A 65,768-nucleotide genomic window follows, 5' to 3' on the forward strand; every position below is an offset into this window, starting at 1 on the left:
TTAAGAATGGTATGTTTTTTTAAAAAAGAGTAGGAAAGGTTCCAGAAAGAAAGAATTTGAGAACCTATTTTAGGCATTTTGATATGCAAATAGAGACTCCTAATAATAGTTTGGAAAAGTGAATCTGGGAGTTTATCGGTATGCCAAATTCTTGATATAGATTTACATTGAGAAGCAAAAATATCTCACCGATATCATTGAACTAATTAATCTGTATTTTAGCTGTGTTAAATTCATTATTTTTTGGTCCATGATTTTGTTTTTTAGTTGCTTAAGTCAGGTTCACTTCTTTGTGGCCCCATTTGGGATTATTTATTTATTTTTTTTTGGCAAAGATACTGAAGGGCTTGCTTTTCACAGCTCATTTTGTAGATGAGGAAATTAGGGCAAACAAGGTTAAGTAAGTTGCCCAGGGTCACACAGCTAGCAAGTGTCTAAGGCTGGATTTGAATTCAGATCTTTCAGGAACTCTATCCACTTTGCTATTTAGCTGCCCCAGTACATAATAGTGTGAAATTATTTATTACAGAATTTTGTTTCTGAAGTATCCTGATAAACATGAATATCTTTGGATAATTTTATGAAGACTGGAGGGGTTTCTGCTAAGAGCTTAAAGGTTCTTTGCCAGGATTTTTGACTATCCATGGAAGTATACATTTGTTTTACACTTATTGTTTTTTTTTGTTACTATTTTTTAGTTTTAGAATTCTTTTTCAAATTCATTATGGAAGGTTAATATCTAGAAAATAGAGTGATAATCTTAATGTACTCAGCCCTAACCATATTAGTTCTGAAGAATTGTCCTTCCTTTCTGAGAGCTACATTTTAAGAAAGACATTGACAAATTTGAAAAAATACTGGAGCGTGATGAGTATGGTGAGGGGACCTAAGTCCAAAAAATAGGAATTTTAACTGAAGGAAATAAGGAGGATTAACCTGGAGAAGAAAAGCTACCTGGGAGAGGGGTAAGGGACTGATAGCTTTTTTCAAATATTTGAAGAATTTTAATGAAGAAGAGGAATTTGACTTATTTTATTCTGCAATTATTCAGTGGGAATAATAGATGAGCAGTAGATTTTAGTTTTACATGAGCAAAGATGGTCTAACAACCAGAATTGTTTAAAAGAAGTACTAGTCAAAAAAGAAATCATAGAAACAATCAACAATTTCATTGAAGAGAATGACAATGAAGAGACATCCTACCAAACTCTGTGGGATGCAGCCAAGGCAGTACTCAGGGGGAAATTTATATCCTTGAGTGCATATATTAACAAATTAAGGAGGGCAGAGATTAATGAATTGGGTATACAACTCAAAAAATTAGAAAGTGAGCAAATTAAAAACCCTCAGATGAAAACTAAATTAGAAATACTAAAAATTAAGGGAGAAATTAATAAAATCGAAAGTAAAAGAACTATTGAATTAATAAATAAGACTAGACGCTGGTATTTTGAAAAAACAGATAAAATAGACAAAGTACTGGTCAATCTAATAAAAAAAAGGAAAGAAGAAAACCAAATTGACAGTATTAAAGATGAAAAGGGAGACCTCACGTCTAATGAAGGGGAAATTAAGCCAATCATTAAAAACTATTTCGCCCAATTATATGGCAACAAATATAACAATTTAGGAGATATGGATGAATATTTACAAAAATATAAATTGCCTAGATTAACAGCAGAAGAAATAGAATACCTAAATAATCCCATATCAGAAATAGAAATTGAACAAGCCATCAAAGAACTCCCTAAGAAAAAAATCACCAGAACCTGATGGATTCACAAGTGAATTCTATCAGACATTCAAAGAGCAACTAACCCCAATACTATACAAATTATTTCATACGATAAGCAAAGAAGGAGTCCTACCAAATTCCTTTTATGACACAAATATGGTACTGATTCCAAAGCCAGGTAGACCAAAAACAGAGAAAGAAAACTATAGACCAATCTCCCTAATGAACATAGATGCAAAAATCTTAAATAGAATATTAGCAAAGAGACTCCAGCAAGTAATCAAGAAGGTCATCCACCATGATCAGGTGGGATTTATACCAGGAATGCAAGGTTGGTTCAACATTAGTAAAACCATCCACATAATTGACCATATCAACAGTCTAACAAACAAAAATCACATGATTATCTCAATAGATGCTGAAAAAGCCTTTGACAAAATACAGCATCCATTCCTATTGAAAACACTGAAAAGTATAGGAATAGGAGGACCCTTCCTAAAAATAATAAACAGTATATACCTAAAACCATCAACAAGCATTAAATGCAATGGGGATAAATTAGAAGCCTTCCCAATAAGATCAGGAGTGAAACAAGGATGCCCATTATCACCTCTATTATTCAACATAGTACTAGAAACACTAGCAGTAGCAATTAGAGAAGAAAAAGAAATTGAAGGTATCAAAATAGGCAAGGAGGAGACTAAGCTATCACTCTTTGCAGATGATATGATGGTATACTTAAAAAATCCTAGAGAATCAACTAAGAAGCTGGTAGAAATAATCAACAACTTTAGCAAAGTTGCAGGATACAAAATAAATGCACATAAATCATCAGCATTTCTATATATTTCCCACACATCACAGCAGCAAGAGGTAGAAAGAGAAACACCATTTAAAATCACCTTAGACAATATAAAATACCTGGGAATCTATCTACCAAAATAAACACAGCAATTATATGAAAACAACTACAAAACACTTTCCAAACAAATAAAACTGGTTCTCAACAATTGGAAAGCCATTAATTGTTCATGGGTAGGACGAGCTAACATAATAAAAATGACCATCCTACCCAAATTAATATACCTATTTAGCGCCATACCTATCAAATTACCAAAAAACTTCTTTACTGAATTAGGAAAAACTATAACAAATTTCATTTGGAATAACAAAAGATCAAGAATATTAAGGGAAATAATGAAAAAAATGTGAAGGAAGGGGGCCTAGCAATACCAGATATTATACTATACTATAAAGCAGCAGTCATCAAAACAATATGGTACTGGCTAAGAGATAGAAGGGAGGATCAGTGGAATAGACTTGGGGTTAACGACATCAGCAAGACAGTGTATGATAAACCCAAAGAGCCCAACTTTTGGGACATGAATCCACTATTTGACAAAAACTACTGGGAAATTTGGAAAACAATATGGGAGAGATTAGGTTTAGATCAACATCTCATACCCTACACCAAGATAAATTCAGAATGGGTGAATGACTTGAATATAAAGAGGGAAACTATAAATAAGTTAAGTGAACACAGAATAGTATACCTGTCAGATCTCTGGGAAAGGAAAGATTTTAAAACCAAGCAAGGGTTAGAGAAAATTACAAAATGTAAATTAAATGGTTTTGATTATATTAAGCTAAAAAGCTTTTGTATAAACAAAAACAATGTAGTCAAAATCAGAAGGGAAACAACAAATTGGGAAAAAATCTTTATAACAAAAAACTCTGACAGGGGTCTAATCACTTAAATATACAAGGAGTTAAAGCAATTGTAGAAAAAATCAAGCCATTCCCCAATTGATAAATGGACAAGAGAAATGAATAGGTAATTTTCAGGTAAAGAAATCAAAAATATCAATAAGCACATGAGAAAGTGTTCTAAATCTCTAATAATTAGAGAAATGCAAATCAAAACAACTCTGAGGTATCACCTCACACCTAGCAGATTGGCTAAAATGAAAGAAGGGGAGAGTAATGAATGTTGGAGGGGATGTGGCCAAATTGGGACATTAATGCATTGCTGGTGGAGTTGTGAACTGATCCAACCATTCTGGCTGGCAATTTGGAACTATGCTCAAAGGGCTATAAAAGAATGCCTGCCCTTTGATCCAGCTATACCATTGTTGGATTTGTACCCCAAAGAGATCATAGATAAACAGACTTGTACAAAAATATTTATAGGTGCGCTTTTTGTAGTGGCAAAGAACTGGAAAAGGAGGGTATCCCTTTCAATTGGGGAATGGCTGAACAAATTGTGGTATATGCTGGTGATGGAATACTATTGCACTCAAAGGAATAATAAACTGGAGGAGTTCCAGGTGAACTGGAAAGACCTCCAGGAACTGATGCAGAGTGAAAGGAGCAGAACCAGAACACTGTACACAGAGACTGATATACTATGGTAAAATCGAATGTAATGGACTTCTGTACCAGCAGAAAGCAATGACACAGGACAACTCTGAGGGATTTATGGTAAAGAAAGCTACCCACATTCAGAGGAAGGACTACAGAAGAGAAAACATATAAGAAAAACAAATGCTTGAACGCATGGGCTGAGGAGGACATGATTGGGGATGTGCACTCGAAACTACCACACCAATGCAACTATCAACAATTTGGAAATAGGTCTTGAACAAGGACACATGTTAAAACCAGTGGAAATGTGCATTGGCTATGGGTGGGGGGAGAGCAGGGGTTGAAGGGGAAAGTAGGAGCATGAATCATGTAACCATGTTAAAAATGAATATTAATAAATGTTTAAAAATTTTTTAAAAATTTCATGATCACTTGGCTTTAGATTGATGAATATTTATTTTACATATATCCATATGTTTAATGTTTCATCATCAATATATCCCTTCTACATAGAAACTAGGAATATAACTTATAAAGGTTTATAATCAAAAGGGAAAGGAATGATGAGATGGAAGAAATGTAGAAAAAATGTATTTTGCACTTGTCAAAAACTATACCTCTCTACACAGATAGGGCTGCTTTCTTGGATGTTAATGGCTGCAGCTCAGCTACGTGATTATTTACTATTTCAAACTATTTCAGAGATGTGGCTATAAGGATAAAGGGTAGAGAGTGTTCTAGAGGTACACACATAGTTAGTTACTTATGCTATGTGAGATATCTTTGATTTCAGATTTGTTTCTATCAACAACTTGGATGTCAGTGAAGATGCTTTTGTCATTTAATATACTGGTGTTTTTTGGTTTGAATACAAAGAATTCCTGGGAGTTTGGCCTCAGGTATCAGGTCAGTCATTTTCACTTGGAGAATATTGTCAGACTTGCTTAGTAAGTTTAGAATATTTTTATTCATCCTTCTATTTACTATTGGGCTTGTCAAATGTCTCCAAGAAAGCAAAAAAGAAAAAGTCTATATTTTAAAATTAAATTCCTTATGTCATAAAATTCTAAAAGAGCAAATGACTGCCCTTCAAAGTTTTTCTGTGTGCATACTTGATAGAGTGATAGGTCTCTCGAGGAATTATTCCACTTGAGACAGAAATAATTCTTTGTGTATAATTCTATTCTTTATAGAATGAATCTCTGATAGGATTTGAAGTTATCAAAAGGAATAATACTGTATAGAACATTTATATCTTCTTCTCATTCCCACCCCATCAGGTACCTAAAAGCTGCTTGATTGCTCAATGGGTCTTTATCTGGCAGCTATTGAAAAGAAATTGAATTTTTATTCTTCAAAGCTCCAAATATCTCTTTGCCCTGGAGAAAATTTATCTTGAAACCTGTCATTGCTGATTTAGTTAGATCTCTCTGGGTATAAAATTGCTATTCTTCCTGGAAACTAATATTTTTTAAAACCACATTTTCCACTGCCTGGTTTGCTCCCTTCCCCAAGGTAAAAGGCGATTCCTCTTTACAAGGAAGGCTGTCTGACCCCTATTATATTCTGGAGGGCCTTTTTATTGACACATTTATTGACACATAAGATTTCCTCTTAGCTCTGGGATTTGTATTAATTCTTGAAATTACTTTTCATATGCTTTGATTTTATCTTTGTACATGCTATAAATCCTAGTAGAAAAAGAAATTTCAGTAGGACAGAGACTGTTGTTTTTTTCTATCTCCAATATCTAGCACATTGCCTTACATGCAGCAGATAATGCTTGTTAAGTTGAATTTGACCTTTTTCTCTAAATCAAATGTGAACTTCAGAGTTACTTCATTTGTGGTCATAGTCATCTCCAGGAGCTGTCCATATCAGATTAATATTGGCTCCTTTAGTTTTAGCTTCAAGGTCAGTGATTTTATATGGTGGGGAAAAAAATCAGGTTTGGGGTCATTTGGAATATTTTTGTCACAACTGAAAGCCCTAGAGATATTCTGCTGAAGTATTCTTGTTTATCTTGAACTTCCTTCTCAGTTTCAGGTTTTGGTGAATTTGTTTTTATTTCACTATTCATTGAAATAATGAAGGAGTCCTTACCTTTTGATTTTGCATAATATTAGAGGGTGGAAAATTACTATTCTCTAAGAACAAATCACCTCAATAAAATAGTCTAAAAATAGCAGATTTCAGATTGATGTAAGGAAAATCATCCTAACAATCAGATCAATCTCAAAGCAGATTGGGTAACTTTTGGAGGTAGTAAATTTCTCTTCATTGTAGATCTTTAAGGCTCTGCTTTGGGGCAGTCAGACATGGGGTGATATTATTCAAGATGGTAACCTCTATCAGATATCAAAAGGAAAAAAAGAAAAGAAAAACCCTCCAACAGCAGAAATCATTGTAGAAGTAAAATTATCCCACCAGTTACTTTGCATGTGGATCATACTTCTCTCTCCCTTTCTCTCTTGCTTTTTGCTATTTAATAACTAATAATTATAAAATTAAAATATTATCTCCAGAGAATTTTTATTGTAGCAATACTTTTTAGTCAAAGGTGGAAAAATTATATTTAGTCAATGAAAACAAGACCTGAAACTGACTGTGGCTTAAATAATGAGCTCCTTATTGCAAAATCCAGACTTAAATTGAAGAAAGAAGGGAAAACCATCAGTCTGTTCAGGTTTGACCTAAATAATACCTCTTATTAAAAGATTTAAGGCATTAGATTTGGTAAATAAAATGCCTAAGGAACTGTAGACAGAGGTTCACAATATTGTACAGGAAGCAGCAACAGAAAACATTCCAAAGGAAAAGAAGAGTAAGAAACCAAAATAGCTTTCTGATGAAGCTTTGTAATAGATGAGAAAAGAAAGTACAAGAAACTGAAAGGAGAAAGGGAAGTGTATGGGATGAAATTGTGCAGTATTGCCCAGTATACATTAGTAATCATAGATTGGCAACTTCCTATAGAAAATTAGTGGAAGTTAGGTGCCCTTCGCTAGGGAGATATTAATCTCTCCTTATGAAGAGAGGAGAAATCCCCCTCCCCAAGCAGCTTCATATATAGTAATACATAAATATAGGCCTTTAATATACTCTTTTCTAATATGGCTAAGAGATGCCCCCTCCTTCTTTTGGTTCCTGTGGGAAAGATTTTGGGGGTCCTAATTCCCATGAGAGATATCTTAAAATTTACAAGTTATAATCTTGACTTCATGTCCTAAATGTTTCAGCCTGAACAGGTCTAAGTTTTGCCACAACTGAGAAATTGCAAACTTAAAGAATATTCTCATAGGCTTGGAAGTGTTGGGACAACTTAAGGAGGATAGAGGAGAACAAGATAAAGAAATATGACATACAAAACACTATGTCACACACACAGATGGTGGGAAAGAGGAGAAGGTACTATCTTGAATTGCTCTAAATTCTGAGCAGATTTGAGCATCAGTGACCACTGCTTCTGAGAGATCTCTCCAGACAGTGGTCCCACATACTCACATTCTCTGAGGGCACTGTTTCTGAGAGGTCTCTCCAGATAGTGCTCCCTTACTCTATGCTTCCGTTACCCCCACCCCCAAATAAAGCCACATAAGCTCTGCCAGCATCTTACCAAGTCTTTGCTCATTAGAGTGATTCATGAGGGAAGGAGCCCCTCCCCCAAAGAATTCCACTCCACACAGAAAGATATTCTCAACTGAAAGTAGAATTCCAGAGAATAACAAGGAGAGATAAGAAAGTTTTCTTAAGTGAGCAATGCAAAGAAATAGAAGAAATAATAGAATGGAAAAGATAAGAAATCTCTTCAAGAAAATCAGAGATATCAATGGAACTTTTCATGCAAAAATGGGCATGATAAGAGGTAAAAATGACAGGGACTTAATGGAAGCCAAAGAGGTTAAGAAGAGATGGCAGGAATATACAGAAGAATTATTCAAGGAAGAACTTAACATTGTGATAATGAGATTGTCTACCATTCTCAAATCTAATCACCAAAAATGTAAACATCCCTACTTAATTCACAAGTTGGGAGGTCTGTGACCCAAGTGTGCTAGAGTGAATGACAATCAGAATTTACTGACTGCCTCCCGGGCAGTCCTAAGAAAAGCATCTGTTGTGATTTGGAATGTAAACTAAGAGTAAGGCACAGGAAGTGATGCAAAAGAAGCCCCTTTAAAAGAGAGTTCAGTGAGTTCAGCTGTGGCTTGGGTAAGGATGAAAAAGGGGTTTTTTGGTTTCAATATATTAAAAGATGGTCACCAGAGGATTGAACTATTATTAATCCTCAATTAAGAATAAGCTCAAGTCAAAATTAACTTTTATGGAAGTTTATTTACAATTAAGAAGAGAGAGAGGAAATAAGGAAATAAGAATTTAACCTAGTAGGTAATTTACTATGATTCTCTAATTAATCCAGGTAGATCTAATTAACCCTCAGCTGAGAGTTAAAGGGCCAGAGGCCCGGAGGTGAATGGAGCAAACTTCATTCACAGAGTCTACTAAAAGAAATTTCTTAAGAGAAGTTCAGGAAGATTCAGTCTCTAAACTAACCACATGGAACAGTCTGGTCACAAACCAGCAGAGCTCCCTCAGGTCCCCTTCACAAAACCAGAAGACCTCTCACTCAACTCCCTCTTTTAAAAGGGGTCACTTATGCATCACTTCCTGTGCCTCCCTCCTAAATTGCATGTCCCAATCACAACATACAATTCTCATAGTACTGCCTAGGGGACAGTCAGTTGATTCTGATTTGTCACCCACTCTAGCACACGTGGATTACGAACCTCCCAGAATTAGAGGTGTTCTCACCTTTGGTGATTAAATCTAAAGATGGGCAGTGTAGACTTAATCTAATTATCACAATCCCCTGTGATTATTTGGGAGACTGGTCTCCCCAGTTGATCATTTGACATAATCATCTCGTACCCCTAAAGTTCTAACTACAATAGTTAGAGATAAGAGGTAAGTAGAAGAGATAGAAAGAGAGAGAGCAAAACCAATGTTTTGCTAGGCACATTGACAAAAAGCCAATTAGGGGGCAATCCCCTTTGGCATAAGAGTTTACAATTCAAGTAATTGTTTTCAATCCCCTCAAGATCAAATAGTTGCATCCCAAAGTTCATTTTGGATCATCTTGATTCAGTGTAGGTTTCTGCAGGCAAATAGTCCATTTTCTGCTTTCAAAGCATTAACAGACTTCTTTTTCTGAAAAAATTTCTCAAACAAAATTTTAAAACTTGGATTTTTTATAAAAATACAATCCCCCCTGAAGAGGGTGTTTAAAAAAGAAACACCCAGATCAGCTCAGTATTTTTAATACTACCATCATTACTGGCAAATAAAATAATGAGTTAATAAATGAAGTGATGATTATATATTTATATATTTATTTTAAATACATTTCCAAATGTTTGTAGTTAATCCATTTATTCATTTAATATTAGCCACATAGTTTGCTTTAATTATGTTTATGTCTGAATATATAATTAATCTACAAAATTCAGAGTCTCCTTTTATTTTGTACTGATATTATAATTCCATCTTTGGTCTTGTGACATTTTTTCTTGTTCAAAAAATACACTATGACACTTGAAATGATTACAACAGCTGCAAGTGTGCCAACCACAGACAGCACTACAATAACAGCAGGCCTGAAAGAATCTTCAGGAGAAGGAATGAACAGAGATGCTTGAGCTATGTTGGATATAGGAGATGTCAAGTTGGCTTTATCAACTGCCTTTATAGCAAGAAAGATGGTGGTGCCATTTTCTATTATGAAACCTTTTGGTTTGAACATGAAGACTTCCTTGGAGTTGGCATCATTTGGAATGAGGTCAGTAGTATTCACTTGAAGAGCAGCATCAAAGTTTTCTCTTAGGGTAAGGATATTTTTACTCATTTTTATAATATACTCTTTAGCTAAAAAGAGAAGAGATTGTTGGCTCAGGACCATGGGCCGTACTGGGAACACAGGGTATTCCCTGGGAAGTTTGTCAAACAGAGGCCAGAAATAAGCCAAATGGTCAAACTAAGAAAGAATTACTTATTTCTAGGGAAGCTTAATCTTAAATGTACCTAAAAGGAACTTGAATCTACCATACAGATTAGTATTAAACACTGACTGGCTGAAAACTCTTCATTGACAAGGGAATCTGACCTTAAGGTCTCTCTAAGTAGAACTGGATCTAACCTTTGGTCCATTTGACTGATAAGAAGAAAAATACATCCTGTGTGTAGAGGAAGTGTTTAATGTTTTAGAAGTCCCTGCTAGGACCTAACAGAACTGAATTGGGCTGGGATGCCCACCTGTAGCCAATAGTTGTTAGAGTTACCCAAAATGCCCCTGTTACTCTGTATCTTCAAAGCTATGACCTAGTAAAGGGGATGGGCCTAGTAGAGCCTGTAATTCTCCAATCATGGTCATCTATATCCTCTCTTAGATCTTTCCTGCATGTGAAGGGATATATCTCTTGAATTATTTCCTTAGCGGCTTTTCAAGTTAAACTTTGATTTTTCAGGGCTCAACTAACTTCAACTGTTTGTTTCAGAGTTCTGGACTAACTCATCCTCAAACCAGATATGTTCATTTAGCCAAAGAATTGATTTTTAAATCACTGTTTTCAGGATCTGTTAATTTTGTTCTTTATAGCCAATCTCTCATTTTTGTGGGTTTTCTCCTTTTTTTTTTTTTTTTTTTTTTTTGTTGCTGGTGGTTCCCTTTGGCTCTGAATCAAAACTGAATGGGGCACTTACCTCGTCCTGTATCATAGTCATCCCCAGGGGCTGTCCAGGTCAGATTAATGCGATCTTCTTCAACATAAGCCTCTAGATCAATAATTTGATTTGGTGGGAACACATCAGGCATAGGATTGGGAATATTTGATACAATAAAAGAACCTCCTGAGGCTGTTCTACTGAAACTTTGCATGTCTTCTTGATTTTTATCTTCACTAATTTCAGGTTTTGGTGGGTTCATTTTGATCTCACCTGCATGAAGAAAAAAATATACCAGTAATCTTGTCCTTGATGGTCAGTTCCACCCAAATGCTATGAATTTTTCTTATTTATTATCCCAGAACCTGGCCTAAGCAGCTCAGAGAGGTGAGCAGGGAGTTGGGCCCACCTGAGCTCTAATGTAGCCTCAGGGACTAGCTGTGTGACCCTGGGCAAATCACTAACCATCTATCTTCCTGAGCTTCTTCAACTGTAAAATGGGAATAAAAATAGCACTTATCTCCCAGGGTTGTGAGAATACAATGAAACAACATTTGTAAAGCTGCTGGTACATAGAAAGCACTAAATATTAGCTGTTATTATGTTTTTATCTTACCCATCTTTTATCTTCCCACATACACAATAACTTTTTTTATGAGCAAAGCCATTCATATCATGAGACAAGTAGTTTGTTGGCCCAGAATACTGATATCCAGAGGACATATTTCTTCCCCAAATGGATGTCCTTTCTTCTTGGGAAGTCTCACTTCTTCCACATAGTCTACTGTCTCTACATCTCTTGTCTCTCCACCATACTGCTCCACTGTATGGCACATCCAAACCCACACTACCACTGCTAGATTGTAATCAAATAGTGCCCTTCTACATTCTCCCTTAACTCCCATGGGGCAGAACTCTATGGAAGATAAACTACCAGTTCTCCTGATACAATTGTAGTTACTTGTTAAACTCTTGTCCACTATTTTATCATACCCTATTATATTTCAGCCCCCACAATTTTTGACCAAGGGGAGAAGATTTCTATTGATGGCTGCATTGGCTTTGAGGCAAAAACAGCAATATGGCTGATGAACTCCGTGAAATTTCAAGAAATTAAAGATTTGTTAAAAATCAGTTGCTTGGATAATTATTCTGTGGCATAAACTTTAGAATAAATGATTCCCAATATTCTGAGGAACAGTTCAATATCCTTTATTATGTTATGAATATCCATACCATCCACTTTCTCTTGCTTAGAAACCTTATATTGTCCATGCCATCATCAATGGCAAATCTTCCTTTGCCCATTTTTCTACTAATTTGTGTTAATAACTCCCTGTTCCTTTCCTGTTGGTGGGTGAGAGTGAAATGTCAAAAATTGACCTTATTTTGCTCAATGAGGGTAAATAGAAACTACAACACTGAAGTTGCAAAGGAGCATACATAGCAGTTAGAGCTATTCTAATGTAGAACGAACTTTTTCAATGGATTTCTCCATCAATAGAGACTTTTTCAAATAGATTCTATGTAGTATATTGTAGAAGGGGGATTCTTGTTTCAGGATTGGGTTGATCTAGAAGACTGGAAATCCTTTCCAGTTATGAGATGTGATACTTAGTCTTAATCTTTCTGCTTCTACCCAAGAATTTGTGTCTTTGGGCAATACTAGAATATTTGTGCCTTAAAAACTGGATTCTTCTACTAGTTATATATATGCTAAGACAGATTTCTTCATTTATAGAGGTCTGTTGAATTTTCTATCTAGGATAGACATATTTGAAGTAAAGTAAGATGCACTTGGTAAGTAACCTCTATATTGCAGAATTGTAGAATCTCAGAGCTGCAAGGGGCCTGAGTGGCCATATAGCACATTATGTGAAAAGAGCTCCCCTTAATTTAGTTATTCAGACTTAACAGTGATGAGGAACCCCTTGTGAGGGAGATTCTCATTTCTGAGGCAGCTGCTTTCATTGTGGGAAAGCTCTAATTGCTAAGAGGTTTTCCTTACCGTTCTCTACCCAGCCTGGTATGTATAAGGCTCCATTCACTTGGGATCTTGGCCTTTGGGTGTTTGTTCCTCCCAGGGCTCTTACTTTTAAGCTATATCGACCATCTGTTTTGTAGGCTGTGAAATATCTTGAGTAGACCCCATCGTTCTTGAAAGAATCAGCACCTTTGTGTAGAAATAAAGGAGATAACAGGCAGCACCATGATGAATGAATACGTTAATTCTCAAAAATACAGTTAGACCTTGGAAGATGCTAATAGACTCTTCATATAGGCATGTGTTTACATGCATGCCATTTCTATACACAGATACACATATTTATTAAATATTTCAAAGTTTTCAAAGCTTATTTAACAAATATGATCTCATTGGAATCTACCAACAACTCTGTCAGGTAAGTCCTATAACAGTGATGTGCTAGAGTCAACTTGCATTAGAGATAACTGACTGATAAGTTTTAAGTGTGAGTATTTACACCTTGGAAATACTTAAAAATCAAGGTTTTATTTATCATTTTATTGATTATCCAGATAAAAATGTGATGGAGATTAGATCTAGGAATATGTTGTGTGCACTTTGTCCCACAGAGAACCAATTCTTAAACATTTGTCAGCATAGCCCTGAGGAAAGATATTGTATACCCATCATATAAGTGAGGATACTGAAACTTAGATCAATTAAATGACTTTTCCACAATCAAAGAACTATTAACTGTAATTGGCAGGATTTGAACCTGTGTCTTTTGCTTTTCTCCAGATCCAGTCTTTTGCTAAGTGTTGTCAATTCCACCTCTATATCATCTCTTACATCAGTTTCTTTTTCTGCTCAGATAGCCACTGACCAATTCAGGCATTTGGATGATTATAATAGCCTCCTAATTGGGTCTCACTGGCTCCATTATCTTTCCTCTGCAGTCAGTCTACCCCACAGCTGCTAAATAAACACCTCTAAAACACTTCACGCCACTGTGCAAAAATCTTTAACTGCCCTTTCTGAATGTCAGCTGCCCCAAACTCTAAAAAATGTCTATTGGTCTCTTCCACCTACCATTAGAGTGTTATCTATTCCTTTCTTGTGATTTTCATTCCAGTTGGACTGATGGACTAACTGTGCCGTGTGTGTGTGTGTGTGTGTGTGTGTGTGTGTGTGTGTGTGTGTGTGTGTATTCTTGAATCTCTCACTTCTTGGCTTTTGCCAAACTGCCCCCCACCCCCCATTCATCACCATTTTTATAATGTTCTCCCTCCTCACCCTTGATTCTTGGATTCTCTCACTTGAAAGCATGGCTCAGGTCCCATCTCCTACGTAGGGGCTTTCCAGATTCCCCAGATTTTCTAATTCCTTCCCTATCCTCTTCCACACCCAAATTTCTTTTAACTTACCATGTATATACTTTGTATTTACCTCTTTGTGTATAGGTTGTGTTCAGCTAGGTAAGAAGTAAGCTCCTTAAGGTCAGGGATTGCTTACTGTTTGTCAGTAGTTCCCTAGCTCCTAGCATTATGCCTTATCTTAGTAGGAACATCATAAATGCTTCTCAAATTTATACATTTTTGTTAAGTGGTTATTATACTTAGTGTCAAGAGGGTCCCCTCCCCATAGTACATAGACATTCCAGGGTGCAGAGGAGGCATCTTTGTTGAAGGCTGTCCATATAGTTCATTCCCTGGAGCAGATGAATCGGGGATGATGCTTGGTCAGTGTGAGCATTGTCCTTCCTCCCAGAGATCATGAAAGAATTTAGGAGGCCCTTCCTTAAAGTGTTTGTCTATCATCTAATGACTTTGAATTTGTTTTTTGACAATTACCTTTTAAATTTGTTTGATAGCTGATGGGCCCCTCTCTACTATGTTTTAGGGGTTCACCTAACATGAGTTACTGTAAGTTACTTATTTTCTAAGGGAGAGTCTTAATCTCTTGTTTGTTTATAAGTTATATATTTCCCCTAAGATGGAAAGATTTTTACTTGTCTTTTTTAAGTAACTAAAGTGCCACTCATGTTTCCAAGTAAACAATCTTCCTGGGTCTCCATCTTAATGCTAACATTCCTTCAATTCAATTCAGTAAGCTGCAGATATATTGGAGACATTCCAATATTAAGGAATTATGAGAACCTTGTAAAATGTGGGCTTGACTGTGTGCTATTTAAAATTATATTTGGAAAGAAAGAAGGGCATGAATGGCATGCATGTCAAATGTGCAAATGACACAGAGCTAGGAGGGGGAGGCAAAACTTTATTTATGAGAGAGGGAGGTTGAAAAATGATCTTGACAGACTACATCATATCCCAAAAGGTATAAATGTTATGTCATATATAAAAGGGTTCATTCACGAGTACAAGAAAATGAAAAAGAATGAAAAGGTAGGATTATATTTAACCCGAAGTCCAAGAACTATGGTGTAAGATAGTGTCTGCAAGAAATCTGGGAGAGTTAGTGAAATGCAAGTTTAGTGTGAGTCAACAGTGTTAAAAAGCAACAAAACAAATGAATGAACAATCTTATTCTGAAAAAAATGTAATAAGGCAGCAGAAAATGCTGCTCCAATCCGAGGCTGCATTTTGAGACACATAGTGTCCAGGATAAGTAACAGGATTATTTTGTTCTGGTCAGACCAGATCTAAAGTCTTGTGTTTATTGTTGAGTGATATATTTTAGGAAAGATGGGTAAGTTGGAGACCTCCAAAAGGAGGGCAATTAGAACCATAAAGGGCCTGGAGATCATTTCATTCAAAGAACCTGAGGATTCTTAGCCTGGAAGAGGGACAATTGAGGGGCCATGATAACATTCTTCTGGTATTCGAAGACCTGTGATACAGAAAAGGATTTGGCTTATTTTGCTTGGCCTTAGAGGCCATGGGTGAAAATTATGGAGAGGGCCATGTAGGCTTCTTTTGAGGAAAGCCATGAATGGAACTGAAGTAGTGATTCCCATCTCACTGAGAGTATTCAAGCAATGATTTGATGTTTTCTTTTTAATTATGATATAATCCTGTTCAGAGAATCCAGGAAATTTCATGATGAATTCCAGATAACTTTCAGACAATTCAGGGAGAATCCTGTTCAAGTACAGGTTATATAACTCATTGATCTCCACTCTGAGCTCCCTTCCAACTCTGAGGTTTTGTGATTCAGTGGATTGGAGAACACCTTTGGCAGGACTCCTGAGTTCTATTTCTCCTCAGTATTTTCTTATCTCAAACCAAGCCATTAGCAAACACATGCTTTTCCTGGAATATAACCCATGTATTTAATACACTGGAATTTTAGCATTAAAAGGCCTTAGGAGTCATTTAGTTCAACCTGCATCCTTCCTGTACATTAGGAAAAGTATGAGATAAAGAATGATGAATATTAGCAATCAGATTTATTAAATTAATTCATTGAAGAGGCAGCAGGGTTGTTGATAGAGAGCTGACCTTTTGCCATGAACACATGGGTACCCTTTTGGAGACATAATTGTCTCATGTCATGTGATCTCGAAGGTTACGTCATTAACCTTTAAGTGCCACAGACAATTAGTTGTGGAGAAGATGCAGACCAGCAAATAAAAAGGGAGTTTCGTCATATGGGAGTTACCTATATCAGTGAAATCACAAATCTAATTTTTATCCTACTGTATTGAAAATGTTCTCAGAAAACCATACTAATCTAGATGGTACAGAGGCAGCCATTTTATTAAAAAATTATGATAACAGACAAAACTTATTCCTCTCCCTTTCAGTTTCTGATATTTGGAGATGTACCATTTTGGAGTTTGCATGCAATAGAAAAGTATCACATTTATTTCTAAAACGAGAAAGAAGCTTGAGGTTTTTGTGGGGGATAAATTACCTGCACCATTATCCAGGAGTTCCAGAGTCTCTGTTGTTCCATCTGCTGATTCGATGAGAGCTATCACATTGGCTCCTATAATAGGCAAGGATCCTTGACGAACTTCTGCATAAACAATCATTGGACTAGGGAAGCTGCTGTTGTCTTTATTCATTTTAGAGTCCACCGTAATGGGGGGTACAATAGGATTTGCAGCACGAGAGGTTACTGTCAGAGTCAGGGTTTGAGCACTTGATTTAAGGCTATAAGTCCAAATTCCAACCTGAAAAATGCAACAGAGATTCATTAAAAACAAAACAAAACAAAAAAAAAACTATGTTAAGACCTGCCTTACCTACCTTCTTTATTATCCACTGTCTATCTTAAGGTGATATCTGATTTATACAAGTGCAATTCAAGAAGACTAGAGACTTCATATGACTTTGCTTCTCTATTAGCTATGCTGGTCATTTCAGATCTTATGAGAAGGGAATCTAGACTAGAACCTGCAATATGCATAATGCCTATTATTACTGAAACTTTTGCAGTGGAAAATGTAATCTTAAAGATATGCTGTTGTCATAATCCTTTTTTCTTAGAAGCAAGGCAAAGATTTCAGCTGGCAGGGCAAAGGTGATCTGAAATTCTGGATAGAGAAATTGGGAGGGGGGGAGGGTGCAAAGTGTTCAAAGCAATCAGAAGAAGGTTCTATAACTTCCAGGTCTGCCCTTTTAATCTCCCTTGTTCTCCAGCCAGTTTCTGACCTTCTGACACCTCCTTTTGACACCTATTTGACAGTTCCTGCCTTGTTTCAATGTAATAAGTTTTTGCTTTTTTGTGGTCAATTTGTAACATTTCTATGAGAACATATAGAATAAAATTGTGGGTTTTTAAATTATAAAAACAAAACAAAAACCAAACAAAACCCCTATTGTCACTCAAGAATACTTAGGATCCTAACATGAAAGACTTTACTCCATTTTCTCAGAATTCAAAAAAAAAAAAAAAAAAGAAAGCTGGCTCCTCACCTCGGCAGTGTTTGGTATTCGGAGGTATGCCATTTTGGAGCTTGCTTCCACTGAAAAATTTATATATATATTGCCACTGGGATCCCTGACAAACATTTCAGGTTGTTGTGCTGTCCATGTGACAAGAAATAGAGTATCATTTCCTACTGTACTGTCAAAAATAACTGTGCCATTCATCCAGTCTTCTTTTGTCAGACTGACTCCCTTACTCTCCAGCTGTTAAGAAAATAAATAAAACATTTAGTAACTGGGCAAAGGAATAATTCATCAACAAGTCATATTACATTTAATCTGAAGGAGATAGCAGAATAGCAGAAGAATACAAATTGCAGAGAAGGTTCCAGCCAACATTGGTAAAGGGAATTTCCTCAGCCAGGAGTCTCTTTACCAATTAAATCAGAGGTCCCTTCTAAATCCCTGAGGTTAGCATCCATTAGAAGAAGACAGGTGTCATGATTATCCAAATGTGTATGAATAATATTCCTGGCACAAAGTACATGAAAGACAAGACTAGAATTAGACCCCTTATTTTTGGTCTAAGGTAATATTCAAGTTTCGTTCATTCACTCTCTTCCTCCACTTATTTTGTTTTCCATTTTCTATTGCTCTTCCCTTCCATTGTAGGTGGAGAACAGATAAAACTCATCTAACCAGTTTCTTGATTTTGAAACAGCTTCTCAGTAGTAGACAGGTAATATTTTTGTTGGGTAGAAGAAATATCATGAATGAAAGCTCAATATTTAGAGTAATCTGCCCACATGAAGCTCATATTCTGATTAGGGGGTTGGAACAACATGCAAAACAAACCTTCCTATAGAAGATATTTATAGTGCAAATGGAAGATAATCTCAGAGAGAAGGCATTGGCAGAGTCCAAATCCAGATTTCTTTCCACTGAACCCTCTGCTTCAAGGGTGTGGCCTGGCCTGGCCTTTTATGCCTCACCAGTTAACTCATTATCCCACTCACCAGACTCTTTTAAATCTTTCCAACTCTCTTTAAACCTCCCATGCTTTCCTCTAACTTGCCTTTTCCTCTGAAAATCTTCCCTCGTGTTTCCCTGAAAAAAAAAGAATTGACAACTGAGAGTTCCCACTTTCTTCCAGATACCTTCTACCATTATCTTCTTTACCTGTCTCACAAGAAGAGGTGGCCCTTCTCCTTACCAAGGCAAAACCTTCTCCAATACACAAGAGATCCAGTTCTATCCTGTTTTCTCAAATAGTGTTTCCCCTCTATCATTCCCACTCTTATTTATCTTCAGTCTCTCTTTGTCTGCTTGGATCCTTGTCCTTTTGACTACTTCTCTACTACAATCATACCCATGGCTCTCCTAGGCTCAAAAATACAATCACTTGATTTGTCCATCCTTGTTAACTAACGTCTCACATGTCTTCTCACTTTTACAGTTAAACTCCTTGTGAAGGCAGTCTACAATAGGTGCTTCTGCTTCCTTTTTTAAATTCTCTTTTCAATTCTCTACAGTCTGACTCCCAGCTTCATCATTGTTATAAAGAAATAAAACAAAATGTTGATAGGAGGAGGAATAGAAGGGATAAGGAGAATGGCTGAGTTATGGGAATGAATAGGCAATCTTGGTATAGAGAGGAGTAAAGGGGTTAGGTGAGTAATAAAAGGATGAATGGGTTGTATATAGGAAGGTAAGGGAATGAATGGGAGTATAGGAAGTGCTGCTCAAACAGGCTAATCACTGAGGCTAGAGACAGAGGGTACTGGGAGGAAATAGGCTGGATCTTCAGGCAGGGAAAGTATCTCTAAGGTACAAGAGGAATTGGGCCAGTCAGAAATGTTTAGATCAAGGCTGGGGTTTCTCTTGTTAATTTCTAAAGTCCCTTGAGGGAGGAGTCAAAGGTTCCTCCCTGCCATTGAAATTGATGTCTACAGGAAGTCTCCGCCAGGTACTTCCTGCCCAAGATGGATGCCTAGGTTTCCCTCAAGAAAATAAAAGAAAGTAATCCTTACCTCTTCAGCCTTTGCCTTAATCTTCAATACAATGATTCACCAGAGGCTTTGTAAAGGTAACAAAGGGGATTTATTAATATCAGGGATAATCAAAGGGAAAGAGGTTTTAGATTCTTAAAACTGCTGCTAGGGAGAAGGCTGCTGCTGGGGGATGGGTCACAGGAGAGGGTTAGACTGAGAGAGTCTGGCTCTCCCAGTCAGGAAGGCTTGACTGCCTTTGAAGTGAAGTATTTATCAAATCACTGAATTAGGGGTGACTTGTTTTAGGAGGTCCTACTTGCCTACAGAAACTAAATCCACAATGTCCAACCACCAAGCTCACCCTTCCTCCTAGGGCCCAAAGGGAAATTCAGGGGAAATAACAAGGATGTAAATGGAGAGATCAGGGAAAGGTCCAGAGAAATCAGCTAGGTCCAAATGCCCAAAAAGCCAAAAGCACAGGCCCAAGAAGAAGTCAAAAGGCAAAAAGCCAACAGGCAAAGCCAAAGCCAAAAAGCAAAAGCCCCTCATTTGGAAATTCAGCACTATTTATAGCCTCAGGCTCCAACTGACTTTCTGAACATTCTAAAACCTAACTGCCAGGGCTGCTTATAGTTTGAATTTGCAAAAGCAAAGGCTTCTGCTAGCAACCCTGCATTACATCATTCAGCTGAAACCACTCTCTCCAATGCTGATTGCCCCCTCTCATTCTGTTCACCAATTCTAATGACCTTTTCTCAATCCTCAGCCTTCATGATCTCTCTATAGCCACTGACACTATTGATCAACCTCTTCTCCTTAATATTTTCTTTTGTTTGGTAGTTCATACTACTCTCTCCAAGTTCTTCTCCTATCTTTCTGATCTATTCTTCCCAGTTTCCTTTGCTGAATCTTTATTCAGGTCAAGCCTGCTCATCATGACTATCCTGAACTGCCTTCTCTTCTCCCTCTATACCGTTTCCCTTAAAGCTCTCATTAGCTTCCATGGATTCAATTATTATTTTATGGTGATGATTCTTAGATCTAATTATTCAACCATAGTATCTCTGCTGACCTCCACACTTATATGTGCAGCTGCCTATTCGATATCTCAAACTGGAGACATAGATATCTTAAATTCAACATGTCAAAAATTGAACTTGTTATTTTTCCCCCCAAATCTCCCCTCTTTGTAACTCTCTTATTCTGTGGAGGGCTACACCATTCTACCAGTCACACAGGCTCATAACTTATGTGTTTCCCTCAATTCATTCTCTCACCTTGTGTGGTCCAAGTTTTGTCCAATGTGTTATCAAATTTTCCTTTATAACGTCTTTCACATATGCCCCCGTCTCTCCTCTGACACTGCCAGCTCTTGATGTATGCCCTCATTACCTCACTCCTGGACTATAGCAGTAGCCTGCTCATGGGTCTGTCTTCTTTAAATTTCTCCCATTTGCCACTTTGCTTTCAAATTAATCACATGATGTCACTCCTGACTCTGTAAACTGCAGTGACTCCTTTTGCTCTCAGATTCAAATCTAAGCTCTAAATCTACGATTTTAGAATATTATCATATAAACAAACAAACAAACAAACAAACAAACAAATAAATAAATATATATAATGAACATGGGAAATGAGAAATTGGGACTGACCTGGATGGACTTTTGAGTGATGGCTCCATTTCCTGAGGAGAGGGCGCTGAATGCATCAATGAGCCCATTGTTCTGTATATTGTCTGTAGCTGTTGTCTTCATACCTCCTAAAGTAGAATTATATTACTAGAAATTCAAAAGTTGGCACAATTTAGTGACAAATTAACAGTTTAACCAAAGTTTCTATTTTGTGAAGTTTACAGCTGGTAAGAATACAGCCTTATTCTTTTTTTTAAACCCTTACCTTCCATCTTAGATTCAATACTATGTATTGGTTCCAAGGAAGAAGAAGGGTAAGGGCTAGGCAATGGGGGTTAAGTGACTTGCCCATGGTCACTCACCTGGGAAGTGTCTGAGGCCAGATTTGAACCTAGGACCTCCTGTCTCCAGGCCTGACTCTCAATCTACTGAGCCCCCCAGATGTCCCCTATAGCCTCATTCTCAGAAAGCCAATGCAAAATTTTCAGTCTTGTGAATATAACCTATTTTTTATACACATTAAAATCTCATTCATCTAAAATACAACCTAGGCCTTGAGAAGAGACAAAAAAGCCTAATGAGCCAAAATATTGTTAAAAATCCATAATTTAAATCAGTTTATACATTTCATTTGTAATTGAGCTTTGTGAACGTCAATTCTTCAAGAATACATCAGTTCAACTATGTAGGACTCCTCTTCATGCCTTAGTAGATGTTTTAATGAGTTGCTATGGCCAGAAAAAATTCATTGTTTAGTAGACCATCTTCTGGTGATTCATCTTTCCAGTTTTAGGAATGCTGCTCATTTCAGTTCAGTTCTACCCACAATCATTAAGCCTCTACTTTTTTCAAGAGAAATCTGCAACAGTGATATAATATTTAACCCTCAAAGATCTTACATTCCCTCTTGGACATAGGAGTGAGGTATGAGATAAGAGTGTATGCAAATAATAAAATTCAGGGAAATGACTGAGATAGAGATAGAGAGACAGAGACAGAGACAGAGAGAGATAATATTAACACCTTGAGGAATCAGAATCATTGGACAATGGGCACATCACCCACATCCATAATCAAGTCTTCACTCAAAGCCTTTCTATTTTAATAGAACCTGTTTGAATTTGTGCTCAGCTGACATAACCATTGAGACCCTAGGGTCATCTTCAGAATGAGTATTCAGAATATGAGATGTTGGAGGTCTAGGGATGTGATAAATTGCTAACATTTTCAATCAATACATGGAAAGATTCTCATTATTTGTACTAGTAATACATATTTCATTGGATTGGCACCAATGACCATATTGTAATTTAAATTATGACTTCAAAATTACAAATTTGAATCCATGCAACCATTTCAAAGAATTATTTATAGTAATTGGGATCTTACCACTCCTGGGCTAAGGACAGTCCCTAGCCCGGATGAAAAAGGAGGAGGGTTGGGCGTGGGGCTAGCAACCCCACCCTGTAAAAACTACATCTGCTAAAGAAACTGCAACCTAAAGTAGGGGCAGCTGGGCTAGCTCAGTGGATTGAGAGCCAGGCCTAGAGATGAAAGGTCCTAGGTTCAAATCTGGGCTCAGACACTTCCCAGCTAGGTGACCCTAAGCGACCCATTGCCTACTGGTTGTGGCCCTATGCTCCTAGAATGGAGTCCCAGGATAAAAAAAAAAAAAAAAAAAAAAAAAAAAATTGGGATCTGGCTGTTAACTACTCTGCAAAATTTTGAAGGCCCATTTCAATCTGGCTCAAAATATTTTTCCAGTCTCCTCATGGTATTTCCCCTCATACAGTCTACAATTTGACCAAATTGACCTTCCCTTCTGTTTCATGCAGTCTATCTCTTGCCTCCATAACTTTTTGTTGAAGGTCCCATTTATCTAGAATCCACTTGCTCCTTATTTCTGTCGCATAGTTTCCCTCTCTTCCTTTAAGATGTATCTCAACCACCATCTTGTGCCTAAATCAGTGGTTCCCAAACTTTTTTGGCCTACTGTCCCCTTTCCAGAAAAAATATTACTTAGCCCCCTGGAAATTAATTTTTTTAAATTTTAATAGCAATTAATAGGAAAGATAAATGCACCTATGGCCATCACCAACTCCCTGGATTGCAGCAGCACCCACCAGGGGGTGGTGCCACCCACTTTGGGAATCATTGGGCCCTAAATCCTTTCCTCATGCCTTCAACTACTAGCACCCTCCTTATCCAGTTATCTTGTATTGAACTGTTTGGTATACCTTTATATTCATTGACTTAATACTCTTACATTATATGTTTTTGTTGTCATCCTTAGTAGAATATAAGCTCAATAAGAACTGAGATTGTTTAATTTTTTGTTGTTATATTCTTAGCAGCTATGAAGAGTACCTCTCATATAGTAGGCACTTAATATGTGTTGATTGTTGTGCAAAGTAGGATCCAATGAGTTTTACTTTAACTTAACTCTTACTCCTGAAAAATTCTCAAGCTCATTATTAAAGTGAAGGGTAGTAAATTTTTAGAGAAGGAGGTAGAAATTACTATGAGCTGGCATGATGATTTTATGATAGTCATGGGTGGTTAACCTTATTTCCTTTTATAGAAAGATTGTTACACCAGAAGAATGCTGTAGCCATTGTTATATAGACTTTAGCAGAGCTTTGTACAAAGTGTATCTTGTTCTTTTTCTGGACAAGATGGAGTTACTTAGGCTATATTATATATTTAAGACTAGGAGAACCCAATCATTTTATTAACAAGGAAACTGAGGCCCAGATGGTAAATGATAGATATGATATGATAATTTGGTTCAATACAATTTAGAGCTGGTTGAATGACTGGACCCAAAAAGTCATTGTTAAAGTTTAGTGACAACTTAGATTTCATGGTAGGCATCATTGGGCTATAATGCATTATAAATAAGGAAGAATAATGGAGAAGTAATATAAAAATATCATGAAAGAGATATACAAACAACAACAACAAAAAGAAGATAGGTTAATCATCTGGTGATGTCAGTTATACCTATTTATACCCTGAGTAATGATATCCTTATGAGGTTCCGATAGCTTGAAGAAGGCCTTTAGCTTATTAGGGAGAATCCCTGTGACAACATTATGGAAAGGCATAGACAGATTAGTCATGGATAGTTTGCAGTCTGTATCTGGGAGTGGGACCAATACTCATGTCAGTTAGATCATGGATCTATTGTAGATCCATTGTATTTGAAACAACTTGAAAGGAAGTCTCTAGAGCAATGCCCCAGGGATATGCTCTGCTGCTTAACATTTTATCAGTGGCTTAAGTGACATACTTCTCAAACTTGTAGCTGACAGAAAGCTGGGAAGTCTACTCAAGTTGAATGAGACAGTCAGAAATTGAAAAGGTGCTTTGACAGACTGGAATCAATGTTTAAAATCTAATATTGGATTATTATTAAGATGTTAAAGGGAAACATATTATGGCTTATGTATGGGTTAAAAAATCAAATTCCCAGGTATGAGATAGGAGAGGGCAGCAGTTCATGTGAAGAAGTTCTGGAGGGTCTTAGTAGACAGCAAACTCAATAGGGGTCAACAATGAGTTATATACCAGTCAGAAAAGCTAATGGGATCTTGGGCTACAGTAAGCTAAACTTAGTGTCTAATACCAGAGAAGCAATAGCTATTATAGTTTACTTTCTTTAGAGGATCCCAGGGTATTGAGTTGAGTTCAAAACACATTTTAGGGAGATTACTAAAAAGCTAGAGATCTGTAGGAAAAAGATCACTAGGATGCTGAAAATCAGTTGAAGAAACTGGGTGATTGGCCTGGAGAATATTATAGGCTACCAATTAGAACAGAGATTGATTATTATTTTTTTTAAACTATTCTGTCTTAGAATTATTACTCATTATTGGTACCAAGGCAGAAGAGTAGTAAGGGCTAGGCAGGTGGGGATAAGTGATTTGCCCAGAATCACAGAGTAAGGAAGAGTCTGAGTGCAGAATTGATTCCAGGACCTTCTGCCTCCAGGCTTGGTTCTCCACTGAGACACCTAGCTGCCTTGATTGGATTATTTTAGTGCCACAAAGGCCAGAACTAGGAATAATGTGTAGAAAATAAATAGGAACAAATTTTTGTCTTGAGATGAGGAAATGTCTAAAACGGAATGGGTTTTTGAGAAGTCATTCATTTTTTTCTCATGTGAATGGCTTTAAGTAAAGATTGGATGACAGCGGTTGGAGGAATCCTTTCTTGGGTATGGGTTGTACTAGATGTAATTCTCTCATGGGGCAGACAGCCCTTGAGACTTATTTTAGGGGGGAAAATTATCCCAGGAACAAATAAAGAGATGAGCCTCTCTCTGAATGTATTTCAGCATGTTCTCAGATGACAGACCCTCAGACTATTGTTGGACTTTATATGGAGTCTCTCCAATTCGGTAAGCCTGGTTGTTTTTTAATTTCCCACCCACCAGCCCTCCTCTGGACTTCTCTATCCTGCCTCATCATCTTGCAAGGTAACTTCTACCCTGGAACACATACTTCATCAATCCAGGGACTATTCATTCTCTCTGATGGGAAAAGATGGACTATGGAAGGCAGAAGGTGTAGAGCAGAGAGCTCCTCTTGTATCTTTCAATGAAGTATGGTGCCCAAGCCAATCATCTCCTTATTTCCCATCAGGCTCTACTCCTCTGGACTTCATCATGCCTCCATTTTGGATATATTCCTCTCTTCCCTCTCCCTTTTGAGGTTTGCTCTATGTGTTACATGCTAATATATCCCTATTAGACTGTGAGCTCTTTGAGGGAAGGGGTTGACTTTTGCCTTTCTTTGTATCCTAAGCACTTAATACAGTGCCTGGCACATAGTAGGCATTTAAATATTTATTGACTGCCTTATTAACTGACCTTCCAGATCTTGTGCCCTACTTCCCTAGCCTTCAGAAACCCTGGGTCACCTGCAAGTCTTGGGGGAGAATTTGAGGGGAGGTTTGATCATTCCATGCCTACTAAAGAAACCTATTCTCTAGGTTATAGTTTACCTGTCATTTCTGACAGCTTCTCCAGGCTTTTCTCTGCAGAAGGTCCCAAAGCGATTGTGTGGATAATGGCTCCACTTTGTTCCACTTCCTCAAAACATGTGTTGATTGTATTGTCTTCCCCATCAGTCAAAAGGATGATTTCTGAACCATCGGTTAAGAATTTCTTTTTAATTACCTGAAAACACAAATTTATCCCAAGCCTTGGTAAATAGACTTATTAGTGTTGCCAGATAACCCTGAGTGAGTGGAGCAGGCCAGAAATTAAAGAAGGAAGTAAAAGAAAGAGCTCAGGAAATCCAGAAGGATCTTCTTGTCTTGCAATTTTCAAATATGAAATGTGGAACCTTTAGAAACTGAGCCAAGATCTTTTTCTCTTGTTGTAATATAGAAAAATATGTCACAGGCAGTGTTGCCATTTGGAGGCAGGGCTTTTCTGGTTAAACTGAGGGATTCTGGCTTCTGTACCCTGGTAATTTGATCCCAGTCAAGGTATCTGTTCTTTCAGACTCCAGAACACTAACATGCTGATGAAACACTAGACAGATGAACACTCTGTTCAAGGAAGTGTTTCATATTGTTTTGATATTATTGGGAGGGCTAAAGAGGAGAAAGCTTATTAAGCTTAGAGAAGTCATGATATAGCAGAAAGAGCTGTGGCTGTGGAGTCTGAGACTTTCTGGCTATCCATTTCCTCATCTGGAAAAGAAAAAAGATTGATGGCTTTTGATGACTCTTCCAGCTTCAACTCTGTAGTCTTGTGATCCGTCTCACCTACTTTACTTGGTTAAACATGACCTTTTACTTGACCTTTTTGGCTAAACTACTTCATGATAGAATGTTCTCCAGCAGGAGCTTTGGGAAACCACTCCCTATTTAAATTGTAAAACAGCACTCTTAGCAACAAAGGCATGATTAATGGCACCCAATTCAGGGAATATTTACAGACAGCTGTAGTGGGACCTCCCTGTACTAAAAAGATGATAAATCTTAGAGAGGTGTCCAACATACTTTTTTTAAACCCCTACTTTCTGTCTTAGAATCAATACTGTGTATTGGTTCCAAGGTAGAAGAGTGGTAAGGATAGGGAATGGGGGTCAAGTGATTTGCCCAGGGTCACACAGCTGGGAAGTGTCTGAGGCCACATTTGAACCCAGGACCTCTCATCTCTGGGCCTGGCTCTCAATCCACTGAGTGACCCATCTGCCCCCTATCTAGCATACTTTGATCTGCTTTGACTTGCCCAGGGTCACAGCTAAAAAGTTCCAGCAGCATCTGAACTATGAAGCAATGATGACATTACAGGAAACCTTATATTCAAATACTCTAATGGTTCTGGAATTCTGTTTATGTTTATATCCCCTTCAGTGCAGCAAATCACATTATTATTTACTCCCCTATATGAAACAGCTGGTAGAGCAGTGGATTGAGTTGGGCCTAGAGTCAGGAAGATCTGAGTTCAAATATGACCTTCATTAACTGTATGATTCTGGTAAGTCATTTAATCTCCAACACTGACTAATGCTCAACATCTCTGTTCCTGTTCCTTAGCAATGGAGAACTGGTACAGAAAGTCCTAGGATTGTGGTCCCACTTGCTCTAGGAATGAATGCCATATAAATTTCAACCAGACCTTTTCTATGCTTGTCCAATTTACTCTTTCTTGATTCTCTAGCACGTCTTCACATCTGTTTCCACAATTTTCCTAACTCTTTGAGACTCCAACTTCATATCCATATCTCCCAAGCCCAGCACATTACATCATCTCTTATTTTGTTGATACAGTTGAAGCCATTTGACATGTTTTCTCGTCTCTCATTCATTTCCTCTCTCCTGTCTGAGAGGAGAAACAGAGGTGCAGTGATAGCAAAGACAACCCTTCTATTTATCCCTTGATCCCTTTTCTTCCCTTTCCTCCAGCACCCTACTCTATTGTTACTTCTTGCTTTCCCTCTCATATATCTTTGGTCTTCCCTCTCTGTTAATTTCTTCCTCCATTTCTACAAACATTAGGTTGTCCCATGCTATGCAAATAAACTTTACCTGGATCACAGGCTCAAACTCTCTCTTCCTTCCCTTTCACTGTTAAACTTCATGACCTTCACTTTGATACCACTCAAGTCCCTACAATCTGTGGGTTCCTCTGTGCTACTCCTTTGAAGTTTGTATCTCCACAGTCATCAATGACCTGAAAGTCTTCATTCTTCAAGATCTTTTAACTCCATCTTTCTTGATATACTCTTCTCTCCTTTGGCTTCTATAACACTATTTCATCCTTGCTCTTTTACATCTCTGATGCATTCTTTACTTTTTCTACTCCTCTATTTCCACCTTCTCAGCATGGACATTCCCCAAAGCAATGTGTATGGTGCTCCTATTTTCTCTCTCCAATCTCTCATTTGGAAATTTCTTCCACTGGGTTAGACACAAGGTTTACAGCTTACTGTAGGTCTCAAGTTTACCTTTGCCATACTCTAGGATATTGATAGGGTATGAAAAACTAGATCAAGACTATCCAAATCCAAAATTCAGATTCAACTTGAGAGGACCAAGTACTCAAAGTTCCTATTCCATCTGAAGACAAATGTGGGAATCACTTTTAGTATTTATACCTTTTTTTTGCTGTATATAAAAAATTAAAGTTTACTCTAGGTTTCTAATGTAATTTGTGAGAAGCTATACAAATATCATGCCTGCTATGACCAATTCCTATCCACCAACTCACTGTTTCTTTTTTTAGCTCCTCATTGGTTTAATGAGGTGGTTGGACTAGATGATTACTAAAATGGTTCTATAATTTTTATTTCATTTCAAGAACAGACTTTAGACAGCATTAATGCAACAGAAGGAGGAAACCCCCCAGGAATGGGAGTAGAGCAATCTGTTCATCACCTCTTGGCTTTCTGTTGTAATATCCCATAAGTGGATGACTAACAGCTCTTTGTCTCAATGGATTTATTGTCAGTAGAGCCAGAAATGTCTGGCTTTGTCAGAATGAAGTCTAGATTCAAGATCATTGTAGTACCTGGTTGCTGTGTATGTTTCTGCTATATATATCATGCACTTTATTACATACTGTGCATGGTGCTATTATCATTGGTTTTACATTTGCATAGTTAGTATGGGTTAGGGTATTCTAGATTTAGAGCTAGAAGAAACCTCAAAGGTCATCAGTTCTTTTCCTCACATTCTACAGATGGGGAAACTGAAGCCTACACAAATTAAGTGCCATGGGTCACATAGTATGTTTCTGAGGCAGAATTTGAAATTGGCTCTTCCTGATTCCAAGTTGATTGATTTGTCTACTATATATACACCATTTTGTCTTGCAGAAGGGCTTTGAGTCTAAGTCTTCCTGGCCTCCTTCCATATACTAAATATTTAACTAGGGCTTCTTCATGTCATCATTTGTCAATATTCTTTTTTCCCTGGAAATATATTCACTTTTTAGATGTATCAAAGTATACTAAACAGTAGATATATGAGAGATATTCAGAATAGAAATCCAACTTAAAAAATTTCTACTACATTAGAGACAGTGGAGGGGAGATGCTTTCACCATAAATGCTGTTCTGAGTCCAGAGCAGATATATGTTCCTCCTGAAGCAAAAGTAGGTAACCTTGAAATGAGAACGTTCCGCTGAGCGTCAGTCTCTATTTGTATCAGGTCACTTTGTATAGTGGCTGAACTGTCAAATGTGACCATCCCAGTCCATGATCCCTTTTCAATGATCTGAAGCAGGAAGAGTTGTGAGGCTTGATTCAGTCGATTTAGCCGGTTTCCACCCTAAACAAAAAACACAAGTCAAACTGATAAGCTGTCAAGTTATTATTTATAAACAAGTTATAGTAGAAGGGACTAAGCTCAGATATTGAATTCCAGGGGCTGTGGGTTCCATTGTGGAGACTTTGTGTTCTCCAAGGCTAGGGCAATGGAACACAAGCTTTGGAGTGTTCTAGGCAACCAAGATCTTCCTGACTCAAAGGTCATGCACCATCTACTATATTACTTAATGATGAAACTGTATGGGAGGACTACTAAGCTATTGTGATCAGTGGGGAGGGTAAAGGTGGAGTAGACAATGTCCACACTAATGAAGCTATAGGTTTTTTAAAGTATGGAATCTGAACTGCATTTTTTGGTAGGGCGTGTGATGCCTTTTTACAATCATCAAAACAGGAGGAAAGTATGAAGCCATACAAAATTAATTGAAAAATTTGGTAACAGGGATTATAGATGTTCATAGTCTGAAAAACTAAACAAAAAAGAAAATTCTTAATTTAGACATTCTTTATCAGTGAAAATGTCATCTGTATTCAGGGATAGGGTTCATTGGCCATGAATATTAGTTGGAGAAAGTATGTGTGAAGAGGAGAGGAAGGAGTATGAATATGAAAGCTTAAGGGAAAACTTGATGAGTGATGAATGATTCCTTGTTCTCTACTTTCATTTAAATCATGAGATCAATATGATTTTTGAAAAGCCCAAGACTCTATGAGGCCAACATAATATTGTAAATATATCCTTCCAGCAGCTACAAGAATGGGGCAGGTTTGGCTTACCGCCATGCTTCTAGACTTATCCAGAACTAAAACCAGGATTCTTTCTCCTATCTGCTTCAGTGAAAAGCTGGGCTTAGGTGGTTTTGCTGCCATCATAGGAGTTGAATTTTTGTAGTCTTCTGAATCCTGAATCACTTCCCATGTGCTCTTCTGGTTGCACATCTTGTTTTGAGCATTGGGAGCAATTCTGTTATGGTTCTTTTCTGTACAAAATTCAACCACCTGAAAAAAAACCCAAAACATTATAAATAATTCAGTGCTCCTTAATCTGGGGTACATGAACTTTATTTTGAAAGGATATTTTTATAACTTTTTAATATCATTGAGTGTCTTTGTTAGCAGTAGTGTTTTATGCTTTTAAAACATATTTCTGATGAATCCAAAGCTTCACCAGACTGCTGATGGGTTCATGACAGAAAAAAAGTGAAGAACTGTCTTTGATAAACCACCTACATAAATAATGCAACTAACAGTATGATTTAGTGGGAAAAACATCATTTGTTTGAAAAACTCTTTAATACTATCTGGACTGGCCTTTCCACTAACTTGACCAAGTCTTTTAACCTTAGTTTCCTTACCAGCATAAAGAGGCTGGACTAGATCAGTAGGTCTCAGGAATCACTAACACTTAAAAATTATTGAGGATGCTCTCTTGCTTAAGAACTTTTGCTTATGTAGGTTTTATTGATGTTGATGTTTATCAGATTAAAAATTAAATTAAATCTTAGTTTTATGAAATAGTTTTGACTGGGAAAGTCTCTGGGACTGAAGGCAGAGTATGATAGAGCCACGTCTAATGAGCTGTCAAGAGACAGTTGAATTTTCAGCATTTACTCCTCAGAAATCAGCAAATATTACAGATGAAGAGCTTGATTTATTGTTTCATTGAGTATCCAGGGCAAACAGGCAATCTGTTTATCTAGGAACCATATTGGGAAATAATTCAGAAAATAAATTTAAAAAATAAAATAAAATAAAGTTAACATATTTTAAAATAAAATCAATATGCAGGTACTGAGATCTTCCTATATGTATCAGTAGTATGGATCATATCTATTTGAGTTTGTCACCACTGGTCTAGACTTGAGAAGGTGATAAAGAAAATATTAACATTATAGTTACTGGGCAGGGCCAAGATGATAGAGAATATACACAAACCTTCCTGATTTCTACCAGCTTACCCTCTAAACAATGAAGATAATATTCCTCAAAGCAAATTCTGGAGATGCATAACTCCAAAAAGTACAGGGTGAAATAATTTTTCAATAAACACAACTGAGAAAATGAAAAGAACTGAGAAGGTTCGCAAAGTACAAGGGCCCACCACATCAAAAGCCCTTGGGGATGACTGAATCAGCAGCAAAAACTTCTGGAGTTTAGAGCCACAGATAGCAAGGGATATTGGACCACTGTTCAGAAAGAAATTATAGGATTCCCTTTGCTGGCTCTGAGTAAAAGATTCTTGTCTCCTTTCCTATATGTAGATTCCTGTCACAGTCCTGAGTTGTAGTCTCTCAGTGAGGAGCACTAGTATATACCAGTACTCATGACCACAGGGGAGAAGGGAGCCCTGGTCATAGTTCCAAGGCAGAAAAGAGTACTTCTGGTTGCTCACAGACCAGAGCACAGGCTGGGAATGTATTAAACATACCTATCCTTAGAACATACCACTTTGGAAGAACTGAAAACAGATCCCCAGAGTTATCTCTGAAGACAGCTACATTAAAGCTTAGAGCAATGATTCCTTCACTACAGTTATAAAACCCAACCTTAAAAGTTTTTTTAAGATAAAAGAAAAGAAAAAGGCTGGAAAATGAGTAAACCACACACACACACACACACACACACACACACACACAAACACACACACACACACACACACACACACACACACACGGAAACTCGACATAGAAACTTATTTTGGTGAGAGGAAAGATCAAAATACAAACTCAGAAGAAGATAACAAAGTCAATACTGCTACATCCAAAGTCTCCAAGAAAAAGATGAATTGCTTTCAAGTACAAAAAGAATTAGTGGAGAATCTTAAAAAGGATTTTATAAATTAGAGAGAAAAAAACAAATTGGGGAAAAAGAAATGAAAGTGATACAGGAAAATCATGAAAAAAGAATCAATAGCTTAATAAAGGAGTCATAAAAAATAAAGAGAGTAATACCCCATAAAAGAGAATAAGCCAATTGGTAAAAAAGGCACAAAAAATCCACTGAAGAGAACTTTTTAAAAAAGTGGAATTGGCCAAATAGAAAAGGAGGTACAAAAGTTCACTCAAGAAAATCAAGCCTTAAAAATTAGCATTGGGTAAGTGTAAGCTCAATGAGACATCAAGGAAGAGTCAAAGTAAAAAGAATGAAAAAAAATAGAAGAAAATGTGAAATACCACATGGGAAAAACAACAGACCTAGAAAATAAGTCCAGGAGAAATCACCTAACAATTATTGGTTTATCTGAAAGTCATGATTAAAAAAAAAGTGTAGACATCTTTCAAGAAGTTAAAAAAGGCTATAAATATTTTTGTACCAGTCTGTTTATCTATGATATCTTTGGGGTACAAACCCAACAATGGTATGGCTGGATCAAAGGGAAGGCATTCTTTTATAGCCCTTTGAGCATAGTTCCAAATTGCCTTCCAGAATGGTTGGATCAGTTCACAACTCAACCAGCAATGCATTAATGTCCCAATTTTGCCACATCCCCTCCAACATTCATTACTCTCCCCTTCTCTCATTTTAGCCAATCTGCTAGGTGTGAGGTGATATCTCAGAGTTGTTTTGATTTGCATTTCTCTAATTATTAGAGATTTAGAACACTTTCTCATGTGCTTATTGATACTTTTGATTTCTTGCTTTTTGTTGTGGCAAAAAACTGGAAAATGAGGGTATGTCCTTCAATTGGGGAATGGCTGAACAAATTGTGGTATATGCTGGTGATGGAATACTATTGCATTCAAAGGAATAATAAACTGGAGGAATTCCATGTGAACTGGAAAGACCTCCAGGAATTGATGCAGAGCAAAAGGAGCAGAGCCAGAAGAACATTATACACAGAGACCAATACACTGGTAAAATCGAATGTAATGGACTTCTGTACTAGCAGCAATGCAATTACCCAGGACAATTCTGAGGGATTTATGGTAAAGAAAGCTACCCACATTCAGAGAAAGGACTGCAGGAGTGGAAGCACAGAGGAAAGGCAACTGCTTGAACACATGGATTGAGGCGGACAGGATTGGGGATGTAGACTCAAAGCTGCCACACCAGTGCAACTATCAACAATTTGGAAATAGGTCTTGATCAATGAAACATGTTAAAACCAGTGGAAATGCACATCAGCTATGGGGGGAGATTGGAGGGTGAAGGGGAAGGTGGGAGCATGAATCGTGTAACCATTTATTTTCTAAAAAATAAATATTATTAAATGTTAAAAAAAGAAGTTAAAAAAGGAAAATAGCTCTGATATTTTAAAACCAGATGGTAAAATAGAAAGGATCCACTTATCACCTGGAAGAGGAATCCTAAAGGATTACTCCCAGGAATATTATAAGAATTCCAGAATTCCCAGGTCAAGGAGAAATATTGTAAGCAGCCAAATAGAAACAGTTCAAATACCATGGAGCCACAATCAAGATAACACAAGATTTAGGAGCTTCCACATTAAAGTATCAAAGGGCTTGATATGATAATCTAAATGACATAAGAGGTTGGACTTAAACCAAGAATCACTTTCACAACAACCCTGAGCATAATCCTTCCAGGGGAAAAAATGAGTATTCAGTGAAATGGAGGACAATGAAACATACCTGATGAAAAGACCGGAGCTGAATGGAAGAATTGACTCTCAAGTATAAGAATCAGGAGAAGCACAAAAAGGTAAACAGAAAAGAAAAATCAAAAGACATTCAATAAGGTTAAACTGTTTATATACTTATATGGGGAGATGATTCTTATATCTACTAAGAACTTTATCATTATTAGGGCAATTAAAATAGAATACGCAGACAGAGAGCAAGGGTATGAGTTGAATATGATGGGATGATACCCAAAAAAATAAAATTAAGAGTTGAGAAAGATGAACATATTGGGAGAAGAGGAAGGAAGAAATAGAGTGGGTATATTACTTTATGTTAAAGAAGGATGAAAGGGCTTCTATAGTGGAAGGGAAAATGGGGAGGTAGAGAGAAGAGCACTTGGCTGAGAGAGAAAAACATACACAATCAATTGGGCATAGAAATCTATTTTACCCTACAATAAAGTAGGGGGAAGATGAGAGAAGACAGGGGACAATAGAAAAGAGGGCATATTGAGTGATGTGTAATCAGAAGCTAAACACTTTCGAAGGAGGGACAGAATAAAAGGATGAAGAAAAGGATAAACAGGGCAGGGAAATAGTATGGAGAGTAATACACAGTAATCCTAATGGTGCAACAATTTTTTATAAGAAGTCTATAATAAATGTCTAATTTCTCAAATACATAGAGATATGAGTTGAATATATAAAAATACAAGTCATTCCTTAGTTGATAATCAAAAGATATGAACAGGTGGTTCTGAGAGAAAGTAATTAAAGTTCTCTGTAGTCTTGTAAAAAATGCTCCACTATTAATTAGATAAATGCAAATTAAAACAACTCTGAGGTACTACCCCATACGTATCAGAATGGTTATTATTACAGAAAAGAAAATAGGAAAACTTGGAGAAGATTTTGGGAAAATTGAGATGCTAATGCATGTTGGGGGAGTTTTGAATTCTGCTTCAACCATTCTGGAGAGCATTTTATACTTATGCCAAAAAAGCTACAATACAGTATATACCCTGTGACCCAGCGATACTATTACTAGGCTTTTTTCCCCCAAAAGAGATGAAAAACAAAAAGGGGAAGAACCTGTATGTACAAAAATATTTAAAGCAGCTCTTTTTGTGGGGGAAAAGACTTGGAAAGTGAGAGGATATCGATCATTTGGGAATGGCTGAGTAAGATACAGTATATGATTATAATGGAATTTTTTTGTGTTATAAGAAATGACAAATAGGAGGAGATCAGAAAAACCTGAAAAGTGTTTTTTAAGTTTCTTTTTTCATTTTCATTTTTTAAATTTTGAATATTTTCCCATAGTTACATGTTTCATATTCTTTCCCTCTCCCCCAATCCTCCCACCCCCGAGGCCGATGTATTCCAATGGGTTTTACATGTATCATTGATTAAGACCTAATTCCATATTATTGATAGTTGGTTGGACTAATGAAAGGTCATAAATGAAATGAAGCAGAATGAAGTTAACAGAACTAAGAGAACACTGGTACATAGTGTCAACAAGTCTATGAAATGAACAACTATGAATAACTTAGCTATGTTCAGCAATACAATGACCCAAAATAATCAATCCCAAAGGATTTATGATAAAAAAAATGCTATCTGCTTCCAGAGAAAGAATTGATGGAGTCCCGAGTCCAGACCAAAGCAAACTTTTTCTCATTTTTTGTTTGTTTTGAGTTTCCTTCCCCAAAAGGATTAATATGGAAAAATGTTTTACATAATTGTGCATGTCAACTTGCTTACTATCTTAGCAGGGGATAGGAGGGAAAGAAGGAGGGAGAGAACTCAAGATTCAAAATACTTTTTAAAATGTTGGAAACTTTCATATAATTGTGGAAAAGTTAAATTAAATTAAAAGAAAAACATGATACATTTAGCACTTAATAGTGTGTCTTGTATTTTTCCCCAATAGTTAACTATTAACCCTTACCAGCATTGGAAAATGTTTGCCCATAGGGTTTCCCAAATTTGAGAGCTGAACTAGTTGATTTCCAGTTTCACTTTCAACTAGATTATTCTCTGAATCTAGGATTCTGAGCTTGACTTGAATGTGAGTATTTAAAAGGAGAAGTGGCAATTCATGACAGGGAACAGATGCTTCTGAGGAATCCATTGTCTGACCTCAATTTCATTCATTACTACCCAAATAGACAGGTAGATCATGGAAACATCTCAAGTAGATAGATTTTATCAAAGCATTCACTAAGTTTCTTTGTGGACAAGTTCAAGAAATGAAGAAAGAATAATAATATAGCTGAGTTACAGTTCAAGGTTACTGACTCGAGGTGTGTTTAATGTAGTGATACAAAGCTATCAACCTGTCAAGCCATGTTTAATGGAATACCACATAGATATTTTCTAGGCCTTGTTCTATTCTATTTTTTAGTTAATGAAAAGTGCCTGATTTTCAGATGTTATAAAACTAGGTGGGAGAGCTAATCCATTGGGTGGCAGTATTGAGAGATCCCCCAAACTTTAACAGAATGGACAAGAGAGTGAAGGAAATAAAATTCATAAGGTGAAGAGAAGTGGAGTCCTTCACTTGGGTTCAAATATCATAAGTACAGAATGAAGATGTGTCTAGAAAGGAGTTCATGAAGGTAATAAAGGAGTAAGCATTTATTAAGCACCTGCTCTGTGCCAGGTATTCTGCTAAAGACCTTACAATTATCTCATTTGATTCTCACAATGATCCTGGGATGTAGGTGCTATTACTATCCCCATTTTACATGTGAGGAAATTGAGACAGGCAGAGGATAAGTGACTTTCCTAGGGCCACATATGTAGAAGGGATTTGAACTGAAGTTTTTCTTACAATACGCCTAGCTTCCTCTATATGAAAAAAATCCTAGTGGTTATAGTGAACTACAAACTGAGCATGAGAAGTCCAGAAGAGAGGCAGTATAATGCAATGGAAAGCATCCTGGTCTTTGTATGGAGCGGTCCTAGGTTTGAATTTTGGCTCTGACATAAACTACTGTGTATCTTGAATCACCTAACTTCTCTGAATCTCATTTACTTATCTGTAAAATGAGAGGTTAGTTTTATACAGTTTTATATAAAATAGCCTCAGTGATTGGAGGCTCCTTCTAAACAAATTATTTTTCATCTTTGTTTCAGGTCATATATGGACTTTGCTATTTTTTAAATTAACAAAAAGATAGAAAATTAGTCAGGTTTACTCCTTAAAAGTATGCAAGTTGAAAAAAGAGAACCAATTTAGGAAGATACAATTTTTTAAATTTGTAGAATGACTTTTGAGCAGTGCTTTACAATGAGAGGCCAAGTCAGTCAAGCACCATCTACCTCCTGAAAGGTAAGATTAGACCACCCTTTCCCATAATTAGAAGACATTGCTTCTGCCCATCAGACAAGAAGCATTTGACCTCTTTTATCAAAGTAGTAAAATCATTGAGCTTTGAAAGAAGACTTTAAATTATATTTACAGGATAGCTAGAGACTCAGTAAATAGAAAATCAGGTTTGCAGAAAGGAGGTCCTAGGTTCAAATCTGGTTTAAGAAGCTCCCTAGCTGTGAGACCCTAGGGAAGTCACTTAACACCATTTGCCTAGCGCTTACTACTCTTCTTCCTTGGTACCAATACTTAGTATTGATTCTAAGACAGGAGGTAAGAACATTAAACATTAAAAAATGTCTAAAAACATTTTGTTTACAGGGAGGAGTAGTTTTCAAAAAGCCTGGAAACCTTAGATAATAATGGATAGGATAATATTTAAAAGAAAGTTAAACATTAAAAAAGAACTTATGAAATCCAAGATAATTTCAAATGAAAAATGCTCTCTATTTCCAGAGAAAGAACTGATAGAGTCTGAATTTATATCAAAGAATATTTTTTTCTTTTTGTCCATGCCTAATATGGAAGTATATTTTTCTTGACAAATATATATGCATATGTGCATATGTATATATATACATACATACATATATATATATATATAAAATCTATAGCAGTTGCTTCTCTTTTCAAGAGAGGGAATAGGAAGGAGATAATTTGGAACTCAAACTTTTTTAAAATGAATGTTCAATTGTTTTTACATGTAATTGAGAAAAAAAGAACTATTAATGTGACCCAACTCCTGGGCTCCCCATAACACCAAGAAAGTATGCCTTCCCAGAGCCCCAAATTTGCTTATATATTTTAGAGACTTAAGGGAGATATAGAGGAATTTCAAGATTCTAAACTAAAAGGGAATGGGCCGCAGCATGTGAGTTTGAGGGGTGGGGGGAAACCAGAGGATGGGAGTAATGATGGTGGCATTCTCTTATGTTCTGACTTTGTGTCCTCAGCCTTCCCTTTTTGAGAAATATTGGCTCACTAAGGAGAGTTGTCCAGCCTGCCTTAAATTATTGGGACAGGTGTTTCTGATGGGAGCAGACTAGTATAATAGAAAGAGGCCTGAGCTAGCAGTGGGATGGGGCAACACTCCATTTCTTTAAGTCTGTTTCCTTCTGTATGAAATAGGAATGAGAGTAATGGCAAATGAGGTCATTCTAAGCATCAGAGAAGGTCAAGTCAAAGTATCTTGTAAACCTTAATACTAAGTAAATGCCGGCTATTAGGGCTATTTTCTGTTTACAAACTTCAGAACTAATGATCCAAATACTTACAGAATCAATGCCTTGCAGGAACATGATGGAGGCTTTCTCAGTCTGAATTTTATCAGGTATGAACATACAGTTTTTGTCTAACTTTCCTGTTTCTGGATCTGTCTCACAATTTCTGATGGGACAGCTCCCTCCGGAACATGTATATACCTTATTTGTACCAGTGATAGCATCAGAACATCTGAAATATATTAAGATTAGATTCCATGAACATTAGTCCATTTAAAGTCACTCCGCCTAAAAACACTTCTACTTATGTGGTATCTTGCCATTCATTTCTTCATCACAGAGTGTGCGTATCAAGCAACCCATTAAGTAGCAATGTCTCTTATAGTCAGCAAGAACCATTTCTGTTTGGCAGAGCATCCCTGCAGGGAATTTTAAGTGGGCTCTTTGGAATATCTCCATGTTAGCCTGTCTGCAGGGAGCCAGGTCTGATTTACTCGTGTCCCTAATGGTGTTTCTCAAAGGGATGGTCACCAGGGTCCTTATTGTCATTTTATTGGAATTAACAGGGAATCTTCCTTATTCTCAGCAATTTTAGGAGCTCCTCAGTGTTGCCATCTTCATTAACATGTGGGGTAACTAAAGTTCTTTATCTGTATTCATAAGAATCCAATTTGCTTTCTCTATGCTCTCTTCATAAGATTTCATTCATTCCAAAGATTAAAAGTTCTCAACAGGATATCTCTTAAAACTCTCTGACCCAGCCAATGTGAGGTTGGTTTCTGTTGTAGAGAAATAAGTCAAACATATAAGAAAACAATGCTATTCCTAATTGATAAACAGTCAAAGGATGTGAACAGATAAAGTAATCAAAGCTATCTATAAATACCCATGAATCTCCCTGCCAAAATAAACCCCAAAACTATATGAACACAATTACAAAATAGTTTTAATGCAAATAAAGTCAGATCTAAAAATTTGGAAAAATATTAATTGCTTATGGTCAAGTTGAGTCAATATAATAAAATGGCAATCCTATCTAAATTTACTTATTGCCATCCCTATCAAACTACCTATTTTATGCAGCGAAAGCTATTTGATGGAGGCAGAAAAAATAACAGAATTTATATGGAAGACCAAAAGGTCTAAAATATCAAGGGAATCAGTGGGGGAAAATGTGACTGTAGTCTATAGTACCAGATCTCAAACTATATTGCAAAGCAGTAATCATCAGAAAATTTGGTTTTGGCTGCAAAATAGAGTGGTCAGCCAGTGGAATAGATTAAGTACAGAATAGACAGTAGTAAATGACTAGTAATCTAGTGTTTGAAAAACTCAAAATGTCCAAGCTTTTGGGATAAGAACTCACTATTTGACTAAATATTTTAGAAAAATTTTGACATAAACTAGGAATAGACCAACATCTCAGACCCTACACTAAAATAAATTAAAATGGGTACATGTTTTAGACATTAAGGCTGATACTATAAGCAAAACAGAAACACATGGAATACTTTGCTTATCAGATCTATGGATAAAGAAAGAATTTATGATCACTTGAGATAGAGAGCAATCAAAGATGCTAAATGGATAATTTTGATCATACTAAATTAAAGAGTTTTTGCACAAACAAGGCAGTGCAGCCAAAATTAGATGGAAAGCAGAAAGCCATGAAAATTTTTTATAGTAAATATAAAGACTAATTTCTCAAATATATTGACAACTGAGTTAAATTTATTAGGATACAAGTCATTCCCCATTTGATAAATAGTCAAAGTTTATGAACAGGCAGTTTTCAGATAGAAAAATTAAATTTATCTATAGTCTTATGAAAAAATGCTCTGCATCATCAATGCAAATTAAAACAACTCTAAGATACCACTCCATATCTTTCAGATTGGTTAATAGGATGAATCATGGTGAGAAAATTAAGACACTAATGCACAATTGGTGAAGTTGTGAAATGATACAACCATTTTGGAGAATAATTTGGAACTATGTCCAAAGAGCCATAAAACTGTGGATACCCTCTGATTCACCAATACCACTACTATGTCTGTATCCCAAAGAGATTTTTTAAAAAAGTGACAAGGATATTTTTGTACAAAGTATTTATGGCAGCTCTTTTTGTGGAGGCAAAGAATTGGAAATTGAGTTGATGTCTATCAATTGGGGAATGCCCAAACAAGTTTTGGTATATGATTGTTATAGAATACTGTTGTGCTACAAGAACTGATGAGAAGAATAATTTTGGAAAAACCTGAGAAGACTTATATGAGCTGACTCAAAGTGAAGTGACCTATATATTCTATATCAAATTGCTTGCCATCTCAGGGAGAGAGGGAGGGTAAGAAAGAAAGGAGGTAGAGAATTTAGAACTTAAAATTTTAAAAAAAATGAATGTTAATTGTTTTATATGAAATTGGGGAAAATAAAATATTTTTAAATTAAAAATAAAAAATTACCCCTCCCCCAAAAAGAGAATATGATTTCAGTCTAATGTCATTCACAAAAAAGTTAAAAGAAGATAATCATACCTTACTGGTAGATTTTTTCCATTTGACAGGTAGAAAGGCTCATCTTCATTGTATTCCTCAAATACACCCCACCGAAAATGGGCCCATTCATGAACTAAAACTTTACCTGTTGGAATATATTTAAAATGCAAACATATAATTACTTCTATAATTCAATGATTGGGTGAGTATCACCTCAGATGTATGTGGATATTTCCTTCATTGGTACAGAGGGCACCTTAGTCATGCTTTCTTATCCTTCAAAATCCTTATTCATGTTCTCTTCTAGATCATCTGTAAAGAAACTTCCTAACACATGAAGTCCTTCTTCTAGATCTTTTCTATTTCATGGCTATCAGTGTATAATCCATGTGGTCTAGGTGATACAGTGGATAGAGTACTGAGCCTGGAATCAGGAAGATCCAAGTTCATACCTACTAGCTATGTGACCCAAATGTAAAAATGGAAATTCTAACTATATCTCTAAAGGTTGTTGTGAGGATTGACTGAGATGTTATTTGTTGTTGTTGTTTTTAACTCTTTCTTTCTTAGTAGTAACTCTAAGTCAAAACCAAAGAAGTTTAAATGTTTTGCCCAGGATCATATAGCTAGGAAATGCCCGAGGCCAGATTTGAAACCACAGTAGATGCTGTGGTCTGACTCAAAGGTGTGTGGGATCAAGAAACCAGAGAATGAGGAGATAAGCCACATCTCACCCCCTTTTTTGCTATAATTGTATTTTAATATAGCCATATGTTCTCTAAACTTCCTCACTCTACCCTCTCCACCTGCCATTTCAAGCTCCAATCTTCCCCGTCCTAAGCTGGGTGCCAATACCCTCCAAGCAGTTATAACTAAAGTAACTCAACTATCCAGAGCAGCTCTCCAAATGGCTCTGGAAAAATTCTGCCTCTATCCCAATTATCTCTCCATTTGAGTAGTGATCAGTAAGTTAGAGCCCCCAAGCCCCCTTTTCATTTTTGATAGGGCAGAAACCACATAGGATGAGTTGGCATGGGACAGTTGTGATTTGGCTCCTTATATTAGCCTTTCTCCCAAACTAACTTATCTTTTAAATTCCCCTATTCTTTTCTTAAAGACACTACTACTTTCATGTATACAGTCAGTTGTCATATTTTGTCAGTTCTATCTCCACTTCCTTCCCCTTCTCTCTACTATCCAGGCTAATCTGATTCAGACCCTCATCACCTCATATCTAGACTATTGCAATAGCTTTTGATTGGTTTCCTAGAATTGACCTCTCTCTTACCGATTTATTCTCTATACAATCCTCTAAGTGATCTTTCTGAAGGCCAGATCTGACCACATTACTCATACTCAGTGGTCTCCAATTCACTCTAGGATCAAAAGTTACTTAATTTTATCATCGTTTAATAATCTGTTTTTGAGTATACAGAATTCATATAGCCATATATATACTTTGGTTTTTCCCCTTCTTTTATTTTTATTTTATTATTTTTACTAGTATTTATTACCAAGTATCACACCCACTCCATCCCAACCCCACCCCATAAAAGGCATCAACTGACAAAAAGATGTGTTTCTTGTTTCTATCAGTTCTTTCTTTGGAGGTGGACATTCCCAAGCCATTCTTCAAATATTAATTCTGTAGCTGTATATAATGTTCTCTTGGCTCTACTTGGTTCACTGTTTTTAATTTCATGTAGGTCTTTCCAAGTTCTTTTTAAATTAACCTGTTCATCCTTTCTTATGGTGCAATAGTATTTCATCACAATTATATTTGTAATTTGTTTAGCTATTCCCCAATTGACAGACAACTTGTTTTTTGCTGCCACAAAGAGCTACTCTAAATATTTTGAAACATATAGGTTTTTTCCCCTTTTCCCATGATCTCCATGGTAAATAAACCCAGAAATGATATTGCTGGGTTCAAAGGAATACACAGTTTTATAATCTTCTGAGGATAATTCCAAATTGCTTTCTAAACGGTTAGATCAATTCACAGTTCTACCAACCATGTATTATTTTGTGCCCATTTTTCCATATTTCCTGTGACATTTGTCATTATAACCTTTTATCATTTTAGCTAATCTGATATGAGTGAGATATGTGTTTTGATTCACATTTTCCTAATCTGTAATCATGTAGAACATTTTTTCATATATCTATATATAGCTTTGATTTCTTCATCCAAAAACTCAATGTGCTTATACACATAGACTTTGTAATTTAATGTATATTTGGTGGCTGTACTCAAAATTTCTTTTTTACTGATTGGGAGGCAGTCAAGCATTTTCAAATTAAGAGAACCATATTCTATGTATACTGTGATACTTAGATTATTAAATATACTGAAAATTTGATGAAATATCACTCTTAGCAACTATACCTTGTGGTCCAAATGCATTCAACATTTCTCCCAGGATGATCCCAGGAGTTAAATGAATTCTCTTTCCCCTCTCTCCACATTGTCCAAACTGGTCAGTTCGTGGAATATCATTGCCTGGGGGATTAGGGACTTCAATGATGATATCTGCCTAGAAAGGTTTTTAAAATTATGTAGAATATAATAAACAAAACTCATAGTATTTGGATTGAAATATCCAGGAAAAAAATTCATTAAGTGTTAGAGAATTGTATTTTTTAACAAATTTTAAGTCACAGTGATAGTTTAATAAAAATAAGAATTGGATGATCTTACGTTTTTGTATGTCTCAAGTTTTGGTCTCTCATAGTCTGATTTTGGCTTCCACGTCTTGGGAATCAAAATGGAAATGGCTTTGAAGTAAAATCTTTTTTCTGTGGCCCCATATAAGTAAGTTGAAGCCTCTGAGATCACGTCCTATGTGAAAAAGAGTCCATCAGAATACTTAACAGCTGATGGAGGAATAAACAACTAATCATTTACCTCCACAATGAATATCGATGGTGCAAAATGACTGCAATATTTTAATCAAGTAAAAATGGAGAAATGTTAAGAAGCTTGTACTGTTCCATTTGGCTTACACTATTATTTCATTAGTGTCCTGGTCATACATGCTGTTTAGAAAGAAACCATGGTATACATGCCCCACTTCACTGACCCCAAGCATCCATACCCAGCACCAAGGCGATAAGAAGCACTCCAATCCAACCTTGGCCCCTACTGAGTCCCTTTGTGTTAAATACATACTCACATAGACCTACTCCCATGTACAAACCCACTAAGAATCAGCAGTACACCATGAAAATTTTAGATATTTTTTGTTAATTTTGTTTTTTATATAGTTGTGTCCAAATTAATGTTTTTCTTTGAAAAAATCCAAATTCTAATGTTGTATTATGAGTGAGATTAGGACTTTGTTGTAGTTATGTTCATATTTCAATAAATCTAATCTTTTTAATGTGTGTCTTCTCTCCATCTATTAATATATCTATACCTTTTCATTTGGTGTGTTCCTTGTCCAAGCTGTCCCATAAGTTCTCTTCAGAATATTCCCCAACATGGTAGAGGTCTTTCTCTAGAACTTCTGAAGGGGTATTGATAGAATACCTGAGCTCTCTCATCAATGCTACCTTGTAAGCTCCCATTATCTATTTGAATGGAAGCTCCTTGAGAGGATGGATTGTTTTAGTCTTTATATTTGTATCCTCACTGCCTAGCACATAGTAGGTACTTAATAAATTCTTCCCATTTGATTGGACATATGACTGGCTCACCGGAACTTCCAGGAGTTAATTTTGCTGTAGTTACTACAGTCATTATTTGCATTTGCTGGCCCATTATTATCATGATTGCTAGGGCTGACATAAAGGAGGCTAAGGCAGTATGGTAGGATAGAAAAAGTACAGGAGTGGGAGTCAGGTGTTCTGGGTTTGAGGGTCAGGCCTGCCATCCTAACAGCTTCATAAATGCTATAATAAGACATTTAACTAGGCCTTCAGTGCCCTCATCTGTGAAAAAGGGTAAATTATTCTCTTCTCCTTACAATTAGACAGCTTTTTAGTAAGGGCCGACTGAGTGACAGAAAAACTGACAACCTTTATCACGAAACATGGTAGCTTTGTAAGTTAATTCTGAACAATCAAAGATGTGATACATTTCCTAGTGGGATCCTCAGGTTGTTCCTCCCCACCCTTAGAGCCACTAAGGGACTTTGCTGTCAACATGACACAATTCAGTTAAACTCAGTTCTAGCAACAGATTTTAAGTGCTTAAACAGCACTGAGGATAGAAAGATGGTTCCAATAGAGACACTGCTATTTAGGAGTTTACAATCTAGTGGGAAGAGCTATATTTTCAAAGAGTTATAATAAAGGAATATGGAATAAATGCAAGGAGATGCCCAGTGCACCCGGTGTACTTTGAGAAATGTGAGCCCTGACTCCTTCCAGCTGAGAATTCATTGAGAAGGAGACACTTGGCTGTGTGACCCTCTACAAGTTGTTTAATCCTTGTATCCCTAACAAATTCTTAAGACCATTAGAGAGCAATTGCTGATCTGTGTTGGTGTAGTAGAGGTTCTTATCTAGGGTCTGTGAATTTGTTTTGATAACTGAATTTCATTATAGGTGATTTTCAATTCTATGATTTTTATCCATTTAAAACATTCTGACATGAAGATCCAGTGTTTTACCACAGTAACAAAGGGGCATATGACAAAGGAGAAAATAGGAGCACTTTTGTAGAAGGAGATTCTCACCAAGAATTTCCATTTGCTTGGGATCTCACTCTTCTGTATCATAACAGCTCCCAAAACTCCAATGGGATAATTGAATTTTTAATGAAAAAATTAGTCACAGACACTAAAAACAGTAAAAGTTTTTGGTCCTTTCTTCGTCCCTAAAACAAACCTCTTCCATTAGACTACTGACAGGAAACATTCATATTTTCTGAGAAACTAGAATTGGTAGCGTGAGACATTTTTTGATCCTCCATGCTTTCCTGAGAAACCAGTTACTGATAAACATTAATTAAGTCACTAGTGTTCCAGACACTATCCTAGGCTCTGAAGATACAGTAACATCATAACAAAAACAATAACTATACATCTAATGTAATAGAATAACATATTAAGAAGTGCTAATATTTACATAGTACTTTAAAGTTTGTAAAGTTTACATGTTATCCCTCATATATGGAATATTCTTCTTCCTCATCTCTTCTTCCCTGCTTCCTTCATGTTCCAGGTAAAATCCCACCTTCTATAAGAAATCTGTCCAATTTCTACTAATTCTAGTTGCCATTCATTCTTTCAGTTCTTTCCAGCTCTTGTCCATGCAGTTTTCTTGGCAACATTCCTGGAGCCATGGTACTTGAGCGGTGTTTTGAAGGAAGCTGGGCATTCTAAGAGTTGGCAGTGAAGAGGAAGCACATCCTTGGGATGGACAACAGTATCAGAGGCAAGAAATGAGATCTGAGAAAAGCAAGTTGGGCCAGTTAAGTTAGAGCAGAGCTTGCAGAGAAAGTGACAAGCATAATAAATGCAGAAGGGTGGGCTGGAGCCAGATTGTGAAGGGCTCAGAATGCCCAACAGAGGAGGTCAAATTTTATTTTAAAGACAACAGGGAACCAACCACTGGTTATGTGAATCAGGTGCTCCTGTTGGGCAGTCTTTGCATGGCAGCCAGCAGTGGAGACATTCTGCTCTCATTTCAGTCCTAAGCCCTTCATTCAGTTGTCCTGATTACCCAAAGCTCTTTGAGCAGGCTGGCATGTGACTCCAGGGATATCTCTTTGGCAGCTACATGTAGGATGAATTGAAGAGAAGGACAATTCAGAGAGCTTAAGTGAGTGATGTAGGTTCTAGACTGGGACCAGGAGAGCTGCCATCTGTGTCCTTTCTAGAGGAAAGTACCAAGGATTCTTTGGACTTAGCAGATACATTAAAGATATGAAGTACCTCCAAGAATAATATCCTAAATTCATTCAGCCTATAATTTATTAACTTAATCATTTAGCAGACAATGCCAAAAGTTGTAGATGCTTCCTAGTGGTTTGACCCTGCCCAAGTCACTTAACCTTTCTTTGCCTCAGTTCCTTATCTGTAAAATGGAGACATCTTAGAAAAGGAAATGGCAAACTATTTCAATAACTTTGCCATGAAAATCCCTTGGACTGTGTCATGATGATTTGGACACAACTAAACAACAATCTGGAAATGGTAACAAGCAACAATATGGAAACTATCTTTACCAAGATGAAGTTTAAGTTGTTGGGGTTGTTTTTTTTTCCCGTTTTTTCCTAAACATTATTTCCATAGGGCATTTCATGGCACCAACTGACTCAATAAGTTCTTTTTAAAAAAAAAAAAACCCTCACCTTCTGTCTTAGAATCAACCAAGAATGGTAAGGGCTAGGCAATGGGGGTTAAGTGACTTGCCCGGGGTCACACAGCTAGAAAGTGTCTGAGGTCAGATTTGAACCCAGGACCTTCTTTCTCTAGGCCTGACTCTCAATCCACTGAGCCACTCAGTTGCCCCCTCAATAAGTTCTTGATGTATTTATTATAAAGAGACCAGAGACCACAGCTATATGATCCCAAATAGAAGATTCTTGCTATTGCTGGGTACTTAATGGAAGAGTTGTCAAGGTCAAGAAGGAATGGTTTGTGCATGTAGTGGGGTAGAGTTATCAAGGGCCATTCCTCTGTAAGGGTCTTGTTGATTTGGAAGACACAATAAATGAGTCAAAAGTAAGAAGCTTAATGGATGGACAATTATTCCTTTCTTTTATTAGTTCGATACTTTAGGATTAGGGCATGTCTCTATACTTGTCCCCACACATATCTGTATTGTTTCTTTTATCAGAACATGAGCTCCTTGAGAATAGCAATTGACTTTTGCATTTCTCTGTATCCCCCATGTTTAGCACAGTGCCTGGCACATAGGCGGCACTGAACAAATACTTTCTGACTTGGTATTATTCCCAATCTTTCATTATCCATAACTTGTATAAATAGGTGCATAGTTTTCATCATATGCCTCTAATCTTTTGTCATTATTAGGCTTTCTTTTTAGCTTTATACTAATTCAGTTAATAATGTGAGAATCTAACAATAGACAGATTAGTTAATTCTGGACTCTCTCATAACAATGAATCTTTTCTTCCTGTCTGTAAAAATAAATCATTTTCACTTTTTTGATGTAGTCTGTGTTCGTCATAGCCAATGCCTAATAACTCTTTTCCTATGATGTATAGCAGGGGTCGGCAACGTATGGCTCTTGAGCCATATCTGGCTCTTTTGAGGGCCAGATATGGCTCTTTCTGCAGGAGCCATAAAGTCAATTTTTTTTTCAGGCGCTGTTACAGGAACACACACTGTGAGCACTGCACGGCTCTCACGAAATTACATTTTAAAAAATGTGGCGTTTATGGCTCTCACAGCCAAAAAGGTTGCCGACCCCTGATGTATAGTCATGAGGCCTCCTTGTAGTATCTTTGGTCTCTTTTACTCCTTATTCCTGTCCTGTATTTTCCAGTAGATTTCTTGGCACCATCAACTGTCTCCACTTTTGTATTGAAGTTACTGAGTTATCAAAGTCTATGTTGATTTAATTTGGAGGGTTGGATTAAATTCTTGTTAGAATTGCTTTACTTTTTCTTGTTCTGACATTGGTCTGGGCCAGTAAGGCACAAGGAGTTCCATGATGGCCGTTTTGTAAATATTTATCATGAACATCACAATATGGATGACAAACGTTCCACAAAATTGTGTTTCTTGTTGCCTTCAGGCATATGGTAAAATCAATTCTGCCATCTTTTTTATTTTTTTTTTTAGCTCTCCGAAGAATACCTGTGAGGCTTCCTAAGATTTAAGTGAAATATTTTCAGAGAGAACAAAATTAGAATAAGATAGCTTTTTTTTTTTTTTTTTTTTTTTTTTATCCTGGGACTCCATTCTAGGAGCATAGGGCCACAACCAGTAGGCAATGGGACACACAGTCGCTCAGGGTCACCCAGCTGGGAAGTGTCTGAGCCCAGACTTGAACCTAGGACCTCCAGTCTCTAGGCCTGGCTCTCAATCCACTGAGCCANCTTGAACCTAGGACCTCCAGTCTCTAGGCCTGGCTCTCAATCCACTGAGCTAGTCCAGCTGCCCCTACTTTAGGTTGCAGTTTCTTTAGCAGATGTAGTTTTTACAGGGTGAGGTTGCTAGCCCCACGCCCAACCCTCCTCCTTTTTTCATCCGGGCTAGGGACCGTCCTTGGCCCAGGAGTGGTAAGGGTGGGCAGTAGGGGGTCAAGTGACTTGACCTAGGTCACACAGCTGGAAGTGTCCGAGGCCGGACTTGAACCTAGGACCTCCAGTCTCTAGGCCTGGCTCTCAATCCACTGAGCCACTCAGCTGCCCCAAGATAGCTTTACCTTCTCTTTATTGATAACTATTATCATCCCATGTACCTTAAACTTAGACTGTTTCTAGTCCATTTCTTTTTCTAAATCAAAGAGTATTTTTTCAGTGGTGGAAGAAATAAACTTCATGTTTTTTCATCCTTTTTGGGATAACTGAGACAAGAACCATGCTTAAGCTTTCTTGAGAGATCTCCCATATCGTGATGCCCTAGCCTGTTGCCACTGCTATCACTGCATGGGCTGCTACCACTATGAACTGGCAGAGGGAGAATGCTGAGAGGCTAAGACTGAGACTGGAGGCTAGTTCTATGGAAGTGGCAAAGAATAAAGAGAAATACAGAGACCCAAATCACTTTTCTTGTTGAGAATTGAACTGATTACTACTTACTCTCTCATTCTTTGAATCACATACTTGTGCTCTCCCAATTGAGCACTGAGCCTGTCTCCCTAATATTTGTTTCTTGAGTTTGTTTTCATCTCTATGCTAAACCTGGTCTACATAAGATAAAAAATTGGTGTTGATTGTTGCCTTATTGCTCTATATGCTTTAGAATTCAAAGACAGCTGAGAGTGAAGCTAAAGGTGATAAAGCACATGGAAGAATTAGGAGTTTTTCAACTGATTTTTGGATAACTATAATAGCTACCATTTATATAGTGCTCACTATGTTTCTGGAACTGTGCTTAGTGCTGTCTGTCTCTACATATGATAATTTGATGTTCAAAACAAATCTAGGAGGTCGGTGCTGTGATTATTCTCATTTTACAGATAAGAAAACTGAGGCAGACAGGGTTAAGTAAAATTGCCCAGGATCAAACAAATAGTAAGTGTCTTGAAATTGGATTTGAACTTAGGTCTTCTTGAGTCCAGGCCTAGCACTCACTGATAATTGCCAGCCATCTAGTAGTATATATTTGCATATGTGTGTACACTAAGTAAACTGTCTTTTGCCTTTTTTGTGTCCCCAACACTTAGCACAATGTCTAACACATAATAGGTAATTAATGAATGTTTGTTGACTGATGTTAGGAAGCAGAAAATAGTGTTGGAAGGGCAGAGAATGAGTTCAGTTTCAGACATGTTGAGTTTAACATCAGTTTAAGATGGTCTAACAAGCAACTGAAGAGGAAGATCAGCAGAGAGGTTTGGAGAGAAAGAAGATCCAGGAATCATTAGCATAGAGATGACTGAATCCATGGGAGCAGATGAGATCACCAAGTGAGATAGTATAAAGGGAGAAAAGAAGAGGCCAGAGCATGAGTGATACCTATGCTGAGAGGATGTGATCTGGAGAAGGATCCAGCAAAAGAGATAGAGAAGAAGTAGTCAAATAGTAGGAGGAGAACCAGGAGGAACAAATGTCCCCAAAGCCTAGAGAAAAGAGAAGAACAGGTAGAAGAGGGTGTTGAGTGCCTTAAACTGCAAAGAAGTAAAACAAGATGAGGACTGAAAAAAAGGCTATTAGCTCCAGCAACGAAGGGGTTGTTTGGAAGTTTGAGGAGGACAGCTCTAATTTAGCCATGAGGTTGGGAGGCAAGCCAGATAATTAAGAGATAAGAGGAGAGGAGGTAGAGGCAGCTTTTGAGGATGATTTCCTAAGGAGTTGAGCCACAAATGGGAGCATGCATTTGGGAGGTTGATAATTCTTGGGGATGGATTAATTATGTGAGAGTTTTTGAGGATCAGGGGGAGAGGGGAGGTTTGTCACTTTTGGCAGTCTCCCCAGTCAATTCATTTCTTTTGGTTCCAAGGCAGAAGAGTGCTAAGGGCTAGATAATGGGGGTTAAGTGACTTGTCCAGGGTCACACAGCTAGGAATTATTTGAGGCCAGATTGGAACCCAGGACCTCCCATTTCTAGGCCTGGCTTTCAATCCACTAAGCCACCCAGCTACTCCCCAGTCAGTCCATTTATGAAGGGAGAGAGGCACATAGAGGCACACCAAGGACCACTCAGGGACACAATTCATCCTTCGTGTGGCAAGAGTGGAATTTCCCAGAGCCCAGGATCCAGCATAAATTATGGGAGAACAAAGGGCTTCTGCTCTGCAGAAATTCTCAGCAAATAGAGGAAGACAAAAGAACAATCACTTATACTATACAACCTCAGAATAATTTCTGATACTGGAGGCCATGATTGGAGAGAGAGAATCTGGTCCCAGTTGTTTTCCTGGAGCTCCTTCCCTCTGCTGGATGTCCTTGCTCCCTCTCTCCCTCTCCTCTATGAAGGGCCTGCTGACTATTCAGACTATGTGGAGAAGGTGGTAATGGTGGACGATGCATGATGGTCTTTACTTCCTGACAGTATTTGTTCTGGAGCCACTGGACAGTTCCCTTCTTTTAGCTAGAATGAACTGAATTCACAACAAACCAGGTTTCTTAAAATGTCAGATCTCTCTCTCTGAATATGCTCTTCAGTCTCTAGGCTCTTTTTGCTTGTTTGTTTGTTTTCAGTCCCAGGGACTCTTGGAAGAAATGGTTGTGTCCTGTTTTCCCTTAGCCTGAAATTTGCAGCTTTTTCTGGAACAGGAATTCTTAACTTAGAGCTCTCAGATTTCAGAGGATCCCTGAATTTAGAGGAGGAAAAAACCACAACACATTCCCATTTACACTAACCTTTGGTTTTCTTTATATAAAGCCTCTGTATTTTTTATGCATTTACAAACATTATTCTGAGGAGTCCAGGGGACTTCACCAGGCCACCCAAGGAATTACAACTCAACAAGAAAATTTACAAGAACCATGGGCTAATGAGAGGTATTACTGTGTCTTGGAATGAATGCTTGATTGGCATTTAGCTATGTGTTCTTAGGGAAGTCACTTAGCCTTTCTGGTTCTGTTTCCTTATTTGTATAATGAATGTTTGATGCTTACACTTTCTACCTAACCCCTTCCAATGGGATTATTGTTATTGTTCAATCATGTCTGACTCTTCATAACCCCATGTAGTGTTTTCTTAGCAATGATACTGGCATAGTTTGCCATTTCCTTCTCTGGCTCCTTTGACAGGTGAGAAACTAAAGCAAATTAGTGTCATATAGCTAGTAATTGTCTGAGCTGGATTTGAACTCAAATCCTTCTGACTCCAGACCTGGAACTGTCTCCACTGGATCACCTAGCTACCCTTAAAATGGCGTATAAATGTCAGCTGTGATGGGAACACCTCAAATGCCTACATTAGATGACAGGCATTTCTGAAGCATCTGTTATGTTCCAAGCACTGTCTTAGGCACAGGGGAAACAAGGGCAAAAAGAAAACAGTTTCTGCCCTGAAAGAACTCTCTCTACTGTGGGAAAAGTGAACACAGATGAGTAACTGCAAGACAAGAATCATGAATCATTTTAGTTTCTGTCATGGGTGGAGAAGAATATGGAATTCCCTGGAAATCTTGCAGGTAACAGCAGCAGAATTCCCTTTTCTTTGTCCCAGTGAAGCTAAGATAACAGTGACTTCTATCAGGAACCAAAGAACTGCCCCTTCTGTGGGTAATAAGATCCTCAAGCTAGGAAAATGGAATTTGATGAGACTGGCATTTCTTTGTGGTAGGGATGGCAAGACAGTTCACATAACTCTTCCAAATGTATTAGCTGGCCCTATCTTTGTCTTCTGGGCCATTTGGGGACTCAGAATTTGCCATTAGTAGTACTTAGTTATCTCTGAGAAAAGATATGATTTAACTAATGTAAAACCAAAAAGCATCAATGAAATATTTTTAAAAGATTGTATTAGTTTTCTTGCATGCTGCATCATATTGTGAATTCATATGGAACTTGCAAGCCAACGGAATTTCCAGATCTTTTTGCAGTAAAAAATAGTGATAAAAGATTCCCCTTTAAAACACATACACACACATTTCAAAATTAAAATAAAACTGACGAGCAAACATTTAATGCCTCTCCTACCGTTATTTGCTGAATAAGTTTTTCATCCTCTGGCACATCTGGGTCAATTGCAATGACCACATCTTCATAGCCATTGCCATTCAGCTTAACAAGGGATGTATCTGCCCCCTGTAGAAGGTACAGGGTCAGGATGAAAATAAGCATTTTAAACGGCACTGTGACTCTCTATGTCCAGTTCTTTATAGGCCAAAGGCCTGTCTAGGAAACCTGCCCCTTCTGCTACTATTTATGTGCTCTTCAAAGTTTTCTACCTCAACTTTCTCTGGACTTAGGCCATGCCTTTAAAAATATACAACTTCTTCCTTGTTATCAACCAGAAATAACTTTAATGGTACTTTTAAAATGCTTGCTTCTAATGCTGACCATCTTGAACAAAAAGAGTACAAAGCAAATATTCATTTTGTTGATATAATTTTTAGTCAATTGCATTCCTTACATTCCCAGAGGTTGAAACAAAGAACTAAACTGACTAAACTAGTTTTGCCCAGTTCCCAGAAACTGGAGGATTGATTTTTTTATATTATATTTTCCCAATTACATGTAATAATAATTTTTAACATAACATTTTCCAAAATTATAAGATTCAAATTGTCTCCCTCTCTTCCATACCCACTCCTGGCAATGGTAACCAATTTGATCTGGGTTTTATACATGTGTTATCATGCAGAACGTATTTCCATCTCAATCACTGTTCTAAGTGAATACTCATAAAAGTCAAAATCCTAAAATAAAAACACAAATAAATTATAATATATGAAATAGTGTTTCTCTGGAGGTGGATAGCATTCTTTGTCATAAGCCCTTCACAGGGGGCAGCTGGGTGGCACAGTGGATTTAGAGCCAGGCTTACAGACAGGAGTTCTTGAGTTCAAATCTGGCCTCAGATACTTCCTAGCTGTGACCCTGGGTGAGTCACTTAACCCCCATTACCTAGCCCTTACCATTCTTCTGCCTTGGAACCAATAGACAGTATTGATTCTAAGATGGAAGGTAAGGGTTTAAAAAAAAAAGTCCTTCAGAATTATTCTGGATCATTATAACATGAAAGTAGCTAAGTTTTTCACAGTTGATCCTTGTTCAATTTTACTGTCAGTGTTTTTCTGGTTTTGCACATTTTACTATGCATCAGTTTATATAGGTCTTTCCAGTTTTTTCTGAGATCATCCTGCTCATTGTTTTTTACGGCACAATAGTATTCCATCACCACCATATACTACAATTTGTTCAGCCGTTCCCCATTTGATAAATAGCCTTTCAATTTCCAATTCTTTGCCATCATAAAAGAAGTTGCTGTATTTTTGTACAAGCGGGTCTTTTCCATCCCACCCCCTTTTTAGTCTACTCCTTTGGGATACAGACGTAATAGTGGTATTTAAGGATCAAAGAATAAGCACAGTTTTGTAGCCCTTTGGACAGAATTCAAATTGCCCTCCATAATGATTGGATCAGTTCACAACTCCTCCAACAATTTGTTAGTGTCCCAATTTTGCCATATCTGCTCCACCATTTATCATTTTGTGGCCAATCTGGCCAATCTGATAGTGTGTGGTGGTACCTCAGAGTTGCTTTAATTTGCATTTTTCTAATCAAGAATGACTTAAAATATTTTTTCATAAGATTATTGATAACTTTGGTTTCTTCATCTGAAAACTGCTTGTCGTATACTTTGACCATTTGTCAATTGGGGAATGGCTTCTATATTTTTATAAATTTGACCTACTTCTTTCTATTTGAGAAATGAGACCTTTGGCAAAGAAATTTGTTGCACAATTTTTCCCAGTTTGTTTTTTCCCCATCTAATCTTGGTTACATTGGTTTTGTTTGTATAAAACCTTTTTTAATCTAACATATTCAAATTTGTTTTTTTATATATCAATTTTTTTATTCTCTTGAATGGTCATAAATTCTTCCTTTCTTTATAGATCTTGTGAAGATAGAATTAACTTTTCCTTTGTCTATTTTTAGTTAATCAAATTAAGAACTCAAAATACCCCTATACTTAACACTTTATTGGCATTCAGTTGGGCAAAATAGCTTCTAATGATTGCTTTCATTTCCTCTTCATTGGTGGTGAATTCGCTCTTTTCATTTTTGATACTAGTAATTTCATCTTCTGTTTTTAAAATCAAATTAACCAATGCTCTATTTTATTTTATTTTTCATAAACAACTCCTAGTTTTATTTATTAGTTCAATGGTTGTCTTAATTTCAATTTTATTAATTTTTCCTTTTGACAAGAGATCCACAGATGATAAGTGACAGGTGATGAAAGACTCAGGTAATCAAGGGTTAAACTCACCATAACAACCACAAAGAGAGAGAGAAAGCTTACTAAGGAGGCCAGCTCCTTTTGTGTGAGTGAAAATGAAAGAGAGAGAAAGAGAATAAAGATAGAAAGAGAAAACACCTGAAAGACTGGGAGGGACCTCAAGTGAGTGATACACAGCACACAAAGATTGTGGCTAGGCCTACCATTAACTATGACAAAGAGAAAATTTTTTATAGAAAGCAGAGTATAGTAGAAGCATTACTTTATTCTTAGGGGTGTAACTTGCTCATAGGAAATTGTTTGTGAAAAGACATTAACTAAAACATTTCTAAGGCATTACTACAAACTTAAGCAATTGAGGAATATTGAAAATAACTTTGTGATTTACAGGAATCTAGGAGAAAAGAGAGTCTGGGTCATTTTGTCATGACATTACAAAAATTTCTTTGGGGTCATCAAAATAATGAACTCAAGGATGATTATGTGGGAAACTTTCTAAGAGATGTCTATATTTTGGTTATAGGTAGACAATACTTTTTGAGCTGCCATGGAATCTCAGGCAAACTCATAAGTACATCTTTCATGGCCACTTTTCTCAGTGGATCTAATTTGTCTTCAAATTCCTTCATATATCCTCATATCCTTTGATTTCTAGAATTTCAATTTGGTCTTTAATTGGGGATTTATTTGTTCTTTTTTCAACTTTTTAAATTGCATGTACAATTCATTGATTTGCTTTTCCTCTATTTTATTGATATAACTATATAGGGATATAAATTTTCCCCTAAGTTCTGCTTTGGCTCTATCCCATAAATTTGGTATGCTGTCTCCTCATCATTATTCTTCATACTGAAATTGTTTCTATAATTTGTTCTTTGACCTAACCCCCTTTTTAGAATTAGATTGTTTGGTTTCTGATTATTTTCAAATTTTTCTTTATGGGCCCTTGATTTTGATTTTTATTGTAATATGATGTGAGAAGGATACATTAATTATCTCTTATATGGTCAGTTTTTCTGTATGTACTATATACTGTTGAAAGAAGGTATATTCCTTTATATCCCCATTCACTTTTTCTCCAAGGATCAATTAAATGGAAGTGTTTTCAGATTTTTTTCACCTCTTTAACTTCTTCCCTTTTTGTTTTCTGGTTAGATTTTCTAATTCTGAGAGGAGAAAATTGAGGCCCCCACTAGTATAGTTTTTATTTCTTCCTGAAGCTTACTTAATTTGTCCTTTAAAAATTCAGAGGCTATACCATTTGGTGAAAATCTATTTATTATTGCTATTACTTAATTATCTATGGTACCCTTTATCAAGATGTAATTTCCTTCCTTATCTCCTTAATTAGGTCTATTTTTGCTTTAGCTTCATCTGAAATCATGATTGCTTACTCCTTTTTTTTTTCTTTCAGATGAAACACAATAAATTATGCTCCAGCTCCTTAACTGTATCCTGTGTTTCTCCTGCCCTAAAATGTGTTTCTTCTAAACAATATATCCTTGCATTCTGTTTTTTAGTTGACTTAGCCATCCACTTCTGTTTTATGGGTGAGTTTATCTCATTCACATTCACGGTTATGATAATTAACTTTGTATTTCCCTCCATCTTATTTTACCCTTTTGATCCTTCTTTCTCCTTTTACTTTGTCTTATAAGAGTGAAAATTATGAAACTGGCCTCAAATTAATAATTTCATTAAATCAAAAGTAGTAGGGAAAGAAAGATGGAAAAATAAAAGAGAGATATAAAAGGTACTTTCCTTATTGCTTCATTTAGCTTGCTATTCTATGGCCACCATTAAGGGTGCCCTAGACCCGCTCATAGGTAAGTCCAGTCAGCAACAAACATGGAAGCTAAGAGAGCAAAAATCTACTCTTGCCTCAGTTTATCAAACTGTTTGCCTACTAACTTTCAAATGTGATGTCTTGGAATCCAACTACAGCTTTCTATTTTGCCGGAACTACCCAGGGTGGGGGGAGGGCTGTAAAGGGGACATTGCAGAGAAGATTGCCCTGCCCCCATCTCACAATATTCTTGACTCTATTGCTCCATTTTCTGACTGCTGTTCTATCCTCATGACTCAATTTACCCAATGATTTCTCTTGCCCTGGCTTCTGGGCTGAGTTTCAACTTCACGCCAGGTATTCATAGGGGGAAGAGTAAATTTCTTTTTGCACAATCCCTCTTACAAGTGTTTGGCTTTTAATCCCATTCCCCTTGCTACTTCCCCTTCCCCTCTGTTATTCTTACTCCCTTGTTTTATTCCCCTTCCACTTCTCTATCCACTTTGTCATGCTGCCTTTCCCCTTCATGTAATATAAGTATATAACACTAGCAACTTGAAAAATAAAACCAAAAGAGTAGTTATACGAGAACAAATTTTTACACACAACAAGGGAAGATCACAGACACCACACAGAGCCAAATGACCTAGGACCTTGTAAGACCAACAGTAATATATTTATTGGGAATTTCTACTGAATTGAAAAACTCAGGGTCCTGTATATACATTTTGAGGGAGATGAGGGAAAGCAATAGTCTGATTATGTGAGTTAACTGAAATTTGGGAAAGAAGGGAAGGCAATAGTCATGGACCTTGGGAATGCAGGAAAAAGATTTTGCACAGAGATAAGAATGGAATGTTGGAATGTGACAAGACTAACAACCAAGGCATTTGGAGAGAGGAGAACAAAGGATTATGGGAAGAACTGTCTCTGTGGGGAAGTTTGTTTCTGAGCCTTAAAGCAAATGTAGCTCAGTTTCCCTTAGGGGGATTGAAACCTCACCTTTCCAAGAGGATTTTTCTTCCTCATCCTTGCCTTCATCCATTTGAATTGAACCTGAGTCTCTATGATTACAACCCTGGGCAGACTGGCTAAACTGATTAGCTGTCCCAGAGGATTTATCCTAGACTGATCCAGTCTTGAAGAAGAAAGCTTCTCTCTGTGCTAGCTACATCTGAAGACATTTGCAATCTGCCATTACTAGATTAGGTTAGGAGCATAGGGTAGAAGAAGGAGTCAAGGAAAGCTTTTAGGCCAGGGCCTTTTGGCTTTTGGTTTAGGCTAGTGATGGGCAAACTATGGCCTGCAGGCCAGATGTGGGGGCCCTGGGGGAGGGGAAGCTCAGAACTTTGACTGGGTGATTGGCAGGGAGGTGGCTGGCAGAGAAGAGCAGATGGAAAGACCTAGGGTAACTACCTTCAGCCTCCACACCTCCTCTTTCACCTTCAGACTCTGCTGTCAGCTGGGGAAGATTTAGCCTCAGGGCACATTAATACAACAGGTCAGCTCAATCCCCTAATCTGGTTTACCAGGAGAACAGAGAAGAGGCCCCTTCAGAACAGAAAAGCTCAGACTCACAGATCCAGCAAACAAACCGAGAAATAAGAATACAGCCCATAAGGAGGGGGAAAGAAGGAAAAAATATGAGTAAACAACAGAAGTAGTAAAAAGAAATTACAATCAATAGCTTCTATTCAGGTATTGAACAAAGAACAAATGGAACAGAGGAAGACCAGGGAACAGCAAACAAAAACTCAGGTACTCCAGCAAATTGGACTCGGGCTCTGAAAGAGCTCAAAAAACAATTCAATAAACAATTAAGAGAGGTTGAAGAAAATTGGGAAAAGAACTTAAAAAGCAAAAAAGATCATCTGGAAACAGATGAACATGATCTAAAACTAGAAAATAGTGTCTTAAAAACCAGAATTGGCCAACTCGAAAACAAGGCAAAGAAAGTAAAAGATAAAAACAATGACTTACAAAAAAATAGATCAAAAGTAAAAGGGGGATCAAAAAGCTAGAGATGAAATTCAGTCTTTAAAAATTAGAACTGAACAACTAGGTGTGAATGACTTCACAAGGCAGAAGAATCAAAAAACAAAATCAAAAGAAGGAAAAAAATGAAGAAAATATGAAACACCTCATTGATAAAACAACTGATGTGGAAAATAGATCTAGGAGAGACAATTTAAAAATTACTGGGCTACCTGAAAATCATGACCAAAGAAAAAGCCTGGATATCATTCTGTAGGAAATTATCTAAGAAAACTGCCCTGATATTCTTAAGCAAGAGGGTAAAATAGAGATTGAAAGAATTTGTAGATCACTTCCTGCATTAAATCCCCAAATGACAAAGCCCAGAAATGTTATAACCATACTCAAGAACTTTCAGACCAAGGAAAAGATACTACAAGCTGTTAAAAAGAAACAATTCAGATATCATGGAGCCACAGTCAGGATTACACAGCAACTGGTTGCATCAACACTGAAGGACTGGATGGCATGAAATATGATATTCTGGAAAGCAGGGGAACTGGGTCAACAACCAAGAATCAACTAACCAGCGAAAATGACTATATTCTTTCAGAAGAAAGTAAGGTCATTTAATAAAATAGAAGCTTTCCAAGCATTCCTAAAGAAAAGACTGGACTTAAAGAGAATATTTGATGCCCAGATACAGAACTTAAGAGAATCACAAAAAGTTCATTAAGAAAGAAAAAAAATTAAGCGACTCAATAAGGTCAAATGATGTGTATTCCTATATGAAAAGATATTGGTAACTCTTAAAAACTGTTATCATTGTAATAACTAGATGAAGTATAGTTATAGTGTACAGTGGTAAACTGTATAAGATAATATGACAAATATATATATATATATATATATATATATATATATATTAGGGTTGAAAAAAGAGAATAATACTAAAAGAAATGGGAAAAGAGATGAAATGGAGTAAATATATATTTCATAAAGAAGCCCATGGGGAAGGGAGGTTGTTGGGGAGGCAGAGAAGACCAATAAAAAGGAAGGGAAGAAGAGACTGACAAGAGGTAATACTTAAGTCTTATGCTCATTGGAATTGGCTCAGAGAGGGAAGAACAGTCAGATCCATAGGGGCAGAAATTGCATTGTGCCCTATAGAGAAGTAGAAGGGTAACAAACAGGCTGGTGGGGAGGTGAGCAATACAAGGGAGGGAGAGGTTGGGGAAATCATTTAAAAGGCACTGTAGTAAGAGGGAAATAATAAGAAGGGAGGGGTGGGAAGGGGAATAACATTAGGGAGGAGAAAGGGGGTAGACTGGCTAAAAATGAAAAGCTGGAGGAGAGATTAAGAGATAAGAGAAAAGTAGAATTAAAGGAGGAAGTCAAAATGGAGGGGAATACACAGACGATAATCATCACTTTGAATGTGAATGGGATGAACTCACCCATAAAAGGAAGCAGATAGCAGAATGGATTAAAAACCAGAATCCTACTATATATTGTCTGCAAGAAACTCACTTGAGGCATGTAGACATACATACACAGGGTAAAGATAAAAGGGTGGAGTAGAACTTATTGGGCTGCAATTGAGACAAAGAAGGCAGGAGTAGCAAAAATAAAAGAGATAAGGAAGGTAAATACATCTTGATAAAAGCAGTGTAAATAATGAAGAAATATCAGTACCTGTCATATATGCGCTAAATGGCATTGCATTCATATTTCTAAAGGAGAAACTAAAGGAGCTTAAGGAGGAGATAGACAGTAAAACCATATTAGTAGGATACCTTAACCTTCCCCTATTAGAACTAGATAAATTGAACCAAAAAGTAAATTAGAAAGAAGTAAGGGAAGTGAATGAAATTTTAGAAAAATTAGAGCTAATAGAAATCTGGAGGAAAATAAATAGGGATAAAAAGGAATATACCTTTTTTTCAGGAACATGTGGCATATACAAAAATTGACCATGTACTAGCCTATAAAAACATTGCAAACAAATGTAGGAAAGCAGAAATAATAAATGCAATTTTTTTCAGACCATAGTGCAATAAAAATCATAATCAATAAGGGCTTATGGAAAGGCAAATTTAAAATTAATTAAAAACTAAATAATCTAATTCTCAAAATTGGTGGGTCAAAGAACAAATCAAAGAAACAATTACCAGTTTTATTGAAGAGAATGATAGTGAGGAAACTACATATCAAAATCTATGGGATGCAGTCAAAGCAGTACTCAGGGCAAAATTTATATCCCTGAGTACATATATGATCAAATCAGAGAGGGAAGAGGTTAATGAATTGGGCATGCAACTTAAAAAACTAGAAAGAAAGCAAATTAAAAATCTCCAAATAAAAACTAAATTGGATATCCTAAAAATAAAAGGAGAAATCAATAAAAGTAAAAGTAAAAGAACTATAGAACTAATAAATAAGACTACGATCTGGTACTTTGAAAAAACAAAATAGATAAAGTACTGGTTAATCTAATAAAAAAAAAGAAAGAAGCTAATCTAATTAATAGTATCAAATATCAAAAGGGCAATCTCATTTCTAAGAGGAAATTAAGGTAGATAAGAGCTATTTTGTTTAATTATATGGCAATAAATATGACAATCTAAGTGAAATGGACGAATATTTACAAAAATATAAACTGCATAGAGTTACAAAAGAAGAAATAGAATACTTAAATAATTCCATCGCAGAAAAAGAAATTAAATAAGCCATCAAGGAACTATCTAAGAAAAAATCCCTAGGGCCAAATGTATTCAGAAGGGAATTCTATTAAATGTTTAAAGAACAACTGATCCCAGTACCATACAAGCTATTTGGCAAAATAAGCAAAGGAGTTTTACCAAATTCCTTTAATGACATAAATACAGTACTGATAATAAAGCCAGGCAGACCAAAAACAGAGAAAAAAACTAAATACCAATCTCCTTAATGAACATAGGTGCAAAAACATTAAATAAAATAATAGCAAAAATACTATAGCAAGTTATCACAAGGATTATTCACTATGACTAGGTGGGATTTATACTAGCAAAGCTAGGATGTTTTGATATTAGGAAAACCATCCATATAATTGACCATATCAGTATCCAAACTAACAGAAATCACATGATTATCTCAAGAGATGCAGAAAAAGTCTTTGACAAAATGCAACACCCAGTCCTATTGAAAACACTATATAGTATAGGAATAGATCTACCTTTCCAAAAAATAATAAACCATGTATATTTCAAACTATCAGCATGCATCATCTGCAAATGGGGACAAGCCTTCCCAATAAGATCATGTGTGAAGCAAGGATGTCCATTATCACCTCTATTATTTAATATTGTATTAGAAACACTAGTAATAGCAATTAGAGAAGAAAAAGAAATTGAAGGGATTAAAGTAGCCAATGAGGAGACTAAATTATCACTCTTTGCAGTTGATATGCTACTTTACTTAAAGAAAATCAATTAAAAAGCTTAGTGGAAATAATCAACAACTTTAGAAAAATTGCAGTGTACAAGATAGACCCACATAAATCATCAGCATTTCTATATATTTCTAACACAACTCAGCAGCTAGAGTTAGAGAAGCTCCATTTAAAATCTCTCAAGACAATATAAACTATTTAGGAATCTGTTTGCTAAGACAAAGACAGGAATTTTATGAACACAACTACAAAACAATTTTCACGGAATTAAAACTGGGTCTAAATAAATGGAAAAACATTAATTGTTCATGGGTAGAATGAGCTAATATAATAAAAATGACAATCCTACCCAAATTAATTTTCTTATTCCCTATCAACCTACCAAGACATTTTTTTACTGAATTAGAAAAAAATTATAACAAAGTTTATTTGGAAGAGCAAAAGATCAAGAATATCAAGGGAACTAATGAAAAAAATGTGAAGGATGGAGGTCTAGCAGTACCAGATCTTAAACTGTACTGTAAAGCAGTGATAATCAAAACAATATGGATTGACTAAGAGATAGAGGTGTGGAGCATGAATCATGTAGCCATGAAAAAATATTCTAAATAAATTAATTTTAAAAAAGAAAGAATGTCTTAAAGAGAAAAATTGACCAAGTCAAATAGGACAAAATCTCATGGAAGAAAATAATTCCTTAAAAATTAGAATTGGTCAAATAGAAGCTAATGGATTCATGAGACCTCAAGAAACAACAAAATAAATTTAAAAGAATGAAAATATAGAAAAAAAGTGAAATATCACACTAGAAAAACAAGTAACCTGAAAAATAGATACATCCTGGACAATTTAAGAATTATTGGACTACCCAAAAGTAATAAAAAAAAAGTCTAGGCATTATGTTATAACAAATTATCAAAGAAAATTGCCCTGATATTCTTAAATAGAAATAGAAAGAAGCCACTAATCAGTTCCTGAAATAAATCCCCAAATGATGATTCCCAGGAATATTGTAACCAAATTCAAGAGTTCCCAGGACAAGAAGAAAAATAAAATATTATTAAAAAACAAAAGACTGAGTTATGCTGAGTGGCTTAGCTATTCTCAGTAATACAGAGATCTAAGACAATTCCAAAGGACTTAGAAAGGAAAACACTCATCCAAATCCAGAGAAAACCAATGCAGTCTGAATATAGAAGAAAATATACTGATTTTACTTTCTTAATTTTTTCATGCTTTTTTCACCACATGACTTATATGGAGATATGTTTTGCATGACTACACATGTACAACCTATATTAAATTTCTTGCCACCTCAAGGAGGGGGAAGAGAGGAATTTGGAATTCAAAATTTTTAAAAATGTTAAAAATTGTTTTTACATGGATATGGAAAATTTTTTATTTATAGAGAAGGAGCCAACCTACATTAGCAGAGGGAGTTTCCTCATCTGCTTCTCTATTTTTTTCCATGAAATACCAGATCCAATCTTTGTCAACATATGTATACAGTTATAAATCACAAATATAGTATGTGAGTAAAATGTCATAAATGGGAAACATATTTCTCTGAGCAAAATCAGTTTATTAACAACAACAGGTATAAATGTTTAAAAAAGCAGGTTGGACCAACCCCCTCATGAGAAGAGAAAGACCCTTTTTATTGATACAAAGGAAAGGAGAGGATCAAGATTGGCTACAGCTAGGGAAGGTGGGTTAGCATTCAGGTGTGGCTGATGATACCCATCTAATAATTAAGAAATGTTAATTGCTTTATTGGCCTTAATTGCCTCTTATCTTGATTAGAAAATCATCCAACTTGAAACTCCCCATGAGTTCCCTTGGGGAACATCAGATCATGACTAATAACACAAAGACATACAAGGCTCTGTCTTTTGTGGGGGAATGGTACCAATAAGCTAGTCTTGTTTACAGAAAAGAAGCAGATGTCCTAGACACTTATAGCAAACAACAAAGTGATAACAAGTTTCTGTTTCAACCACACCTTTAAGTCAGTTCCCACTGGGAGAGATTGGGTTTTTTTTAGCAGGGTGAGTTCAGGCTGATACTAACCATTGTAAAAATCAATACAGCAATGTAAAAACCAATCACAATGTAAAATCAAAGAAGTAGAAATCAAAGGTAATTTTAATTCTTATCTTTCACAATATATCTGGATGTATATATACATATGTGGTCAACCTGTAAATAATTCAAAACTACTAAGGTAACTAGAACAAGGGTCTTCGATCAAATGAGACAGATTATAATCTGGGAAGTCACACAGTCCAGACTCTTAATGAATTACACAAAGTGAGGAATTTATTTAGAAAGTAAAGGCATTGGGGCAGCTGGGTAGCTCAGTG

General features: G+C 36.6%; 1 protein-coding gene across 1 annotated transcript; it reads right to left on the reverse strand.

The window, feature by feature from the left end:
• Positions 1-9,602: 9,602 nt before the first annotated feature.
• Positions 9,603-59,027, reverse strand: LOC123245856 (calcium-activated chloride channel regulator 1-like). The gene is made up of 15 exons (XM_044674848.1): positions 59,001-59,027; positions 53,944-54,108; positions 44,410-44,550; positions 44,098-44,245; positions 41,748-41,853; positions 39,268-39,445; positions 30,810-31,031; positions 29,806-30,033; positions 26,250-26,424; positions 21,264-21,370; positions 17,666-17,881; positions 16,659-16,920; positions 12,825-12,989; positions 10,856-11,089; positions 9,603-10,021 (listed from the first exon to the last, which is right to left on the reverse strand). Exons 1-15 carry the CDS (start codon positions 59,025-59,027, stop codon positions 9,603-9,605), a joined length of 2,793 nt encoding a protein of 930 aa, XP_044530783.1.
• Positions 59,028-65,768: the final 6,741 nt, after the last annotated feature.

The sequence above is a fragment of the Gracilinanus agilis genome, chromosome 4 (assembly GCF_016433145.1).
Source record: "Gracilinanus agilis isolate LMUSP501 chromosome 4, AgileGrace, whole genome shotgun sequence".
Lineage (NCBI taxonomy): Eukaryota > Metazoa > Chordata > Mammalia > Didelphimorphia > Didelphidae > Gracilinanus > Gracilinanus agilis.

Coding starts and splice junctions, on each gene's coding strand:
- LOC123245856 (XM_044674848.1), bottom strand. CDS start 59,027: ATGAGGAAGAAAAATCCTCTTGGAAAG. Junction 44,551..53,943: donor AACTTATTCAGCAAATAACG/GTAGGAGAGGCA, acceptor TTTTTCACATAG/GACGTGATCTCAGAGGCTTC. Junction 17,882..21,263: donor TCACTCAAAAGTCCATCCAG/GTCAGTCCCAAT, acceptor TTTTCTTAACAG/CTGGAGAGTAAGGGAGTCAG.